The following is a 64,833-nucleotide window of genomic DNA, read 5'->3' as shown; positions in this document are numbered from 1 at the left end:
AATAAACTACCAGCAACAAAAATGGCAGCTGTCCAGAGAATTGTGCAAATCAATCCAAGAGGCCATCTCCACTAAATCCATACTCAACCTTTTATTCCTCATTTACACACATGCCTTACACCATACATTCTACCAGTTCCTGTTGCTTGTTAAAGACTTTAAAAGAGAAAACATAATTTGCTGGTGAGTGTGTAATGTCCACAAATGTGTCATTTATGTTTTTACATATTGCATATATTTTTTGTGATTTTTGTCTTTTCATTAGAATACAATGGATTGTTGCTATTTGGGGTAAATATGTCGTTAATCGTTTTGCATTTTGTTGTAACTGCAGAGAACGCGGAAACATTGACACGCTGTTGACTGCGTCATCATTTCTCTCCTATATTTCAAGAAAGTCGTGTAAAACACATTTAAAACAGGATAAAGACATAAGATATTAGTTAACTATAGCTGCTTTAGTAAAATAATTAAGTGACACATGAATTTTGTTAGAAGGGCTAATTAACTCGGCACACGCGTTCTCCTACTTGCGCATGTACCTGTACTGTGTTATATGACCTATTGTGCGTGTTTACTGGTTAGCTCAGTTCCCACATTTTCTCCCACCAGCTATAAACATTGTAAAATTATTTCTGCTTTATGAGTTTGTTTGAAAATGGTCAATGAGATATTTGAAGTTGCATGCCTGAAGAATTATTAGTTCTGAGCAACAAGTATATTGCTGAATTGATGTTGATCAATTTGCAGTGTGTGAGTTTTACTCGTAAAATCAGAGTCGGTGTTAGATATCGATGACAAAAGATCATAAATGTATTCGGAACAGTTAGCTGGTAAAATATACCGTGATTTTCGCACTTCATATATATACAGGCCCTTCTCAAAAAATTAGCATATTGTGATAAAGTTCATTATTTTCTGTAATGGACTGATAAACATTAGACTTTCATATATGTTAGATTCATTAGTAGTTCAAGCCTTTTATTGTTTTAATATTGATGATTTTGGCATACAGCTCATGAAAACCCAAAATTCCTATCTCAAAAAATTAGCATATCATGAAAAGGTTCTCTAAACGAGCTATTAACCTAATCATCTGAATCAACTAATTAACTCTAAACACCTGCAAAAGATTCCTGAGGCTTTTAAAAACTCCCAGCCTGGTTCATTACTCAAAACCGCAATCATGGGTAAGACTGCCGACCTGACTGCTGTCCAGAAGGCCATCATTGACACCGTCAAGCAAGAGGGTAAGACACACAAAGAAATTTCTGAACGAATAGGCTGTTCCCAGAGTGCTGTATCAAGGCACCTCAGTGGGAAGTCTGTGGGAAGGGAAAAGTGTGGCAGAAAACGCTGCACAACGAGAAGAGGTGACCGGACCCTGAGGAAGATTGTGGAGAAGGACCGATTCCAGACCTTGGGGGACCTGCGGAAGCAGTGGACTGAGTCTGGAGTAGAAACATCCAGAGCCACCGTGTACAGGCGTGTGCAGGAAATGGGCTACAGGTGCCGCATTCCCCAGGTCAAGCCACTTTTGAACCAGAAACAGCGGCAGAAGCGCCTGACCTGGGCTACAGAGAAGCAGCACTGGACTGTTGCTCAGTGGTCCAAAGTACTTTTTTCGGATGAAAGCAAATTTTGCATGTCATTCGGAAATCAAGGTGCCAGAGTCTGGAGGAAGACTGGGGAGAGGGAAATGGCAAAATGCCTGAAGTCCAGTGTCAAGTACCCACAGTCAGTGATGGTCTGGGGTGCCATGTCAGCTGCTGGTGTTGGTCCACTGTGTTTTATCAAGGGCAGGGTCAATGCAGCTAGCTATCAGAAGATTTTGGAGCACTTCATGCTTCCATCTGCTGAAAAGCTTTATGGAGATGAAGATTTCATTTTTCAGCATGACCTGGCACCTGCTCACAGTGCCAAAACCACTGGTAAATGGTTTACTGACCATGGTATTACTGTGCTCAATTGGCCTGCCAACTCTCCTGACCTGAACCCCATAGAGAATCTGTGGGATATTGTGAAGAGAAAGTTGAGAGACGCAAGACCCAACACTCTGGATGAGCTGAAGGCCGCTATCGAAGCATCCTGGGCCTCCGTAACACCTCAGCAGTGCCAGAGGCTGATTGCCTCTATGCCACGCCGCTTTGAAGCAGTCATTTCTGCAAAAGGATTCCCGACCAAGTATTGAGTGCATAACTGAACATAATTATTTGAAGGTTGACTTTTTTTGTATTAAAAACACTTTCCTTTTATTGGTCGGATGAAATATGCTAATTTTTTGAGATAGGAATTTTGGGTTTTCATGAGCTGTATGCCAAAATCATCAATATTAAAACAATAAAAGGCTTGAACTACTTCAGTTGTGTGTAATGAATCTAACATATATGAAAGTCTAATGTTTATCAGACCATTACAGAAAATAATGAACTTTATCACAATATGCTAATTTTTTTAGAAGGACCTGTACAGAAGCTGTACAATAGACCATAGGAAGTGTGAACTACGTGTTGTATATTGTGTTAACCTGGAAACGGGATATCATTCTTGTTAAAAAAAAAAAACAAAGAAAGAAACGAATATACATTGAATGTACACTCACCTAAAGGATTATTAGGAACACCATACTAATACGGTGTTTGACCCCCTTTCGCCTTCAGAACTGCCTTAATTCTACGTGGCATTGATTCAACAAGGTGCTGAAAGCATTCTTTAGAAACGTTGGCCCATATTGATAGGATAGCATCTTGCAGTTGATGGAAATTTGTGGGATGCACATCCAGGGCACGAAGCTCCCGTTCCACCACATCCCAAAGATGCTCTATTGGGTTGAGATCTGGTGACTGTGGGGGCCATTGTAGTACAGTGAACTCATTGTCATGTTCAAACCAATTTGAAATGATTCGAGCTTTGTGACATGGTGCATTATCCTGCTGGAAGTAGCCATCAGAGGATGGGTACATGGTGGTCATAAAGGGATGGACATGGTCAGAAACAATGCTCAGGTAGGCCATGGCATTTAAACGATGCCCAATTGGCCCTAAGGGGCCTAAGGTGTGCCAAGAAAACATCCCCCACACCATTACACCACCACCACCAGCCTACACAGTGGTAACAAGGCATGATGGATCCATGTTCTCATTCTGTTTACGCCAAATTCTGACTCTACCATTTGAATGTCTCCACAGAAATCGAGACTCATCAGACCAGGCAACATTTTTCCAGTCTTCAACTGTCCAATTTTGGTGAGCTCGTGCAAATTGTAGCCTCTTTTTCCTATTTGTAGTGGAGATGAGTGGTACCCGGTGGGGTCTTCTGCTGTTGTAGCCCATCCGCCTCAAGGTTGTGCGTGTTGTGGCTTTACAAATGCTTTGCTGCATACCTCGGTTGTAACGAGTGGTTATTTCAGTCAAAGTTGCTCTTCTATCAGCTTGAATCAGTCGGCCCATTCTCCTCTGACCTCTAGCATCAACAAGGCATTTTCACCCACAGGACTGCCGCATACTGGATGTTTTTCCCTTTGCACACCATTCTTTGTAAACCCTAGAAATGGTTGTGCGTGAAAATCCCAGTAACTGAGCAGATTGTGAAATACTCAGACCGGCCCGTCTGGCACCAACAACCATGCCACGCTCAAAATTGCTTAAATCACCTTTCTTTCCCATTCTGACATTCAGTTTGGAGTTCAGGAGATTGTCTTGACCAGGACCACACCCCTAAATGCATTGAAGCAACTGCCATGTGATTGGTTGATTAGATAATTGCATTAATGAGAAATTGAACAGGTGTTCCTAATAATCCTTTAGGTGAGTGTATATCTGACTCATAAGAAAGAGATGACATGCACTTGCTAAAAAGAATGTTGAATAAATAACTACAGAGAACTCAGAAGCATTGGCATGCTGTTGCCCTGCCTCATTATTTCTGTTGTTAATTTCAAGAACTTACCTGTCATCTTGGTGCCGCTGCGTGGTGCTAGTAACATGTGGCAGAGGAAAAGTGGAAAGCTGCCCCCCCCCCTTTGATGGTTCAAGTGCCCTTTTTAGATAACCAACAATCATGAATTCCGCATACTTATGCAGGGGGATCCCCCCCCCACGGCAGGGAAAAGGCATCGGTTGGCCGCGCATCCCTGTCTGAGCACCTGCCCCTGGAGAAGTTTGTGCATGCCACTGATCGTAACTACAGGGGCATATTTTACCAGTTTTATATCCATTCTCAGTTTTTCAGTAATCGCACATGATCAAGCTCTGTAGAAGTGAATGGTTTTGAGAAGCCTGCCAACTGATTTTGAAAATGTAAGTCCTTATTCCAGTCTCATCTGTTTCATGAAGCATAAATTCATAATTCAAATGAACATTTCTCAAAGCAAGAAATAGTAGGCCTACTGACTTAAAAATTGATTTGTGTCTCATCGGAGTTCGCAGTATTTTTTCTCATTATGTTGTTTTTGCATTTGGTTAAGTACTTTGAACATTGATGATGAACCCCAGGAATGTGGGTGGTGGGGGGAGCGGGGGGAGCCTGAGCACCTCCCTGTTTTGCCTATTTAATGGGAATGTGTGCATGAGCTTTAAAGAGTGACGGGGAAGAGACCCGACCATATCCACCCCCACTCCTTTGTCCCACAACATAATACAGTAGCGTTTCTTCTTTACATCTTGAATAAAGCTTCAATTTAATGGCATTTTACTGTTCATTATGCCATTAAGAAGACAACTGGATCACAACAGGATTGTTGAATTGATTCTGATTGTTTCAGGAATGCTGTCCATCCATTTTCCCCACCTGCTTGTCCTATTCAAAAAGTTACAGGCATAAGGCAGGGAATGACCCGAGATGGGGTGCCAACCCATCACAGGACCCACAGATTCATTCACTCACATATGCACACCCATGAGCAATTGGCCCTGAAGGTCAAAACACTCCACTCCAAGGGCACTGTCCAATCACAAACAAGAAGTGTGGTCCTACCCTTTCCGGTTTCTGAAATGCCGCTGTGTTTTTGAAATGTCGTGTTTTCTGTAATGTCGTTGTGTTTTTGAAATGTCGTGTTTTTTGAAATGTCGTGTGTTCTGAAGGACTCAGGAGCAGGCATGTTAATAAAACAAAAAGGGGGTTTTATTGAACTGAGGACTAATGCGAGAAACAAACGGGATCACAACAGATCCAAAAACAGGAGGACAGGAACAAGGGAAGGCCCCAGCAACACACTGGTCTGATGGCAATGAGAGGACTGGGGATCCCAGCACTGGGAAGGACTTATATACAAGACTGAGGAGGGAGCTGAGCAAGAGACAGCTGGAGTGAGTAACAGGAGGGCAGGAATGGGAGGCAAGACAAACGAGTAACAGGTGTGGCTCATTAGGGCCACACTAGGGAGGAGTCAGGAGGGTCACATGGGCAGGGTGTGACACGTCTCATCCTCTTTTCATTGCAGACACATTTCATTAGTTTCCACATTTTTGTAGAAGCTGTCATCTGAAATGTGGATCCTCAGAGACACTGGTTCTACAGTGATTTACATAATAACTAGAATTCACTAGGTGAAATCTATAGTGAATCTGAATTGAGGGAGGTAGAGTTAGACATGAACTATTGGGAATGAATAGTCGTCATACCTGCTCAGCTAGTTAAAATGACAGCTTTGCAAGGCTGTGAGGAGCTACTCACCTCTTGTAAAAATTTGTCATAAAAAGTGTTAACGTCATAAATTAACAAAAAAAGGATCAGCTAAATAGAACTAGTGAGGAGGCTAAACATGTTGATCTATAAGCATAATTCATGTGTAATACAAACATGTTTATAGCTTAAGTTAAAGGGTAGACCTATCCCTGTGTTTTCTTTTTCGGACTTTTGCGCGTCGGTGGCGGGTTCGATGAGCCGCCATGCGTGGGGGCTGCAGTTAGTCTGCGGGAGACTCCCAGAACTTCGCGGAGAGGTGGGATGCGTGCAGATACACGCTTAGAGCACCAGCATAGTGATGGTGCAGTTTCATCCATTTGTTTTGCATTAATTTGATTATGTAAGGTCACAGGGGTCACCAACATGGTGCCCGCGGGCACCAGGATGCCCCCAAGGACCACATGAGTCGCCCGCAGACCAGTTTTAAAAATAGCAGGTTGGTGACCCCTGTGTAAGGAAGTATAAACCCGACGAGTTGTCAGATATCTGAAAGAGGTCCATAAAGAAGTCTCCCACCTTTCCGTATTAGACAGAACTTCCTTTTCAGGCGCTTGTGTCAGGGCTGCCAAATTTGGTCAGCTGGCTGGAGTGAGATTTTCCAATTCGAGAAAAGTCTGCACACGCATTTACATGTATGTAGCCTAACAGTTTTATTACATTGTAAATGGTCTGTATGGTTTGCAAAATGCCCCAACGCATTTGATGTAGCTAATTTCAGGTTTTAATGGGATAAAATGAACTTGCCGTTTGATTCCTTGCGTGAGCGCCACGCCAGATGCGTGTGAGTTAGTAGTCCAGACGGCTTTAAAAAGGCTTAGGAGTTTGCGTTATTTGTCTGACTATCGTAGTCCTGCAAGCCCCTAGGACCTTACACTAGTGCACAGTTTACGTCATAGTAGGGACTTCCATATAACATTATGATTGCGATTCAGCAGTACTTGTCACTGAGGTTCATTTTACTGTATGTATATGCAGAGACGATTCTAGGGGCACTGGGGGCCCTAGGTGAAACCTGCATGGGGCTCTCCTACTCACCCTCTCCCGGCATGGTAAATGTATTACATTTATTTTACTGTGAAGTGTAAATCTATAATATCAACAAAGAGAATTAAAGAAACACAAGACTTTTATTTTCACTTTTTGTGAAAAACGGAATACACAAATAAAACAGATTTGTTGCAGTGGACTATGTGGTCGGCCCAACTTGGGGCCTCGTCCCAGCTCAGGGCCCCAAGCCGTCGCCTGCCCTGTCCCTGCGCCACTAACAATAGGGGTCTGGGGTCTGCCTCAGTGTGGGTCTGGCTCAACTCCCTTTTGTATTTTATACAATAAGCCTTTCATTGCAGTTGGCTTTAGAACCCAAAGACGTGTTTACCCTCCGGTCAGGTGCTGTCTGGGTGTGTTTGGCTGTAAGGGCGTTTCTTCCTTGAAACAAGAATGTCTCGCTGCTCTGACTGAACAGGTTTTTTACACCCACTGGAGCAGTTGGTGGATTCGGCAGGATTTTCATCTTAAGGTATAGATTTAATAAAATGTAATTTTTATTCAAATTTCTTTTACGCGGTTTTGTTAGGCTGACTAAAGCGAGTAAAGTGACTATATAAAATTAGCATATTTTTAAAAATTGCAATATAAATTTGTTTCTATTAGTTAATGCTGACTATATTATTTCATCAGATGCTACTGATGTCTTAGGATTACTGAATTGTGGTGTTTAACCTGTTCTGTATACGCAATTAAGTTGCCAAAAGTTTTCACAACGATACAGTTTTTGGAATTTGGACTGAGTTTAACTCAAGAATTAATTTGTATTTGCTTTAGGTCGATCATTTTTGACTGTAATTACGACTCGGAGCTCACTTCCTGTGTAGATACATGTAAATCACTTTTGTACTACAGAACATGCCACTGTATTACATTGTATGACTATTTGTTGTTTTCTTATGACTGAAGTATTGATATACGGTAATTCATTTGAGGTTGCATTTAAATTTTTAAAGTTATCTGACAATGATAGAGTATTTTAGAAGTATCATGCACTTATAATGTAAACGTGACTAAAAGGTAGACTAGTTTCTACAGGAGTGTTACATAAATGCGCATGTCTTACATATACAGAATGAATAATAAGGCTTTCGCAGTTACTAAAGTGTCATGTTATCCTTTTCCAAGCAACCCTCCAAATAAATTTGAAGATGACATTTTTACTCAAAAAAATGGTTGGTGGTCTTATCGACTACGCCGTAAGGTGAGTATTTCAAACATCCTCTGACACGATTTAGTCTAACATGAATATATGCACACACTTTAAAAACTTAGTAAAAAATGAACACATAGCAAACTGAGGTATATAGAGACTAAGAAAACTATGGAAACCCTTAGTTTAATTCTATCAACTGTACAGTTGACAATAGTTTAATTGCAGTGAATTGTATGACACGTCACCTCTTTCTTTGACAGTAACATCGATCACAGCCAGTTTGTACCTTCAGAACCTGTAAGTTGAGACACTATTTTTGATGTTTCTTTATTACTTGTATATTGTGCATAGTATGCCTGGGTCAAGGGAAGTAAATTATATTGATATTTATGTCTTATAGTAACTATACACCATTGGTGCACTAATATTGCTATTTCTTCATAAAGTGATGTGTAGATTTTGAGAAATGATTCAAAAGGATTGTAAGGCAGTTCAGCAATAGTGTTTAACCTAAGGGGGGGGGAAGCACATTTTTATATTTATTTTGTATCAGAAGTGTGATTGTTTAATGTGTTATGAGTGACTTGCCTGTGTTAGAGGATTACCTACAATGCAATCTTCTATATCATGGATGTTTTATTCTTTGTATTACGGTAATGTAGATATGTAGGGCTGTGGGTAATAGATGTGTCTCTGTGCATTAGCCTCCACCCCAAATGCATCAGACACATGCTGCGCTGAATGAGAGCGCTGAAGAGAAGCAGTTCCGCAGGGTCTTCGAGCAGCTGGCTGGGGAGGTGTGTACCACCTGTAAATGTAATGTCTTGTTCCTCCAAACGAAAATATTCAGTTATATTTGGTCACATCTAAGCTCATGGATTCTTCTTTATGATCCTGACATTTTGAGGCTGACATCATTGGGAATGTGTAAACCATCTGTGTTTGTGATGTTAGACTGTACTAGCTGAGAAATATCAAGTTATATCAGTGCTTCTGGATTTGTAAAACATGAACATATTTCCTTAAATGAAATAAAGATGTATTGTTCTGGGGTGTGACTATGTAACAATCCAGTGCTACAAATGGGTGTGTTTAGCATGCATGCAATTATCTTGTATTTTGGTTTTGTATGGGTTCCTTTGTTTAGATCCCCTTTTTAGAAAATCAAAAGGGTCAGTTTTAAAGAAAAAAAACAAGCCCACTAAAATTCAGTTTATGTATTCAGCGTGTCATTAAAATGTGTCTGGCGTCTTTAGCTTTTCAAAACTTGCCCATTCTCTGATAGAAAGCAAGACAGATTCCTGTCTGTTTCCTCATTCCTGGCATAACAGAATGCACCCAAAATATTTATGTGCCTGTGAATAATTTGTGGTGTAGAGCTTTATTCTTCACTTTGTATTGATACGCTTTATGTTGTATGATTTTTCTTCACTGTTTACCTATAACAAATCATCAGATAATTTGGTACATTTTTTAAAATTATATTCTTGTAAGTAATGCAGTGGCGTAGCAATTTAGTTGAAAGGATACAGAGGGTATTTTTAAGTGCCTCTTCTTTATAACTGATGAGCATGCAAAATCTAACCAGGGGCAGCATCCCTCCCCGGCCAGCCAGATGTACAGAGAACGACCCCCCCCCCCACCCCTGTTTGAGTGCCCACCTTTTGAAAAGTCTATGCATAGCACTGTCTGTTAGGGACAAAAACCTTCTACTCCTCTTTCCAGTTCACCGTCATATCAATGATGATCTGTTCATTAATATATTTTTCTTTGTCCCCAGGACATGGAGGTGAGCCCTAATGAACTGATGGGGATACTCAACAAAATCATCGGCAAGCGTAAGCTGTATTAGCAGATATACATGCCCATTGTATGTGTCTGTATTCTAATACATGTTGCATTAATGCATCTTTAATGCATCTTTTATTGACTTCCATTGCCAAGTTTGTAGGTGATAGAATTGGAAGTACAATGGTTGTTTAGTCACTTCTGTGTTCATTCTGCATTGTTCTATCGATTTTATTATGGATTTACATGTTTGTATTAACCAATCCATCCATCCATTTTCTATACCTGCTTCTGTATTTTATTAATTATGCTTCTTTTTTATGCTATTTGATTTTGCTTTTTCGTTTTGCTTTTTAACAGTATCTGCCCTCCTGTGGTCTCTCTTCCATTAGTTTTAGTAACCAGGATGGGGGGGGGTTTCTGCATTTCAGATTCCGATCTGAAAACTGACGGGTTCAGCCTTGAATCTTGCCGGGGCATGGTGGCGGTCATGGATGTATCCTTCCAGAAGATGAAAGTGATAAATGTTATTGGTTGTTGGTTATCAGCAGAGCATATTGGTTATTGGTTATCAGCAGAGCATATTGGTTATTGGTTATCAGCAGAGCATATTGATTGTTGGTTATCAGCAGAGCATATTGATTGTTGGTTATCAGCAGAGTATATTGGTTGTTGGTTATCAGCAGAGTATATTGGTTGTTGGTTATCAGCAGAGCATATTGGTTGTTGGTTATCAGCAGAGCATATTGGTTATTGGTTATCAGCAGAGCATATTGGTTGTTGGTTATCAGCAGAGCATATTGGTTATTGGTTATCAGCAGAGCATTTTGGTTATTGGTTATCAGCAGAGCATATTGGTTGTTGGTTATCAGCAGAGCATATTGGTTATTGGTTATCAGCAGAGCATATTGGTTGTTGGTTATCAGCAGAGCATTACCAAAGCTGTGATTAGGCTGCTAATGACAGATTTAAAAAATAAGCCACAGGTAAATTTCCTAAATATAAATTCAATTTCTTATTTATATTTATTATTTATATTTTGACCATTTACAACTGTGACGAATTGACAAATACGAAAGAAAGTAATTTATTTCCTGTTTTATTTTTTGACAAACTATTTTACTTGGCACACTATCAGTTGTCAAATTACTCCTTGCAGTTCCACACCTCTGCTTTTATTTCTGTTATCCTGTGAGAAGCAAGTTGTGTTTTTTTAAGAATGTAGTATCTTTATGAGCAGGATAAAACCCTACTCAAAGTTATATTAGTTAAGTTATTTATAAGGAGTGTAAATTTGTTACCGTGATAATGTGATAAGTGACAGTGGACAGAAACAACACTGTTGTCTTGTGTCTAGATGATTAATAACATATTAGTATATTAAAATATTCACTCTAATGTTATTGAATACATAGTTTAAAAAGCAGCATAGTTATGGATGACTTAAATATGTGCACGACAGTAAAAACACAAACACAAGTACTACAATATTATAATAATAGCAGTAGAGAAAACCTTTCAGTTGTGTTCAGATTTTTCATTCACTCCAACAACCAGGGTGACAGCACTGGCAAGTTGGGATTCCATGAGTTCAAGTATTTATGGAACAACATCAAGAGGTGGCAGGTATTGATGAGGGTTTTATTCTTTACTATAAACTTTATTTGTATACCAACATTATGTCATATTCAAACCAGCATGAGAAATTAAATTCCTAGACTTCTTTGAACTGTCCTGGTGCAACCATAAAAATAAACACAAGAATTTATATGATACACACACACACACACACACAGCTCTGGAACATATCAAGAAACCACAGATAATTTTTTTCACTCAATACTCAATTTATGGATGTGCTTCTGTTAATAATATATATTTGCAAACTGCAGCCTGCTTCTTCTCCTCATTAATGAAGGGCTTCTTCCTTGCTTTATGGGGCTTCAGTCCTGCTTCTAGAAGCCTGATACGAACTGTCCTAGCACTGGTCATTCCCAGTGTCTCCTGCTTCACCTTATTCTTGTGTTCTGCTGTCTTAGAAATGTTGAAGTGAAATATACAAAAATGTTGGTTTGAATTTCTCCTCAGGGTATATACAAGACGTATGATGCAGACCGTTCAGGTACCATTGATGCAAATGAGTTGCCCAAAGCTTTCAGAGCTGCAGGTGAGTACAGAAAACTACAGTGGTCACCTTGGGTAGCTGTGCGACTATTTGTGGTCAGGCAGGCTAAATGGTTAAAATTGTAACTAACTCGTTTGTAGAATTGTCACGAGGAAGCAGGTTTCAAATGCAACCTTAAAATTTTAAATATACTAGGATGTCCTTGAACTTTTTGGGACAGGTCCATATTACGAAACAAGTTATTTTTTCCTGATTGGTCTTCATGAAGTATTTGTGTAGCTATTCAGTATAATTATTTGTAAGTCGTGCCAAACCTTTTGGAATTATAAGGGTTTCTAGCCCACAAGCATATGGTTTTTGATGAGGATGCTTATTTTTTCATTGCTATCTCTTTAAATATTTAATTGCAGAATTCTTTATTGTCATTGTGTAGGTGTGGTTACACTAGTATGACATTGAGTAATAACTTCATTTGATGTACACATAGAACATGCAAAGGTGTAAGGAAATTTAAGAAAGTACATAATTTCAGTAGTTATGCAATGTAAATTAAATGTGGATTTAAAAAAAATATATATATATATATATATATATATATATATATATATATATATATATATATATATACACTGTATATATATAATTTGTGTTTTGGCAGTTGTTGCATCTGTTGTGATGGTTCCTTTTCAAGATTATTTAATATCAGCAGTTTACCTCTGTTGGTTTTGCATGAGCTCTGCATGTGCTCTCAGAGCCAATCATAATCATTTACCTCCGTTGGTTTTGCATGAACTTTGCATGCACTCTCTAAGCCAATCATAATCATTTTCATCTTTGCTGTGGACTCATAGTCAGTGTTGTGCATTTGTGAGAAATTTTAACAAACATGAGTGAGGGGGACGAAAGCAAACAAGATCTGGTCACCAAAAGACATTTACCCTCCCCTGTATGAAAATATTTTGGATTCCATAGAGATGATATTGAGCAAAATCAAGTGATTTGTTGGTGCATCTTAGTGTCGTCACCACTTCCAGCAACACCACCAACTTATGTGACGGACTTGATTGGTAGATGCGTTCTGTTTGGCTATAGTTTTACTTCCTTTTATTGTACTACTATAATTAGTGTTGATTTATGCCAAATGTAAAGTTAGTTATTATAATAAGTTGTTATTGTATGTCCAGAGCCTACAGGCGTGCCAACCCATCGCAGGGCACACTCACACATGCACGATTTGGTAACTCCAAGTAACCTCAGCATGTTATTTGACTCTGCGGAGGAAACTGGAGGAAACCCCATAATGACAGAAACTCCACTCCAAAAGTCACGGCAGATACTCGAATCCTGATCCTGGCTGCGTGAGGCAACAGTGCTAACCACTGCACCATGCTGCACCTTCATTGCAAACCCAAACCTTTAAATCAGTTGTAATCAGAAAACAGAGACCACCTCCAAAACCACTAGTTCGATTCAGGGTTCCAGGGGTCCGGAGCCTATTCCGGAGGCTAGAGAAGCCACCTATATCCAGCAATAGCAATTTTATGAAGGTCATTTAAACAGCGAGACCGTTATATTAGTTTCCACCCATATTGTCAAAAAGATCAATAGTACTTTTCTGCTTCTGAAGTAGACTATTAAGTCCAGTCTCCTTTACCGAATTCCCTCAATCTTCTAAACAGTTATCCTGGGCAGGGTTGTTGGGGGGGGGGGGGCTGTTCATGTAAATGATATGTAAATGTGCATGAGTATTAATCGTACTATAAATTTTTCTAACCCTCGCAAACAGGCTTCCCTCTTACCGATCAGCTGTTCCAGATGATCGCTCGCCGGTATTCTGATGAAAATGGGAACATGGACTTTGATAATTACATTGGCTGCCTGGTCAGGCTGGACGCCATGTGCCGTAAGTACGGATTTATCCTCTGAAGAACTTCAACTATTTCCTTCAAACTGGCAACATTTATTCAGTTTTTTTTCTATAAACTTTCAGGTGCATTCAAGACCCTTGACAAGGATAACAATGGAACTGTCAATGTCAACATTCAGGAGGTAAAAAATGTTGTATTCATAATAAGAAAGTAAAGTCTAACTGAGGATAGCAAATATAACAATTATTTAATTTTGCTTTTATGGAGAAATTGAGGAAACTGGAAATGTGCATATATACACGGTACTGTGCAAAAGTCTTGGGTCATTAGAGAAAATGGAAAAACTGTTTAAAGCTGTTTGTCTGGGTAATAAGTGTATATTTGAGCAGAAAAACACACAATTTAACATTAGAGCATATACAGATTAACAGTAACAGAATAACAACTTTTTTTCTCCCTTTTCAGTGGTTGCAGTTAACCATGTACTCCTGAAACACTGGACTGCCCCTTCATCCTTATCCCTGTTTCCACACTTGAATGCTTTGCTCCCGTCCTTTGTACTATGCTTGTCTCCTCTGAATGAGCATCTTCTAGTTTATAGTGCTGGGTAAACAATTTGTTGAAAGGAACTAAAACATTTTTATCGATATTTACATGGCAGTTATGTTATATTATTCACATGCACAAACTAAATAAAATTCCGGATTTTGATGCCTTGAAACTTCGTTTCTGTTCTATGTAAAAACACTGTTAGGTGCCTTACTCTGTGCACAGGCTGTTTTCAGTATACAACACGACCACTAGATGGCATACTAGTAATAATTCCAAATAAGACCTGGACAAAGATGTTTACTTTTTTGGCAACCTAAAAAAAGGAATTTGAATAAAAGAATGATTATCTGTCACTTATCAGTTATGTGTTTTTGTCAATAAATTTTCCATCAACATAATATACTTTATATAACACACTTAGATAAACAGCACGGATTTTTACATTGTTAAAATAAATAAAAAATCTGAACTACTATACTACATAGATTATTTAAAACATTGAATATAATATACATTTAGAAATATTTATATTAGAACAACAAATACATTTTACTTTGTATATCTGGCTGTTATAAAAATACAAGTACATTTGCTAACCATACAAGTACATTTGCTAACCATACCCATTCTTTAAAAGTGCATGATATGAAAATATAGACTAGGTTTAACTTGTATAATGAAACAATGTTTGTTTATGTAAAATATCTAATGTTGAATGTATGAACAGCCTGGATGTTTTAATTACCTCTGCCAGTGGCGGCTTGTGAGCCTGAACGCAATAAACTTTATTTACACGGACAGAGACGCACAGCCGATCATGACGTGCGCAGGTACCGGTTACCAAAGCAACTGGATCTCTGCGCTCCGCGGACTGGGATCGCACCGCGGACTGCCATTGGGCTGGGCAGTACAGCAAAAACCGGTTTGCCAGAATCAACAGCTGTCTGAGCGTGTCATCTTGTCTGCCAGGAGGCAGAACTTTCGGAAATAGCGCTCGGAAGATGAAACTGAAGGCTGAAAAATAAACCGGTATATTCATTATCGCAGATAATCGGGACCCAAGTTATCCTGCACAGAATTGGCTACACGCATCAGGTAAGTAGCAAAAAGGAGATTCTTAGAAGTTTGGTTGTGGGTATATAGTATGGTTATATTTTTAAAAGATTATTGGTTAGTTAATCTCACGTAGGCCTAAGTGAGAAATGAAATATCATATGAATACTCAAAGTTTTCCATAAGATCCACATTGCTGCCGCTTGTATGTTTGTAACTATTACTTACATTAAGAAAATGAAACCGTAGACTCCTGTAGTATTAAGTGTGCAAAAATGATTCTTATTTGCTTTCTTTCGATCTTTTCATATTATTTTTTTTCTGAACCTTAATTGAAATAAGCGCCTGCTGGGTTTTTTATGCAGTAAAAGTCCTTTTTTTCCACGGTAACATTACCCTGCGTTTTAAAAACCAAAAAAAGACCAGGGTCTAAGTCAGGTTCACATGGGACTTGACTTTTTTTGTTTTCTAAGGATGGGTGGCATCGGGACTGAAATACTCGGGGCTCGGCTTAAAATACTTCGGGCTTTAGCCCCGAATGATCTGACCTAACGACGCCCATCACAACACAAATAAACTGATAGCCAGGTACAGTTTGGGGGCGGGGGGCGGGGATTGGTGCCCATGACGTACTGAACGCTGGAAAAGCGGGGTAGTACAGTACCTGATATTTCTGCTGCGTGCTTCCTATCAACACTCCGGTCCATACTGTACCACTGCAAATGGGTACATTTTAACACTGCATTATTTATTTCTAAAATTAAATACTCGTAGTGATGAATAAATACATAAACAAAACAAACAACAGTTTATTACTAGATTAAGGTTCATAGCCCCTAATAACTCAAGCAATGTATTTATTATTGTATTTTACGATTTCTGAATTGGTTCTGAAATAAAGCCAATAGAAAGTATTTCCTTGTACCGCACTTTCCGCAGTTATAAAGACCTTTAAAGAAATCTTGCAAGAAACAGCATAGTGAGAAGCATCTTATCTAATATAGGCCTACTATGTGCATAGTATATAGTGTATTGTGAAGTGTGGAAATATATATTATTTATAAATGATAAAGCCAGAGGCTTTGCGGACTTGTGCCATCACATAGTATGGAAAAGCCTAACCTTGCCTTTCACACTGGATTCTATCTTAGTGGATTTCACTTAGGAATCTCTGAAGTGTCTTTAAATTGACATGGGCTAACAATTATAGGCTAGTTGCCGTTACTGCTCCTACTCTACCCTACTCAGCAAATAATGAATAACGACATGCAGAATGTACCACTAAGTCTAGCACATATTTTGTGATTCTTATTCTGGCCAATTCAGGAACAGACTCAAAGGAATCATAGACAATATACATCAGAACATCAGAGAATGGTTTGTAATCTTCCCCCAAAAATGTCAAGGCTTAGTTGTTGATGATTCTTCAGTTTTCAAAAGATGTGTAACAGTTTTCTGTCCAGCCTGGATTATTCTCATTAGGTAAAACATAGAGTGTTTCCTGCTGAAAGAAAACACACCTTCACATGAACAGCAACACCACAGTAAGTGGCCGGTGGGAGGATTTCAGACAAACAGGGACGGTCACCTGACTCATCCTCTACAGCAACCCTGGGGCCCCCAGGGATCACAAAACACAGGGGGGAGGATAACGAAAAGGAAGAGAACACTAACTTAACCAAATGATGAAAATATGGCTCTGGGAAATGCATCTTATGAAAATGAACCTGGGAAATGAATTTTATTTATAACTACAGCAACAGCAATAGTAATTTTATAATTATAGTCATCATTCAGTGCTTATAAAAATTTTATAGGTTTTCTTAAATAATAACTACATAGAAAATAAAATAAAATAGAACTGGCCAATAATAATAAAAATATGTAGATTTAGTTGATGGGAGTATATATTGAAAGTATGGTGAGAAGCTCAGTTGCTCCCCCCCCCCAAACCATATCACTGTTAACAGATTCTGCTAATACGCCATGTTAGGCCCCACTCTTACAACCCCCCATAAAAACAGTTATTATAACCCTTTGACCTCTGGAAGTTTAACAGATAAAGCACTATACGCAAGTAAAGATAATACAATTAAGAGTTTGGAAGAAACTGTCAACGTTGTGAAAGTATTGTCAGAAGTAGTACAGTCAAGAGCAGCGAACCGTTCCAGGAGTAATGATATATCACATATGACATGGAATGTGAGAAGTGCAGGCCTAACTTCCCTGGACCGCTGTTATATGGTGATCGACAGTGACTTTAAGGCACTGTTACATTAATTTACCCTGGTATCTATAGCATTACTTTATTCCATACAGGCAGAAAGGAGAAGAGGTGATTTCATGATGTCCATACATGACAGGTTCTCTTTTTCACTACTGGTAGCTTTTGTAGCACAAAAACACACCCATGGTCTCAAGTGCACCGTCATTGGGACCCCGTCAAACCTCAAAGCAAAGCAGTTAGCAGCTGTGAGCTCAGAAAAAGAGCAGTAACTAGTTGTTGAACAGACAAAAGCACAGAGATGCACGGACTTGACCTATAACCAGAGGTGGAGATTTCAGGCCCAGAGAGAACAAATCCAGACCAACCAACCAGCTGAGTATAAGAGTCACAGTCACATAATACTCATCTGGTTGGTTGAAACAAAATCTTGATCTGGATTTTTACTTTCTGGAACGGACTAGGAAAAAACGACGTCAAGGAATCAATCTGGGGTTCAAAGATAGCCTTCTAATAGATAATTATACATCTATGACTCCACTTAATCAGCCATTTTCAAAGCTTCAAAGCAAGAACTCCCTAAGGTGCCAATTTCCACAGCTGCTAAGCTGTGACTCACTCTGCTCTTATTTGAGTCCCGCTCTGTTTTCCTGCACATGAAATGGTCCGAATGCTACATGCACGTTCTTACAGGGCTTTTGAAAGGAAGTCATCTCCTGTTTTTTTTTCTTTTACCAAGACAGCTGCTCGAGTGACATTTATGATGCTTTACTTGACAGACTAAGCATGAATGAACTGGAGGGAAGCACATGAGAATGAGATGTTACAACGTCTAAGTTACTGGAATCCATTGCTGTGATCAACACTGCAGGTTGTTTAGTCGTTAACTTAGTTAATTCATAAGTAAACTGTATTTGTCATTGGGATTTCCTTATAACAATTATCAAAGACATTGGTGAGTTAAAAAGTTGCAGGTGCAATATATATTTATTTATGTGTACTTATTTTCTTATGTATATAAGTAATTGCACTTATCCAAAGATGTTGAGGCTCTAGTAATTCATTGTTGTGTTAGGTGGAACTATATTTGTCTGAAGTTCAAAGAAGGGAAGAAAAATGCAAAAAAGGGAAATAAATATATTTTTTTCTGATAAGATCTTTTACGGATATTCCCGTCTGTCGTCCCCAAAGTGCTGAGTACAAGTATGGGGCAGCAAGTCTCTTGAATACTAAACAAAATCAACCACCATTTTCCACTTAGTAATATAGCCAAAATCATCACATCACATTTTTATATATAATCTATAAACTATTGATGTTTTTCTTTTTTGTTTTTCTGTATTGACTTGGAAAAAAACATTGCTTACTTTGTGATTATAGCCCTGTTACAGTTACCTGTTACCAGAAGAGGAAAGCTCAGGTCCTGAGAGTTGAGTACTCTGTGAATGTGACTCTTTATACTCAACTGGTTGATTGAAACAAAATCCTGGTCTGGATTTGTACTTTCTGAACCTGAACTTTCCACCTCTGCCTGTTACCAAATATAGATCCTTCTCAACATCTAAGTCCATAGTAATTCAAGACAGAACTTTCTGGGTGGCAAGAAAGAATAGGAAAAGTTCAGGGAAATGTGACTGGTGATTCAGAAGTTATATTTTGGTCTAAATAAGTGCCAGTTTGTTACTCCCCATAACCTGTGGGGGCTCGGCCAGTAAGGGCTCCTATAGATCAGACCACAGGTACAATCAGAGCTTCCGCAGTGAAGGGAAAGACCCCTGCAGGGTACAGACATACACAGTCATGCAGTGTTGGGCAATTTAAAGACTCTGTATTACCTAGTAACATGTTTCTGGACGGCCAAAAGAAACCAGTAACCCCATAGGATATCAAATGGGTGGGGTGGGAAATTGTATCTGTGATTCTGCAGGAATGAATGTATGAAGCTATAGTGTCTGTCCCCATTCTGCTCTTCGATTATTGCACTACCAAATATCCACCCAGTAACTTATATGTGTTACATGTTATATGTGCTCTAAATCAGTTATTCTCTCCCACCGTTCGTGACAGTAGAGCTTATGTGACATGGCTGCTGACACGGCCATAAAGACAGAGATGGAAGAGCTGCAAAGACGGGCCAATCAGGCTACAGACGAGGTAATCAAAATTGTCATCTTGGGTTGCTATTAATTCATTATTACATTGTTGCACACACACTAATCATTAAAGCTACTTCAGTCTGCTTATTTAAACATTTAAATTTTAGTCACTTGTTATCAAATCTACTATTGTTTTTCATATCTCTTACTTTAAACTGTGAACTAGGCATTTATTTTGAGAGGTATATGGTACTTCTCCATTGCCCAGTTCTGGTTTGATAGCAGTGTGCTGTGCCAGAGATGACATCATCCCTGCCCTGTTCCCTGCTGTTTTCCCTGCTGTTATGAGTAACTGCAGGTCGCGCTTCCCGACAGCCACATCTCAGTTGGGAGCATGCTCAGTATCTTTTCCCACTGGCACAACAAACAGCTTGATAATTAAACTAAATGCTTATACTTCTAAATCATAATTCCAGAGCACATGCTTGGGGAAATGTATTGTTGCACCACATTGTATTTATAACTGAGCAAAGTATGAATCAAATATTATGTCATAAAAAGTAACATTTGCATGATGTTTATCTAACACCCTTTTCCAGGTTTAAAAAATATGCTGTATACAAACAATATATTTAACTCAGGATTTACTAAACTGAAGATAACTTAAGTGTGAAAGTCATAAATAAATGCTTAAGTATTTATACATAAATACCCAAGTAACATTACCAAGCCTTTTATATATGCTTAGCCATTCGTAACTGTGCTCACTCTTTTCATTTCTTTGCAGTCCCTGGAGAGTACGCGCCGGATGATTCAACTTGTTGAAGAGGTAAGGGTGCCTCTGCTATTTCCTTTTTATATTCCATCCATCCATCCTCCACCACTTATTAATATCCCATCGTATAAACGTTTTTAAAAAAATCACACAATACGTACAAGATAGAATGTTTTATTTTTATATTAGGAATCAACAAACAAATTTAACTCCAACTTTCACCTGGACAAGTGATCAGCAGATATGAAAGGAAAGGGTTAAAAATGAGTGTGAAAGGGGTATAGTATATAAACAATTTACAAGCCCACTAATTGCTCACATCTGGTCTAGAGCTATAATTCAGTGGATTAGAATTTTGAATATGAAACAATATGCATTTATTAGTCCGTAATTTATGGTCGATGGAAAATTTTGTTTACAGTAGTTAGAGTCTATGAAACAGAAATGAGCAACAGGAAGAAGATAATGTTCACAAACGGCGTATCTTTTATGGATTTTCATGTCATATGCATTTAGTTGGAATACATAGTACAATATCCTAAATAAAGGAACAGTGGATTTGTAATAATGTAACATCTGTGTTGTGAAGGGCGTCTGTCATTCATTAGAAAGACGTGCTGTCATACTACGAGTCTTTTTGCCCCTGGACACATGCATTGCCCAGCATTTCTAAAAAATGTGTTTTTCATCATCCCGTACAACTTAGTCAAATGACTTCAGATCAAGTTAACTGTACCATGAACACAACACTGTAAGGCATGTCAATCAGACATGCCTTACAGAATTCTTACAGGGAAGGGTCATATTGGCTCATAACAATTTTTAATCTTATAGCAGTTACAAAGTGGAATTGCTATTTTTAATAATTTATTGACTAAACAAAAAAATGACTGTGTACATCTTAACGGTGTAATTTTTGGTCTGTCTTTAACAGAGTAAAGATGCAGGGGTTCGAGCTTTGGTCATGCTGGATGAGCAAGGAGGTACTGAAATCAGAATGTATCTGTCGCCTGTATTTGTCTCCACTAAATTTTGATGTTTACAGAATAAAGTAGTAATGATGTCACGTGATCTTGTTTCACAGTAGCTTCCACAAGATTGTATTCAATTAATTATACAGTAAGCAAGGAAAATGTATCTAATTCAGAATGAATGGTAGTTTGTTATGTCAGATGAAATGGACTGAAGACATCGGGGTAACGTGGAAAAATACGGTATAACAAGGTTAATCATTTTGAAAAATGAAAAAAAAAAGATTTTCTTTCTCTCTGCAGTGCTGTGTGTTTTCAGTATATGATGGCTTTTCTTGAGTTTGTAGTGCTTGAAAAGGATTAGGGTAGAAATTCAGATTATGATAGATGAAGATATTTATCTGTGGAAGAGTATCCAAGTTCAAGTGTGGAGCCACATGAATTAATCCTACTGAGATCATTATAATGCTGCGCAGTAACCTATAATTATATAATACTATGGTCATTGAAATATTCGACTAGGGCAGAACCAGATGAAAAATATTATTTCATGAATACTTTATTTTCACATAATTTTCAGAGGTTGCTGTTATTACCCAAATTAGATTTCTGGCTCATAGTCTTTAATGAAAAAGTTAAAAAAAGCAAGTTGTGGAAAAGTGTTTAATATATGATTAATATATGATAAATAAATATATCATAAATATATCACATATCTAAATAAATAAGACTAAATATTAAATAATACATGTGTATGTCTATATAGTATAAAATATATTTCAATATACAAATATTAGCCTAAGACTTTTTGTTTGTATGGGAAATTATAAAATTGTCCTTTGTAAATACTCTGAGATATACAAGGCAATGTCTTGTAACCTTATATAAGCACATTATGACATCATCTAAGCTGTCATTATGACATCATCTAAGCTGTCATTATGACATCATCTAAGCCATCACACCAAGTGACCATGTAGCTTACTTTTGAGGTCATTTCCTCAGCCTGTAACCGACTCCTGTGTGTATCTAATATGTGGTTTGTGTGTGAATGTGCATGTGTGTTTGTAAATGCCTGCGTTTTGCATGTGAATGCATGTGGTCCCTCCTACATTGCTTCCTCCTGGCCTCGTGCCCACTTGCTGCATGCGGATAGGACAACTGGATCGCATCGAAGAGGGCATGGATCAGATCAACCAGGACATGAAGGAGGCTGAGAAAAACCTTACTGATATGGCCATGTGCTGTGGTCTGTGCATCTGTCCATGTGCCAAGTAGGTCTAAACCCCAAAGCATTCACAGGCATCGGGCACGATGAGCTTCCCACGAGTTGATCGGCTTGATGGTCATTCAACCGTTCATAACCATCCTCATAACCATGCTTTATGACTTTGTGATCGTGGCTTAGTGTGACAGTTGTGTGATTAGAAGTTATCTGGTTAAAGACATCATACATCTCCAGGGTATGTCGTCATGGAGACATGGGGATTTGCAGCTATCAGTAGCTATATCCAGATTTATGTTCATCCAACTTGCGTGTACAAGCTACTCATGCAGTGTAGGTAGACTGAGCGTGTAGTATTGCTTTATAGGGAATTCAAGAATTACATGACCATGAGCGAAAATAGGTGACCGTCATTGTGACGTGTCCTGGTTCATTTTGGCATTATGGTAAAACTTGTTTTTGCATGTACATAGAATATGGTGAAGATACAGAACATATACAGTACAACACATATACTTCATAATAGTAAAGAGGAGCTGGGGAAGATTTCCATGAATAATATCAAGATGGGAGTATGTTAATCTCTTCTACTCACACACAATGTTGCCTCTTATGTGGTTCATCTGTTGTTTTCTTTTGTTGTGTTGTTAATTTTTATTTGATTATACAGTGCTCACAGAAAGTCTTGGAACGCTTGCTTAATTCTGTAAAAATGTTGCACATTTATTGGTTTCGAACAAGCAATGTTTGACATATCCGCACGTATCTTCCACACAGACACTTTCTCATTCAGTTTTAATTGTAATTGTAGTCACTGGCTCCCAACAGGAGGCTAAACACAAATGTTTAGTGGTTTATATTATTGCAAAGGTGTTACTAACTAAAAAGCACCCAATGATGCTTGCCAATTAACTTTTTAACTGAGAACAGCCCTTTTAGAACTATAATGTGGGTTTCAATTTATTACTGGTTGAAAATAATGTTTTACTTAAAATTTCTGGTTGTTTCTAATGTCAGGTATATATTTTGGAAAAATAATAAAGTAATGATTTTTGTCAGAAAACCAATAATTTTGCTATATTTTTACTGTAATCAGGACGCATCCTGAGACTTCCTGGGAGCTCCTGTACGGCTATTTGCTTGTATCTTTTTGGAGCTTTACTGACAGGACTGTTGTTTTACTGACTCCAGCCTCCCCCACCTACCAGCCCCCGCACACTCAGTCTCTACCTACTTCATTTCCATCGACATTCCCTCCTTTGTCCCCACCCCCGTTGTCTAGAGCAACTGGAGCGAATTGAAGAATGCTTGGACCAGATAAATCAGGATATGGAGGATGCCAAAAATAACCTCACAGGCATGACCAAATGCTGTGATCTATTTTCCTGCAATAAGTAGGTGTGGGGGGTTAGGGATGATGACTTCCCTTTTCCGCACGTCTGTGTGCCAATCACAGTGCCTACATTTCATGCTGACTGGTGATCTGTATGCTTGTTTGCTTTCTGTAAGATGATCCAGAGTTCATCCAAGTTTAAACATAACATTATATGTTTTACTTAAAGCAGGTGCTTTACATTTATTATAGACAAATGCAGAAAGAGAAGGGCTCGGTGCTCATCACCAGGCCATACAAGTTAGAATACATGCCATGCTATGTAACAGTGTTTCCCAACCCGGTCCTCTGGGATCCACAGACGGTTCACATTTTTGCTCCCTCCCAGCTCCCTGCCAGGCAGTGCATATTTTTGCTCCCTCCCAGCTCTGTCTGGTGGGGTCCCTGAGTAGGGAGCTGGCAGGGAGCAAAAACATGAATACACTGCTATGTAAGACCAAAATATGTGACATAGTTACCCAAGCATGGTGGGTTAAATGAGAACCGAACACCTGGCATATTTCTTTAATTGATAGTTGATTGTTGGTCTATCCTAGCCTAATCTAATTTTCTTCTGCAAGCAGGATATACTACTATCTCAACAGAAACTAACAGTAATGAAAATATATCCGCTGGTTCAAATTTCTCAGCTCACAAATTTCCATAGTAATAAGCAATGCTATGATTGAAAAATATCGTCATGCAGGGTCCTGTCTGTATAAATTCAGATGAATCAAACAAGATTTAATCTATGAAGTGCAAAATAGCAGCAAGTTGTTTCCTGCTGTATTGCAGAACATTTGCACATTTAGAGACTTTGTAGGGATTCATGTTTCCTTATTAAATTATGAAAACATTGCAGAATTCACTTTACTAGCATAAAAACGTATAAAGTGCATAGCTGCACTAATACACTGCCGATGGCGGAAAGGTAGTGAAGAAGTTTATTCTGAGAAGTAATGTGTATGTTCCTTTCCTGTGATGATGGCAGACTGAAGGACTTTGAGATGAGTGGGGCCTACAGAAAGGTATGGGGGAGCAACCAGGATGGGGTTGTGTCCAGCCAGCCTTCCTCACGTGTGGTGGATGAGCGAGAGAAGATGACAATGAGCGGTTGCTATATTAACAGGTAACCTGCCTTCTGAAAGTCTGAAAAACCTTGAAACTGCTAAATGCAGCCAAAATCAAAATTGAGTGAAGACCCCATATGCACATGCAGTTACTTAAGGTTACTGGTTGTTTCCAATGTGATTTTTATTTTTTTGGAAGCAAATTAATAAAACAATGATTTTTGTCAGAACACCAATAAATTTATAGTATTCTTCTGTTCTGTGAGCACTGTACAAATATATTAAAGGTCAATTTATCCTTCAGACTGTAAGCAACTGTTATTTACAAAACAGAGATATCAAGGATAAGGAATGCATGATGAAAAATCCAACGTGCCTAAGATGACCACGTTAAATTTACACAAAAATTCTTTAATGCTCCGATAAGGTTTGGTACCACATTTTAATCAATGTATTGGCCTTCCCAATGAAGAGCTTAGCTCGTTTAAAATATGATGTCAGACAATTATGTGATATCACATTGTCTTAATTTAAAAGATCATATAGGTAGAAACATTCAAATCTGCAATGTCAGAATCAGGCTTTGTGGTTTTAGTGAACGGCAATTTTTTGTATATGTGTTTTTATGTGGGAATCACGTTTAATTAGCATTTAATCATATTATAGTTTTTGAAAGTCCATGGTATTTGAGGTACATTTCTGCTCTTGAGTGAAATCGGAAAAGTGTTGCTTGTCTGAATTTCACTATTCAATGTGTCCCAGGGTGACAAACGATGCGCGAGAGGATGAGATGGAGGAGAATCTGACGCAAGTGGGCAGCATCCTGGGCAATCTGCGGAGCATGGCCTTGGATATGGGAAACGAAATCGATACCCAAAACGTTCAGATTGACCGCATCCAAGGAAAGGTCAGGGCTACACTTCCACCCGGCAAGAATAACGAACACATTCAAAACATTCCTTCTCTATCAGGCAAAATCTGCATTAATATAAACATCACGATATAAGATATTTTCTCTTTAAACCATTATAGACATCAATGCACTAGACAGAATTGATGCAGACATTCAGAAATATACATACTGGGTATTAAACACTGAGGTCAGAGGCATTTTCAGTATATAGCAAAAACTTTATCTGTGAGGTAAATGAATCGCTTAACAGTGGTATTTTTACAGTGTCGTTTAAATGGCTTTTCATATTTTACACGTTATATTATATGGTCTCAGGAATAAATTAATATATTACGTTGTCACAAACATATAACTTGAAAAAATATGATAACTGCATATCTTTAAAGGTCACATGATATTTAGTCATAATACGTCATTACTGATTTTCTGCTGCACCACTAAAACCTTTAATGCCTAAATACTTTTTTGTTCTTTTTTGCAGGCTATTGTCAACCAATCCCGCATCAGTGAAGCCAACCAGAGGGCTCACAAGCTCATAGCTAGATAAATTGGGGAAAGAGAGTATTCATCTAATCGAAAACATACCGGTGTTCTGTCATAAAATCCTACCTATTGAGACATGCTATCGAGCTATTCAACCGTCTTGGGATTAGGGTTAGGTTTTAGGGATTAGGGTTAGGGTTAAGGTAAGGGTTTTAGGGGTTTTGGGGGGTTAGTGTTAGGGTTAGAGTTAGGGTTAGGGTTAGGGCTATCGATTAGCACTATGGTAGCATTTTTCGACAAGGCAGCATATATTGACAGAACACGAGCTCATACACTTTTCCTGTCATGCACACAAATATATAAATGACTGTACATTAACATTCAATATATCCATATTCATTTTCTTCCTGCTCGTTTCCTCACTCACACACATATGAGCTTGCTAGGGTTACACACAGGATAATAACACAGTCAAGAGACAATAAGTGGGAGTATGACGACAGAAAATAAAAATATAATTTTCTTTGGACTATGACAGTTTGCGAACAGCAACGGTTAAAGCTCCCTCTGGTGGTCAGATTTTATATCGTCTAACCCTTAATTCCCTATTCCTGGGGACTCTGTAATGTATGTATACTATTGCAAAGATGGTTCTGATCTTAGGTGATTCTAAGCCCTATTCAGGGCGTCCTCAGCCAACCCTTTTGGTCTCAACCTCCCTGAAAAATTCTTTTTCTATATCGATTTAGCGACTTTATTTATTTTCGTGCACATCTATGGGGAAGTCCCCCTTAAAGGTCACATTCTATCGCCCCTGGTTCCGATCATAATTTATGACATTAGAGACGGGATTTGCTTGCGCTGGTATTAGACATTATTATAGCCAATTAAGTTTAATAATTCATTAAGTTTCATGCTGATTTGTAACGATTTTATTGTTTTTCTTGAGTATAAATGCGCCACTTATTTTTTTTTAGTTAATTTGCATATATCGTTAAAAGTCGGTTTTAGATCAGTGTTTTCTAATAACCCGATAAAGACAGCCGATAAACCCGATAAAGTGGTTCAAGCAAAAGCTGCACAGAATCACTGATTTATCCAGATCTCTCTCTTGTATATAAGATCTATTACATTATCATAAAGGGGCAGCATTGATCAGCCGATACAAGCTTAACAATATTTTTTGGCTGTGTAATTAACCTATCTTTTATGTAGATTATAAAGCCATATTATATTTTATGAGAATTGCTGTTGAACCCAAAATGTTACATTTTAAAACACGCAAAGCTACGTTACAGCAGAATAAGCGTATTTGTAGGTGGTTAAAATGATAGCATTTGTGGCCAGAATGTGTGCTTTTCATGTGTAAATGGTCAATTTTAATGACTTTTAGATAGAGATGTTCTAAATATACCACACTTGTGCAGAATTTTAAATCATATTGGATATAATTATTATTATTATCTGTAACTAAAAGTAGAATGAACACAAAGTTTTTCTTGTTTTGGCAGAACGGGGGCCCATTAGCCCCATATTAGGCAAAATGGCTCCTCCTATTGAATGACCTGCGTCCTGTTCATTGCTCTGTAGTAACATCTCATGCTAGCCGGGACTCTATACAGTTGTAGGTGTATATATAATCTGAAAAGATTTACACGTCACACAAAGAAGCCCTGAAATTGATGAGAAATAATACTGTCTGTGAAATATATGCTGGTGAAATGTGTTTTCATCACGGCTTCTGCTTTGTGAATTTCCCTTTAAATGTAGAAAGTGTAGGATTTACCACTTTTATTGTATTGTTGTTCTCATTGTAACCATTGATTGACAACCTGTCAGATGGTTGGCTGTTCTGTTCTTGTGGTATAAGATTTAGCTAATAAAATGTTTTCTATTAAAGAAATGTCTGGTTATGATAACATGCATGCTAAATTACTGTCAAATTACGCTGTAATTAATGCACATTTTTACATTTACTAATATTGTAAATGGATGTAATGGATGCACTTTTTTACGTTCAGTAACAGTTGTTGTATGTTATGATCTTCGTCTATGTTTTCTAGCAGACTAGGCACGTGAAGGGGAGGGGGGGGGGGGGGTGACTGCATGAGCACCAGTCCCGTTTGCCCAAACGAGTAAACGTGACCAATTCGGAAAAACGACGATCCACATTACCGAGACGGACCCCGCCCCCTCCATCTCCAAAATGTACCCTAAGCCACGCCCCCACCCCCACCCCCCCCCCGTTCGAGCACCTGCGCCTCAAAAACTCCGTAGCAGACACATAAATATCTTACTATCAAATAATGAGTAATGTGACTTAAACAGAAAATATAATCCACTGCAACACTGCTTCAGCCCTATCGCTGTATGGAGGCAGCTTCCTGGTCACAGTACACCATGATGGGAGGGGGACAGTCACTGGTCTGGCGCTGTACCATCTACTCCGCTTGCTTATTTATTTGTTTGCTTATTAATTATTTAATTCAGTCTTTATTCAACCACGTACTGGCTACTGACCGTAGGTAGACATTTTAGTGTTAAAAGTATGTATAAAATGTCATGTGTACATACGAGTATATTGTCTTGAATTGTGTTGGATTTTTTATGTTAAAACAGCACATCCACCAAGACAAATTCCTCTTATGTTTAACATATTTGGCAAACAAAGAACATTCTGATTCTCGTTGTTTTCTTGCTTTGTTGTATTTGTCTGGCCTATTGAGTACTTGTAGTAAAGTCGGAAATTTTAATGGTTACTTGTGAGGGTAAAGTTTAAACACACCATTGGTGAGTGAGCTAGCAGATTATTAGAATTGTGCTGATTATATTCTTCTTTCAGTGCCATTGGCTTGGCGAATGTTACAATAGTAACAATTCCAATTTAATATAGCTTAAAACAGTGGCATAGCTAGTTAATACACTTAATTTTAACATGAACTAGTTCATAGAAGTGTTAGATATAATCTGCCCCGCAGCATGTTCCGCAGCGATAAAACCACCCAGTGGTTCAAAGAAGAATTACAGTTAAGTTACTGTATACGTTTGATGAGGTTTTAGCTAATTATCGGAATGCCTATAATAACATAACAATAAAAATATGACAGATAGAAATATTTAACATGTCATCTTACATTTTGTGTACCGTATTTAATTAAGAATTATGCAGATATTATTTATTCAAATATACTTTTTCTCACTTTAAACTATTTTTTTTAAACACAAAAGTACTGTACTGGGCTTAAAAAGTCGTTATTCTGTCCGGCTAAGCAAATAACGTAAGCAGGAAACCGGGCATTAAGCCAAAGGAGAGCTCTGATACGACTTCGTAGACAGGCGCCGTTGTTCTTGCGGACAGGGCTTATTATCTGAGTCTGCGCAACGCAGGGGTCCGCGACTGTACGAAGTTTCTGCGTTTGCTTCTGCAGTTCAAGAAAGAATAGCTCGACCTCTAACTGGTAATTTCAGATCATCTTAATACTAAAACTGTCACGGCGTGCATGTCGGAGCGGCTCTATGCTAGATGCGCGTGCATGGGAGGGGATTCGCCACATAGCTTAACGTGAAAATCAGTCGTAGCTAGCTGGCTCGCGAAGAATCGTCACCGAAATACGTCGTTGTCAAAATGGCAGCTGAACCCGAGCGCTGGATACAGTAGATATAGGATATTACCCACATTATTTTTCGTTTTTCGTTTAAGACATTGGCAGTTACCTTCATCAGATCGCAACCTGTGATGATGTGTAGCTGAAAGACCGTGTAACCTCATGACATTTATTTTTAACGTTAATAGGCGACGTAGCCTGACAGGCGCTAGCTAGCTTCCTAGCTAGCGCCTGTCAACAAAGAACAAGGAAGAAAAAGCGTATTGAAGGGGCATGTAAAGAAGCAGCGTACGTGGATTTTTAAAATGACCACAAATGCAACTGAGAATTTTATCAGAAATTCTGTGCGATGATTTTAAGGCAATTCTGCCCGAAACACTTGCGTCTATGGTTCCTAAAGAATGATACAGCAGCCAAAAGGATAAAGGTTATTCCTGCGGGGAAGCACTTAGCTACTGCAAACACCAGTGATTTGATAGCAAAATTAAACTTTGACCTGTCACCCGTTAATCGCCGTCTACGCACTAAACCCGAGCAAAATATTGTATAATAACAGGATTTTTAAATTGAAAAACAATGGATACTTCATAACCTTCGGGTCTAATGAGTTCCCATGTGTGAATTTTTAGTTATCTCTAATTTGTTTTATTTTTTTAAAATTTTATTTTGTTTTCATGTTTGTCTTTTTCATGTCTTAAAAGTATTGTTTTAAATCCTTGCCTGGTTATGAAAATCTTCACAAAAATTACATTTTTTTTTCTTGCTTGTTTTTGATTAGTAAAATTTATTTTTGCGTTGTTTTAATTAATTAGATGTAGAGCTGTAAGTAGTTCCACAAATTGGCAGAAAAAGAAAATGAGCATCACAATGAATAAAGCCATTAAACAATAAAAAATGGAATACTTTAAGATCAAAATCACAAGGGAATGTTATCTTCAATTGATGGTACATGCATATATTATAATTTGAGCTTATATTTGGTGTAAATATAAACATAAATCTGCAAACACAATGCTGCAGTTTTCTAAGGGTCTTTCAGAGGATGGATTAAAATGCAAATAAATGGGTGAATATGTTCATTGTCAGGTGTTCAGTGAAGAGGGCTGATTCTTCAAGAACTGGACAAGGCAGGACGCAGGTGGAGAGAGAGGAAACGGGGTGTCCAGCACCGGACAGATGTCCGGCTTCTATTATAACCCCGCCGGCCGCGGGGGCAACGCCATGCGCTTCAGGAAGAGGAAGTCGCGCTTCACTTTTGCTGAGGTGCAGCTCCTGTTGAACGAAGTGAAGAACAACCGCCACATTGTTATAGGCAAGAAACCTTCCACTCCTCTCTCTGGCCAAGTCTGCTAGTGTGAAACAGGAGTCATCTTTGGGCTGGGAGGTCTGGGGAACATACTAGATTTAGTAATGGTGGGGACGTATTACCATGGCGATGACATTAAGGCTTACATTAGGTGCCAGCCAATGAAAGTGTCTGTCCAATGAATTATTGCTTGTGTCCAATGATATTTTAGACAGTTTGTTAATACATTTTTAAGAGTGTGATACAAAATATTTCAGCTCTAACATCCATGTTCCAAGGATTTTCAGCCAGCATTCTGTTAATGATTTATAATGATTTGTATAGAAGATAATACCACTAAAATTCTGGATGTGAGAAACCTTACAATTATTTGTGGCTGAAGACTTTAAATTACATTTGTATTCAAATTGTAACATGGTTTATACACTGTTTATGCACTGTGCTGGGATACAGCATAAAACCTACAAAGCCTACTGCTCACATAAGAAGATCTTAAACAAACTTAAGTACAAGATCAAAGCATGGAGAATAATAGACACATTTACATTACAAATTATAAATTAATTGTTTTTACTAGGCAAATAGATTTAGCAGAATGATTAAGATTCTTATGAAGAGAATTTAATTTATTGCAAGGAGACTGGTAAGGACATTTTTTGCTGAGCCAGATGGACTGCTCATTGTGATGAAAAGGTTAGGGTTACTGAAAAATGTAATTATTTATTTAATGCATATTGCCCAAGGTTCTTATGAATTATGGTCATATATAGGTTATAGGTCAGTCTTCGTAAACTTTTATATTCAGCCTTTTCAAATATTTAAATACGTATATATTATTTGTGTGTTTGTGATTTATAGTCGTGTAACATTTTATTTGTGTAACCTGTAGGCAAGTTCAACAGGGGCGTCTCATCAGATGTGAAGAAGCGAACCTGGGCGGCGATCACAGCACGCATCAATGAGATCAGCGAGTGTCCACGTGAGGTCATCGAGATAATCAAGAAGTGGTCAGACCTCAAATGTGACACCAAACGCAAGGTCGCAGCCATGCGTGCTGGCGGGGACGGCTCACTGCGGACTGGCAACTCACGCATCGCACGGGACCTCTCACCAGTAGAAAACATGGTGTACCAGATCCTTCAGATGCCTCCCCCAGACAAGAGGGTCTTTCCTGGTGGCCGGGCCAATCTAGGGGGCATGAAGGGGGTTATGGGTAGTGGAGGCGGTGAGGATGACGAGGAGGAAGATGACATCGTGCTGGGAATGCACCAACCATCCGCTTCTACCAGTGATTCACCAAATAGCAGGCTGGCTGGTCCTTCAGTAATCCCCAATTCTCTGGGTTTAACTGTGTCCATGGCCTTACCCGCCTCCATGCCAATGTCAATGCCCATGTCCCAAAAAAGGGAGGCCAGTATGTCCGCGCCAATATACGTCACATCTCGTGAGTTAGCATTCTTCATTTTTTTCTGCCATAAATGATCTAGAGATCCCAGCGTTACAGCCTGCTGAATATTGTTCATTTATTGTTCATTTAGACGTGTCTTTCAGTCCTTTACGTGTGCTTATAAGAGACAAGAAGCTGAAAATTTCTGCACAGGGGAACCCAGGTCTAGAAGAGTGTAGCCAAATGTAACTGCATTTGACAATATTAATTCCTTATTTGTATTCATAGGTTTTTGACCATTTTTGATCCCAAATCACATTGTACTGTCACCATAATTGACATTTCTCTGACACCGTATTTACTAATTCTTTTCTCTTAATCTGTATTTCTATAGGAGACCCTCCACAGACAGCCTACGATTTTCAATATGAAATACCAGCAGCTGAAGGTAACACCCTCCTGCAGGTTTTATTTTTGTTCGTTTACTTGAAACTATGTATCATTAGTGTTTATGTAGTAAGATTAAGAGAATGATTGAATATACAGTTGACCCTTCCACATTGTGGGAGTTAAAGGAGCTGGACCCCCTGCAATTTGGAAAAACCACATAAAACGTTTTGGTCCCCTTGGCGAGCGAAGCAAAGCAAAATGGTACAAGAAACGCGAGATACAACGAAGATCACTGTGAGATATCATAACACGCTATACGTTTCAGTTACTAAACGTTTTGTGTCATCTGTGCCTTTCGCAAAATAAAACAAATTCTTTTTCTTATGCTGAAACAACAATGGGGAAAGTCGCGGCTCGGCATAAATGCAGGCAACCATGCATGCATGTGTGTAATCGTGTAAATGTGAGCAGTATGAACTTACATATTCCTATCTCTCATCCTTGCCCAAGACCAGGTTGTGGAGCTGGATAACTCTGATGAAGAGCATCAAGAGCGAGTGCGACCTGCTGTATTCAGAGCAACTCCTATTCCTGTTGAGGACGAACACCTCCTGAGCAGCTTGCGCCACGCCACCACCGTTGCATCTACCTCTTCATCGCTATCTGCCACAGCTGCCCCCTGCTCAGGACCAGGGCCTGTACTAGCACCTGTACCACCACCTCCAGCTGAGTCTTTCCCAGTGTCTTCTCCGGCTCCCATGAATGCTCGGGACAGACTGGCCCAGCACGCCTCCCTCAGTGTTCAGGAGCAGCGCAACACAAACATTTTGATGGAGACGGTGTCTCGCTCCTTGGAGATGCTCTCCGAGTCGGTGCAGCAGTTGGTGGAGACGCAGCAGGAGTTCGTCCGCGACTCCTTGCGGCTACAGCGTGAGACAGTGTATATCCTTAGGGATTTCTCCACCAGCATCTTGGCAGTCATGCGTGACAAGCTGAATGGTAGGCCAGCACCTTGATGAGCAACACCCTGCAATGAGTTTTTCAGAAGTTCATCTGCTCCACAAAGTTCAGGCAGTTTCTTATACACTAAAACTATTTGATCATTGAGGTGATCCGTCAAGGTGTAAAAGTGAGAACCAGTGATGACCAGTTCTGTTGAGAGCATGTTAAGTTGTTTGAGGAATTGGCTATAGGGTCACGAGTCAGGGTTTTATATATGAAAGATTACTTGAGTTGCTTCTCTTAGGCAGATTTGTTCTCTAATTAGTCAGTGTTACTGGATAACACAAGAGTAAATTTGATTTTTTTTTTTTTTACTTGCTGTCTGGCATTTGCACTAGACAAAATATCCAAAGCTTTGGAGAAACAACAGCCAATGGAACTTTAGTATGTTTTATTGTTGTAATAGTAGTAAACAATACTAGTAGTAAAATCACCACTTGCATTATATGTATGCACATATAGGTTAAATTATTTTGTAATTTCATTTACAGCCCTCAGAGAAGTAAAAATAATTGTAAGCCACATAACTTAATTGTCCAATTTTATTTAAAATATAATTGTATGTTATTTTGCAATATTGTACAGGTTCGACGTTTGGTGGCACTTTGGCTTTCCTATATGGTTGTAAAAAGATTACTGGTACGAGTGCAAAATAATGTTTTTTTTTCTGCAGAAATAAATGAAAATATTTTGCACAGAGAATGAAATGGGAAAACGCAGTTATTTTCCATTTAGTTTTAATCAGTATCGACATACTTCTGTTACTACCTCAAAGATCTTAATATGATACATAGACAAGCCAGCTGGTTCTTCTAGTCTGATATGGCTTGAATTGTTAATTGCATTACTTAAGGATTCACATGCATTAAAACCCAGACGTGGATGTGTTCATTCAAATACATGCAAGACTCAGTACAGATAACAAGCCTCTTTTTAACTTCCCATATTTAATGGTCCTTTGGTCTCACATCATCCTCTACAAAGAGGCCACGCCTTCTAATCCCCCATTGGCCAAACTTCCTTTAAAGTACAGGTAATGCAGGACATTGTAAGATAATCTTAGTCTTCAATAAATAATAGGCAAGGCATATTGACTTGCTGGTTTGCTTTGACAGAAGCAGGAGCACACAGGCCCTAAAAAGCAAAGGACAAGGAGAACTATTTCTTGGGACACAATCCCACCTATTTTCTTGTTTGCGGCTGTCTCATCTTCCTGAATATGAATCCTGAGTAGTAAGTATTCAACATCTGGCAATGCGACTGTCTTCGATTTTTGAAACAATAAAGTCAAGGTCTGTTTTATTTGACTATGGCTGTACAGAACAATAGTGCCTATTACTGTGGTAAACTCGTTTCTCTATTAGTGCTATAAACATTTTTGAATTTAGATAGATAAAATTATAGTATAAATTAAGTAACGACCAGTTTGATTTTGATAAAAATTTCAAGCATAACTGAATTTTATTTGTATGAAGTTATTTGAAATTTGCTTGATTTGTAAGGAAGTGGCACATTAAAATGAAGTTTTTGGACTAGATTGTACTTGAAATGGCAGGACTGAAATGACATCATATTGTCCCCAGTGACTACCTGTTCAAGTTGCTGTTGATCGGTGACTCTGGTGTGGGCAAATCTTGTCTGCTCTTGCGCTTTGCGGTAGGCTAGCCACTTATTCTTATCATTCAAACTATGGAATAAACCAAAAAAGTTTTCTAATGTCTGATTTTTCCTAATGTCTGGGCAGTAAATTGTGTCTGTCAATTATTTTAAAAATAATAGGTTTAAGAATGTATTCTGAAGAATTGTATTTCAATCACAATCATTACACATGGTAAAATCGATAAATAAAAATGTTTCGGATATCACTTGTTCTGGGGCATGGTCAAGGTTTTTTCCTCTTTTTTATGAGATATATATATATACACACACTTTAACTCTTAAATTTTTACAAAGCTGAAAGAATATAAAAGAAAAAAAATACTGTCTTTTTTAGAACCTTTAGTTTTAGCCCTATTATAGGTTATGCTAAGCAAAATGAGACACGTATGCCCAAAGACAGTGCTTCTCAACCCGGGCCACAAGGATCCCCTCCAGACAGAGCTGGGAGGGAGCAAAAATGTGGACTGTCTGATGGGAAGCTGGGAGGGAGCAAAAATGTGGACTGTCTGGGGGTCCCCAAAGACCGGGTTCAGAAACACTGCTCAAAGAAATATATCCTTTGTATGTTTTGTTTCAGGATGACACCTACACAGAAAGCTACATCAGCACTATTGGGGTGGACTTCAAAATCAGGACAATTGAACTGGAAGGAAAGACTGTCAAGTTACAGATAGTAAGGGCACAAGCGCATTGGAGTTATTCAGATGAGTTGATATTAACACTAATGTGCAGGAATGAGTATTAGGAATGAGAAATGTGTGTTAAAGCAAATATTTAATATCCTTTTGAATGTGATTTTCCGAATGTCTGCAAAGTCCATGAAACAACACAGGAGAAATTTTCTGTCTTTCTGTAGTGGGACACAGCTGGGCAAGAGAGATTTCGAACTATCACATCAAGCTATTACAGAGGTGCTCACGGGATCATCATCGTTTATGATGTCACAGACCAGGTTATATGCTTGCCTTGCTATACAGATGGAGACAATCAATGCATTGATGCACAGGAACATGTCAGGCTTTTCATAAGTACAATACAGTAGATTTGTTTTGCGAACTGTTATGTATATCCAAAAATGTTACTAATGAATACTTTTTTTGTAGGAGTCATTCAACAATATAAAGCAATGGTTGCAGGAAATTGATCGTTATGCCTGTGAAAATGTCTCCAAGTTGCTGGTGGGGAACAAATGTGACTTAGCTTCTAAAAAAGTGGTGGACTTCACCACTGGAAAGGTACTAAGACGATGTGTTATTGAATCTATGTCATTCTGTGGATTATGAGGTCACCTATTCCTTTTGCTCTCTCTCTCTCATGTTCATTTCAGGAGTTTGCCATGTCCCTTCAGATCCCATTCCTGGAAACCAGTGCAAAAACTGCAAACAATGTGGAAAAGGCCTTCCTTACCATGGCTGCTGAAATTCAGAAGCGCGTTGCCAGTGATACTGTCCAAAATGAAGCAAGCAAAGTTGGCACAAAAATAAACAGTGCCCCCTTGTGGAATGCAGGGGGAAAGACAAAAACCGAAGAATCCAGCTCTTGTTGCTAACGATAAAGTTAGAAAGCACTGTAATTCATCAGTCGGTCTTCTAAACTCTTATCCTGGCCAGTTTTGTGGGAAACAATATAATGATATTAGTAAAATTAATTCTATCCATGCAAGTATATAACAGTTACACTTTCTGTCCGTCTTCTACATTCAATGCCGCTTAAAAATAAATGTCTTATCAATGCCAATATTGTGCCCCATTCTGACTTTTCCTCTAGAATTTTATTTTTTAAACAGCTTATTAATGTAAGAACTCTATCATTTTTGTGTAAAGTGCATTTTGTGCATGCATTAAAATGTAATATATTGTATTCTTCTCTGGAAATAAAGCTTTCCTCTAATCAAATCGTAACTATTTTATTGATCTGTCATCACTTATCTGTTCCAGTTCCAATATTCCAGAAACATAACACATTATGGAAAAGACAAAATGGCCATAGAATACTGAAGGAAGTGTCTCATGTTCATTATTCTTTTCTTCTATTGCATCAACTGAATTTTTGCATTGGTGGATCAGCAGATAGTGGTGTAGATGCTCTATTAACCTCCATGCTGAAATTCTCTCTTTGCCTACCCCATCTTGCTCTCCATGAGACACAGGGACACAAATACAGGTGTGAGCAAGCTTTTTGGGGGTTACAGCACAGGTTCAGTCAGCATGCAGGGTCCCTGGAGAGCAGAGGTGGACATTTCAGGTCCAGAAAGTAAAAATCCAAACCAGGATTTTGTTTCAACCAACCAGTTGAGCATAAAGAGTCACAGTCACAGAGTACTCAGCTGGTTGGTTGAAACGAAATCCGGGTTTGGATTTGTACTTGCTGCACCTGAAATGTGCGCCTCTGCTGGAGAGTAGGGGGTTAAGGGCCTTAGTTAAGGGCCCACAGACACGTAACTATTTTGCTGAGGCTGGGGCTCGAACCGGTGACCGCTTACCCACACATCACCCCCGAGTATATAACTTAGTGGCCTGTTGATCTTGGGGGTACATATTAGCATATTAGTATAGTCTTGGAATTATTATTTTTTTCCTTATAGCTATATGACAAGTTCATCAAGGCCTTGTATTATCTGGGTTTGAAGGTTGCTGGGGGGCTGGAGCTGGAGGGGGGGGGGGGGGGAGAGAGAGAGTGGGAGCCGCTTTGTGCCCATACTTCCCAAGATAGTGATCCTGCACAGTACAAGAAGTACAGACAATAGGTGGATGGGTGGATGTTTAATATTGGCGCTCCCTGAGACCTCCCATTTCTTCATGATGGAAAACTACCTTTGGGTATGACTGTTCTGGAGAGAGATAAAGAGACAGAGAAACAGACGGACAGACAGAAATAGTGATGGAGAGAGACAGAGAGTGACAGAGAGACATTGTTTTGGAATGATTTAAACAGTGCTGTGCACATATGTGTTCCTGTGAGTTTTGCTTGAAAATTCAGTTTCCTTCTATGATGATGGTGAATTCAAGTCTCTAACAGAAATTTACATTAACCTGTTTCTTGTGTCAGCTGATTGAAAGCCATGAATACGTTTCTTACCTAGAAATCATCATATCTTGTATGCATGGTCAGCGTCTTCAGCAGCTACACGACATGCTAAATGTAAAGATGTACATTTAAGTCTGCAAATATAAATCCTTCGTCAACATATTGGGTTGAAACTGAAGATAATTCCTTCATGTTCAGGCTAATAGTTTTATAGTTGCTGAATTTATAAAATTAAGGAATGACAGGCAGCCCACATTGTGTCCTCTGAGTCCTACCTTGGTGTGTGTGGAGTTTAGATCTTCTCCCTCTTCTTCAATGACTCTGAATTCCTCCCGCAGTACGAAAAAATCTATATTTTGCTCAATTGAGGGGCGGATTAGAAACATAAAGCAGCCACTGACTTGGGGGGGGGTTATTCCCCATTGGTATATAATAAAGCATTACCCATCAATCCTCTCCTGCAGCTGACCTGCAAACACGCCAAGATAGACAGACAGAGAGGGCATTCCTGGTATATTGGCTTTATAATGCTGGGGCTGGGGAAGAAAGACTGGCCCTCATAAGACTGGCCCACCGGGAAAATTTCCAAACCTCCAGATGGCCAATCCTTGCCTGGGTTGATTGGTGTCTGCCATTGAATTCCATCCCGGATGTCCGGCCTTGTGCGTCCTGGGACCTGCTCCAGGCTCTCCGTCACGCTTTACTGAAATGGAGGCTATGGAAAATTGAATCTATAAAATTACTCGGGCAAATACTCACCATGAGTTTGGTTCTGTTTATTTGCCCGTGGTTTTTGACACTTAGCTTTTAATATAAACTGCTTTTCCATTTTACAAAAAGCTTATCAATAGAAAATATTTTATTGTAAAATGTTACTTTAATATGAATGTTTCACTTTCACCAAATTACAAAGGAATTAACACTTTTAGAATAGAATAGAATTAGAATTCAACTTTTGGTTATGTTTTATAATTTTCCTGTATATAACTATAAAGTACAAGGCCAGCAAAATCTGGCATGCTCTTGTCTTCCATATATAAGTTCTTGCAAACATATTTGTCACCGATTTAGGAAATAAAATTAAATATAAAAAAATGTAAAAAATAATGTAGGCCTACTGAGGAGGCCTGCATCAAGAGCACCTTAATCACCCTAGCAAAATGAGTTTCAATGTGGAAAAAGTTTTTATTAGTGAAAGCTCTTTAAATTGTAACGAATTAGGATTAAATTAGATTGTAGACTGTAACAGGATCCTAGTATCTAGCCGCAGCACATTTCAAATTATAAACAATGTAGTCTACCTGTAGGTTTCTATCTTATTATTTTAAATAGCTGTTGTATCTTTAAATATTTTAGACAATTGACCTTACATGCTATGGCAACTTCAGCATGCTTTCGAAGGTCGACGGTATCTTAGACGTTATTGGAGAGAAAAATGTAAATCCCGCCCCAAATGGCGTAATTGCTTCACCATAGGACGCTCATTCCTCACTTTAATAGTCTGTCAAAACGGCACTATCCAATCAGCGCCCTTTGTCCTTTTCACTCTCATTGCTGGTTCCGGCTCTAGTAGATTCAAGATGTCGGCGGTGTCAGTGTTTCCCATGTGTGTCCGAGCGACTCGCGGCCTCCTCAGGCTGAGGACCGAAATTAGAGCTGGTCGTAGTACCGCGGTGTCAGTCCTGACAAGAGCCTTATCCTCGGCCCCTTCGACTGGAGAACAGAACAATGCTGCTGAAGGACTGACGCAAGCCATATTACAGGATAGGCTTCTGCAACAGCAGAAAAGTCTGGTAAATGGCTAGCTAACAGCTATCGAACCTTCTGTTTCATATGCAGTCGTTTTGTCTGTTTCTATTATCTAGGGGAAACTTTTGTAGCAGTAAGTGGTCATTTTGTTACAAATAGTAACAATGTATCATATCAGGATGCCGCGTGCTGTTGGCAGTAACTACCCACTGACATAACATGACTGACATAACTGATAAATTCGCCGGTACGGCTGTTATGTCCATTGATTTGCGCGTTATCTATCGGCTGGCCTAGGAGCTGCCGTGTCGAATATCAAAATATACTTTATTTATGACAACAATGTTTTATGGAATTACCTGCGTGTAAATGTTTATTCACGCAATATTCTCGTTATAACTCAAAATCAGGGAGAATAATGATTCCTTAAAGCAGTAATACATGCTGAATGTATTTCTTGTAGTTTTTCTATAACAGTTGCGTAATATAGCAAAGTAGGACTGTTTGACATTATTGCTTATTTGAATAACGTGGGTTGAAATTGTTACTTAAGTTTAATTTGCAATAATTTCTTGCTCAGTCCTATGGCATACTGTACATATTAATAAATAAATACACATGTTAAATGTTTTCAGATATTCTTGACATGTTTTTGTCATGATACCTGATTAAGAATATCTAAAAATTAATATACATGCATCTAGAGTCTGTGTTTATTTCATGACACTAGACAAACACTGCTGCATTAATAGGTGAATGTAGCTCAATGGCAGGGAGCATAGGAAAAAGTGATTTACAGTCGGACTGGGCAATCAAGCAGATTTTAATTTCAAAGAAGATTATCGAATTATCAAACGATTATCAAAACAGAATAATCAAGACAAAACAATTGTTATGCCGCATTTCATTTCATAATGATGCTTCTGTTTTGTATGGTGTTATAAATCCAGAACACCCCTTTCCAGCACCGTTTTGTTTGTTTCTAAGTTGAATTCTCAGTTGTTTCTCAGTTTATACCCTGTTTAAAAGAGAAGTTTGTTTGTTTTTTAAAAATAAATAAAAGTTCATTAAGTCTAGTATGATATTTCCAAAGTCAGCGAGTAATTGTGTTAATTATGATCAGTGTTGACCAAAATAATCGTGATTATGATTTTTTCCCCATAATTGATCAGCCCTTATTTAGAGTACATCCAACAGTCTTCTTGTGTTGGTGGGAGGGGGCATGGAGTCTATAGGGCACAAGGCAGAGGTACAACTTGGCAGGATGTCAGGTCCCTCACAGGGCACAATGGGTAGAACAGGGATGTCAGGTAGCCTAACTGCATGTCTTAGGACTGCAGGCAGAAACCGGAGCACCCAGAGTACATCCCTGTGAAGTGGGAGAGCGTGCAAACTCCAATTTATGTACAGGGCTCAAATAAGAACATACGGTTTTCTGGATAATATTATAATATTAACATGAACTTGTTATTGCATCTGAAGTAATACAGATGTAAAAGTTTTACCGCAACAGTTTTGTGTTTGAATGGATTGCAGGGCCAGCCTTTGAAGGAGGCAGATGGAAACAGGGACTATAACCAGGACCAAGGCAACGAAAAGAAGCAAAAGGAACAGGCAGCCTATACCAAAAAGATTTTGCTGAGACTGGCTGGTATTATGGGACTGGGTGGCACGATGACTGTAGTGTACATATTCGGTACGTATCTCAATTCTCTTTCAGACTTTTTTTTTCTTCTCAAAGATACCATATTGTATATCTACACTATATATTCAATTGTGACTTCAGTTCTTGATTTCTTGATGCCGTAGAATATAGATTCTGCATGTTTAATCCTAGTGTAAAGAGAAGTAAATTCAAAGCCATATTTCATCTGTGTAATTTCTGGAGAAGTCTTGTGGGAGATTTAAAGGCTCTTACACAGCCTAGCCTCCATCTAAAAGTATTTGGGTTGGACATGATGGTTAATTCAGGTTGGGTTGGAGGCAATGAATATTATACTGAGCATTTAAAAGAACACAAAAAATAAGCTGTGTAATAGTTACGAGGATAAGGAACACTCAACATGCACTGTCTGGCTAAAATGAAGTCACCATTTCAATTTAAATCAGCAAGTACTTAAGAGCAAATGATTGGATCATTATTACAGCTCAGCAACGTTATGCAGTGATAAAGTGAATCTACTGAACGGCCAGGTTACACCTCCATCCATCAGCAATGGATTTTTTTCTTTCCTGATGGCATATTCCAGAACGAGAATGCCAAGATTAATCCGGCTTGAATTGTCAAAGAGTTTATTGAAAGTCTGAAGGAGACTTTACGGAGTGGTTCAACTCGCCTATCATCAGTACAAGATTTCAATAAGAAATTAATGCAAATCTGGATGGAAAAAATGTTGAGATGTCGCATAAGCTACGTGAAAGCAATGCATTGAAGAATGTGCGCCTTAATCAAAGCTAAAAGCGGTCCCGGCAGTGTAGATGGCTGCAAACGCATGTACAGCGAGCATTATAACTGAAGGGAAATACCTCCACTACCAGTCAAAGGTTTTTGCACACACTGACATTTTCTTCATTTGCATGTTACTTAACATTTACTAAAAATAGACTCAATAGTCTTTGCTAACAAATTTATAGTATGTTCACCGTTTGAGTACCTTTATTAGCAAGAAAATGTCATGTTTTTGATTAATCAAAGCAGTTACGTGGTGTGCAAAAACTTTTGACTGGTAGTGTATGTAGCTAATTTAAAGTTATGGAGTTTCATCTCTAGAATGTTTGCCACTAACTTTTTTTCCATCTTATTTTTTTTTTTTTTATAGGCAGCAATTCAGTCGACGAACAAGGAAACAAGGTACCTTTATCAGGAAATGTTTCTTTCAGATATACTAGGATCCTTTGTATTTGGCAGTTCAATTCACATATCATTAATGTGAAACTAAGAGTAAAATATACATAGTCCTCCATATGACATGGGTACAACCTAATCATCATTTTCCTGTTTGCCCCCCCCTAGTTTTACGGCCGGCACACTTCTGGGGCTCTCGGTCTGATCTTCACCACACTTCACACATTCATACCGGGTCTTTTGTAACCTAGGTGCGGAACACTCCACACTTCACGTTCCCTTGCTGAATACTTCCACGCTGCCACATCGCTCACTTTATTACCCGAGTCACTTTGTAGTGTGGATGGGCTGAGACATCAAAGGGCGCAGCCTGCGGGCCCTTGCGAGAGTGTGACCCGGTCGGGGGTGTGCAGGCGCACGGCTCATCCTTCGGATTGAGGATGCAGCCTAATTGGATGTCAGTAGGTGTCATTGTGAGAACAGACCCGGAGCGCTGCTCTCGTTTTTGTTCTGTGCTGCGTTTTGCTCTGAATTGTCGAGAGCAGAAAGTTCAACGGGAACAGAAAGGGACAAGCTGTACGTGAAAAGTTTATCGATACAGTGACTTTGTAAAAGTTTTTACCACCCTTGGTGTCGCAAGGAAGGATTAAAATATGTAAATTGAATTTGTGTAGCTAGTTTCTAAATGAAAGTATTTACGATTTTAGAATTTTATTAGAAATGAAAGCTAACTGTTCAGCCCCTTGTGAATACTTGCTCTCACCTGTATATGCGACTGGGTGTCTCATGGGGAGCAAGATTGCGTAGGCGAAAAGACGATTTTCCCGTGGGGGTCAATAAAGTATCATTATTCTGTATTGTGTAAGACTAAATTTTGGCTGGGCCTGTTCCATTTTTTGAGAGATCAAGAAATTGAACAAGGTCGATCTGTTTTGATTTCAAATTCACCTGTTTTAAGTAGCAGTGGAGAAATAAATAATATTGGCTTTGAAGTCTCACTGATCCAGGACATGATGTCAGTCACATTGTCAGGGCTAATGAGCTGCCTGTGGAACTTAGGCAGAATTTGTAGAGCATTATAAAAGGACTGGTGAAGACCCCTGAAGCACAACTAAGTTTCTACAAAATAAGGAAAAATGATACGAGTATGATACTGGCATGCTCCCGAATGAAGCAACTGGGTGAGATGGAAAGATGCTACTGGAATGGGAAGTACTGTCTAGAGGTCAGCAACTATACTGGTCTAGCCACGTGAAAAGTGGCGGGATAGAACCAGTTTTGAGAAAAGCCAGCATTTTAAAGGAGATCTTGGGATTGCCAAAAGCCACGTGAAACCTTGAAGAACCTCTTGTCCAGAAGTGTAGCGCTAAATCCAGCACAGAGGAAGCATAGCTTCACCCTCCTTCTCCTGAAAGCTTGTCATGCTAGATTGGTGTTTGTCAACAGGAAAGACTGAGAAGCTTCTTGCTGTCAAGAGCTGGATGTACATGAAGTTCATTTGAACATGCAGGACAATTTTTGGAAGAGAACCTGTCTTGTCAGCAGGAGTTTTGCATTAAGAACAGTGCTTCAGCAGGACATTGGTTTAAATGGCAACCACCAAAAAGGGATGACTTAAAACACGAGGTTGGTTTGATATCCCAGCCAAAGCTCGTGCATAAATTCTGTTATTTTTATTATACCTAAAAAATTGCTATATTCTGTGGTCTTCACTCTAGGTTTGCAGGGGATTTTTTATCGTAATTTTGTTGATTGTGTTGGTGATTCATTCCATGCATTCAGATGGTGAAATGTAATGGTTTAAGGTAGGTTCTCAAGGTACTATCGTATATTTAACTTGATCTGAGATAAGGAACCTTGTATTAGTCCATCAATTAGGTGCTGACAATTTCTGAGTTGTACTTCAAATACTACAGTCGGTATGTGACAGTGGTGGCCTAATGGTTAGGCAACTGCACTTGTAATTGAAAGATTGGTGGTTTGAATCGCCGACCGTCTCTAAGGTTCCCTGAGCAAGGTACCGCCCCCAAGCACTGCTCCCCGGGTGCTGAATTAGCTGCCCCCTGTTATGTCACGATGTCACATATGGGTTAAATACAGAGGACACATTTCGTTGTTGTGTACTGTGGTGTGTCAACAATGACCACTGATTGCCAAATTCTAATTCTAATCATCATCAGATACCTGATGCTTGGGTACCTTAGACCCAGCAGATTTGTTGGGGCATCACACAGGAACCAGAAACACCCACTCTATCCTCCTCTTAGCATTCATTTCTGGGTACATTGTTTTTTCATTGAGCGCTGACATGGCAAATGATGAAGGAAAAAAATTTGAAATTTTGCATTTCTTATGAATAGGATTTATTGGGTTAATTTATGTTGTATGATTATAGCTATATATATATTTTATATATTTCACTGTGTAGTGAATTTATATGTAAGTGGCACCCAAACCTTCCTATGGATGCTGACATAAATTCATTAACTATGATGTTATATTTGCTGCTCTATTTGATTTATAGTAATAATCTGTTTTTCCCCCTTAAATTTATGGGGCAGATGTAGTTACAAATCCTCCCCAGTAGATGGCATGAAAAACAAAAAAAAAAAGGTAATCTAACTTTTCTGAAAGAGTGGCTTTAGAATCATCATGATTCATGTGATTACAACATAACCATTACAAAATCTCATATTCTGATCCAAGTTTAGCATTTTGTAGGTGGCAGGAAGCCCCAAGCCAACAAGCATGATTGCAGGCAGGGTTTCCGTTCTCATCACTTGTTTGATGTACTTTTGAAGTTTGTCTCAGTGTTCCATAAGTTCATGTTGCATACACTGACCTGTTCCCCATCAGATCTTTATATTCTCTCAACTAGTCTTCAGCTTTGAACTTCACTACAATACTCTTCCTTCCTATTGCATTTAAAAAAAAAAAAAAAAAGCTAATACAAACATTGTATATCTAATTTTAATTAAAAAAAAATATAAGTGGCAATCTGGCGGTGTAGGTCCAGGTATAATACCTCTGCTGGGCTTATTTCACTGACATTAACAGGTATGAAGAATCTGCTCCTAGTTTGGCCGGATCTTGTAGTTTTGCTCTTTTGTGTGACGTGAAGAATCCTGCTGCCATTTAGTTCAGGATACAGTTTCTGCTTCCTGCCTGTTTTGAATTGGGGCAAAACTGTAAATTGCCTGCAAATGGCATGAATTTTAAATGGGGATTCTGCTTTGTGTGCTTATGACGCTCCACCTGAAAATACCTGTGACTGCTGCTGTTTACTTAGTCCTGTTGGCTTTAAACAGTGAAGTCAGTCATGTTCGGTTTACAGTAATGAGCTCTTTTTGCAGTGCACTGTGAAACGATCTCCTACACTCCTGTTAGCAAGCTAATATTCTGCTGACACATCTCGAGGTTCTCTGAATCGGAATTGCATAACTCCTACAGTTTGAACTAGAAACAGACTAATTCTCACTGTACTGTTGCGACATTAGTAAGTATGTGACTATGCCCTCCGCTGTTCTGTTATTTGCATGTTTACCTTGAATAATTACTTTTTAACTATCATAGTTTTCAATACATCTAATACAATTGCAATGAACTATAGCTGCACTTCTCATACATACAGAAGTAACATTGTTTTTCTTTTTAGTTATACTAGCCTATGCAAAATTGAGTATGATTGAATTGAATGACATTCAGATAGAAGTCACCTGAAAAAAAAGCCCTACATGAATTCAGTTCAGTAAGTGATCAGTTTATTTTTAAATGTGGTAGTACTAATGTTCTTCAGAAACTGATCGTTTCCCATAAATTCTCTGGTTGCTTAATGAGTGTTAAGGGAAGGAGAAGTAGACAGCAGGTCGTGTTTATGTTAGATTAGATGATCAATGTTGATCTCAGGGGAAATTCTTAAATACGGAATGCTTCACAAATTTGTATGTCATCTCTGAAGGGGTAATACTTATCTTCTCTTTACCATTCCAATTGAGCCAAAGTTGTTCCACATCTGCTTTGTTTCCAGTAATTTCATCTGCATTCCATATGTTTTTATTTTTTCTCTTCCAAATTGTTTCCAAACTCTCCAGTTTCATATTTGGAGACCAGGGCTAGCCTCCGATCTGCCAGCAGATGGCAGTGGGCTGTTTCACCCTTTATCACGTACCTTACATGAAGGCACATACCTGTAGACACGTGGCTTTGCAAAATATAATTGTGATAAAACTTGACTGGGTGCATTTACTTAAGAAAGGCTGAGAAATATCTTAAGTCTGACTTAATTCTTGATTTGTTATTACAGATGGAATTTCCTGCATGGGAATGCAAATTTAAGGACCAATTTTTGATTCCTTTATTTAGAAATCCCAAGCTCCATGCATTCCATTTTCAAAATTTTGTTTACTGAAACCCATTACTAAGTAGGAGTAATGTTTAACTCAGAAAAAAGTGATTATCACACACTTGGCACAAGCGCTCTTTTCTGTAGATTTTTTTTTTTTTTGGATTGTGCAAGAAGTTCTGTGTAAAATGTGTGTTTGGTCTAATGACTCAAGATCAGAAGTTGTATATACATGCACACACACACACACACACACAGACACTGTGTAAAACTATATACTGATAGTGTACACATGTAGTGTCTTAAGTGTATAAACTATGTTTGATCTGTATCATTCATTTCCAGTGTTGGTATTAACGTGTTACTGAAATTCCACTACTTTTGGCAGTAACGAGTAATGTAACTATCTTTTCAAATTAAATAACGTAATTAAAAGTACTGAAATTTTAAATGGGCTCGTTACTTATGTTTTGCGTGAAAATGTTAATGGACAAATGCAGCCTATTTTCCTGTTTATGATCTAACGTCATCCGACTATATGGGGGCACGCATTGAATGGCTGATATTAGGTACAGTGATGGATAAAACTTGACAGTTTTTTTTTATTATTATTATTGTCTCGCACTGCTACAGCAGCAACACTGAAATAATATAACTACCCAGATAGCACACATCGCTACCAGATATTGATGCAACATTCCCCAAATGCTGTTGTATTTCAACAGCAACACAATGTTAATGACATCACTATGTTTAGCCCACTGTTATTTTCCCATTAGGGTATATAGCCCACAATAGGGGTATACTGTATTTATTTATGTACTATACCCTGCATGTAGACAAATTGTTTTAAAACCATATAGCTTACCACACAAACAATATAGCTGATTAAAAGTTATAGGTTTATTTTAAATATTGGCAACGTGACAGAAATGTTTACAATAGGCCAAACATTTATGCTGAACTGATTGTTTTCAATCATTTTATTGTACCGTTCTGGTAAATTAAAACTTCACATTAACTTATTTTATAATTTAAATATGATTAATAGACCTAAATGTAAAGCGATCGAAGTTCTGATTTTAAACCAGTGTCCCTTCAATGTATGTGTGCTGTCTGGGAATTAATAAGAGAATTTAAGTAAATCAAATGTTACTTGTTAATTGCAACTAATTAGTTATATATGTAGTAATTGCCAAAGTAAGTAAAGTACTTTTGAATGAAATAAGTAATAGTTTTAAATTTTTGTTTAATTTCCCATTTCATTATTGTGTTTGGTCCTCTTAATTACATAATAGTGGAAAAATAGAATAAGTTTCTCAGTTTTAAGTACATTTTAAACCAAATATTATAGAACGAATCGTCCCCTTGTGTGTGTGAGCATGATTTAGAATGAGAACTCTTGTACTACAACAGAAGAGTGGCAGTTTTTTTTGTCTTTAAAAATAAGCGACTCCAGCCAGCATTACAGCATCTGTCTGACTCATCTGAAAGTCAAATCATGTTTTCAAGACATTTAAACTCATTCAGTATCTTAAATATGCTTTCCTGTTTAGGAATAAAAATTGCTGACTTTGCATATTCATTTGTAGATAGAAATAAAATTTTTATAATTTAAGTGTGTGTGTGTGTGTGTGTGTTTTGGGGTGGGTCCTGATCATGCTTCTCCCAAAAAAATGTCCCCCCTCCAGCATGTGGCATTCAGTGGGGGGGGGAGTACTGACCCCCCCCCCCCCCCCATCTTTCCAGCAGATCCCCAGGTGGGCCTGAGACCTGCTGGCAGATGTAGCTGAATATTCATCAGCTGAGAGATTAATTTGACTGGTAATTGGTGGGAGATCGCTGTGGATGGTGGAGACGTGTGAATGCGCAGACTGGAGGCGGAGCTGCAGAGGTCTGCACGCGAATGCATGAGAACATAAAGGGGCACCGTATGGCCTGTCCTCTCCCCCAACAATACAGGCAGTCCGCTCTGCCCTATAACCATCATGCACTCCAGCAATGTACTGCGTGCCAGAATCTCTGGTAGAAAATATCTTGACTGCTTAACTTTATTAGAAAAAGATTCTTACAGAGTTTCTGCTGGTGTGAATTGGGTTATGTATCCCAGTTTGCTTCCTTTTCTAGTCGAAATTCACACACACTAACAGCAGCATTTGTAAATAGATCTTTGTCTGGCATCTACAAATGAATTGTTTGAATTATGATGCCATTTTTCTGTCAACAGTTTGCATTAAGGTTTTGACATAAATGGATTTGGGTATTTTCCTTCAGTGGCCAGTTAAAACTATGTTTTAGCTAAATCTAATTTATAGTGCCAAAGTACAGTTTGCAAAGTTGGGAACATTAAAGCATAGGTTCAATTCTCACATTCTTTCTTTTTTTTTTTTTTTTTTTTGCAGATTCCAGATGAATTTGACAATGGTGAGTACAGTTTTTATAAATGCGATTTAAATGGTTTATACATAAAACTTTTGCATGATTTACCTGTTGTGAGTCCGTGTTAAATATCCAGGCTGCACAGATGAAATGATCTATGAAGTAGATGTCATGTTGATGTTTGGGAGCATGACTCTGCTCGTTTGTCACGGCCTGACAGTGCGGGTATTCAGAACATTAAAAAAAAAACAAAACATAAAGCAACTTCTGCCTCGTACTCAGCGCCTGTATGTTAATATTTTCTGGCAGTGTTCGACCAGTCCACCCGCCCCATTACCATGTCTATAGTACCCCGATATGCGCCCCCTTGACCGCAGATGAGCCACCTTCTGTCCTGCCTGTGTCCTTGTGGCCTTGTCAGTGGTGCTGAAGATACATTGAGCTGTTGAGTTGCCACCCTGTACCCTGTCCTCTGCCCGTACCAACAAGATGCCAACTACGGCATCAATGGCCAAAGCTCACCCTGTCCTCAAGTGTACCCTATCTGAACTCCACTGTCACCTGTCTTTTTTTTTGGGGGGGGCGGAATAGATAAGGTGGATGGAGGTAGATGAGATAATGTTATTTTTGGACAACACTGGTGTTTTGTCTACAGGTGAAAGACGATTATGATAGAATCTTGAGTGACTAAAGATACGGATGAAAGAAGTTTAACTATAGAAGTTAAAGAATATACTATATTCCAGATTGTTTGTTTACTTATGTAAGCTTTAAGTAGGTTTTGTGGATATCTATGTGTGGAAGTATTACATAAACAGCATACATAATATATGTTACTTACACATATTTTTTTGCATACTTGCACTCATGTTTTAACCAATCAGCCTTCCCTGAGTCTGCTTCCAGGTCGTGGGTCAGGACATTCTAGATACTTTTACTGAGTTTGGGTAATGTGCAGTCATTCTGTCTTTCCATACCTACAGCACATTGCTGTCGGGTGACGAACGCCAGCCCAGACGCCTTCCTGCTTCAGATGGTGTTATCAGTGCAGCATATAATCTGCTCAGCCAGACAAGCCTGTATTTCTGTACGTTAATGATAGGATGCATTCGCTTGAGCCGTAGGTGTCATTGACAACCGAGGATGAGCGACCAGTCTGTATAAGTGCCTTCTCTGTATAATAGGTGGAATTGCACTCCAAGACAAGTAGGAACCTCCTCTTGAAGGCCTCTTACAGTCATTATTTTATTCCCTTTGTGTGTGTGTGGGGGGGCATGTTTCCCTTTTGAAGATGGCCACCATGCCTTTTATTAAATATGAGCCAGATTGTGGAATGTTCTTAAGCACTTATAACTGCATTTTGTGAGTGGAGCTGATGAGAGTAGGAAGAGTGATGAAATGGGAGGGCAGTGGGAATAATGGTCGTGGGGGTGGGATACCAGTGTTAATCCCCTTCCCCTTTTGAAAGACAGCTGTATCAATTAATTACAGTTTATTTAAAATGAGAAGCAGTCTTCTAAATACTGAGCAGTCTGGCTGTTGTATGATAATCATAATTAATTCCACCCTTCCCTGATGCTCTAAGTAGATTTATTACCTTAGGGGCCAGAGTAATGCTGTCCAGCACTAATGGACTAACAATGTTTAATATTGTAATAAAGGATATGAATGACCTTAGGAACCGGGTTGAAATTTGCAGCCCTCATGGGAAAGGGGAGACGGGTTTAGGGCCTGGGCTGCCCCTCCTGTCTTTTACATTCGCTAGCAGACGGCTGGTGAGGCTGCCGTCCGAGCGTGATTGGGGTTTGTGGATCTCCTTAGGGAGCCCCATTAATGAGTGCAGTATGCAAACAGGAGATTGTCGTGTTCCCACACCAAGTAATGGCATTTAAAGTGATTTAGGGCGCCCGCACTGGCTCGAGCGTAGATGGCAGATGCTCCACCACGTCCCTTCTGTCGTTTGACCCCGAGAGTACGTTCCGCTACCTCTGCAGTTGTTTCAGAGCTGTGCGTCCCGCGGGTCAGACTTTTTGGTTCTGGTATAATCAATGGGATTGTGAGTGTGGATCATTTAGTTACCGATACCCATCTGGGATCTCCGACAGATCCAACACTTGTATACTTAAAGAACTAAAAAGTTTATTTCGCGCACAGGTTGTGAATAATTTGCCACTTCTTCATTGACTTATTCTGTGAAGATGGGAATCGGATCTGAGACACCTCAGAACAAACGAGCACTGTAAATCGCTTATTGTCCCTAAACGGTACTATAACGGAAGGATGAGGGTCCACCTACAAATCCACCGATTAAGGAGGTGATTGCTCGTTTTACTAAGAAGAGACAGGCTCACAACATGCAAAAAGACAAGAATCTAAAAGAACGGAGAATGAAAGGCAAGCAAGTAATAATGGCCTTTGGCAAACAACGCAAGCATATGTCTCCCCAGCAGAGGATGAAAGGGGCGCCTTTGTTTTGTCCAGAGGTCCTGCCTATCGATCTGCTTGCCCCCCTCCCATGTCCAAATATGCACACTCGAAATTTTAATGCACTGGATGGACATTACAAAGTATAGCATAGATTAAACAACGGAGACCAGCTTTTTCCGTACACTGACCTAAACAAGATTATGATGATATGCCAAAGAAAATGGAAGCAGATTTCTCTGCCCCTGATTCTCCATTCCTTCTTCATGTTTACTCTGATAGAATACTGCATAATGACTTCCTGTACTGCACTTTTAAAAACTATTTCATCTATTTTTCTAAAACCAAGCACTTAACCTTATGTTTACTTTACACTGACTTAGTCAGAGGCTGAGAGTTTACAGTGCAAGTTCCGGTTTCTAATGAGCTAGTTCCTATATCAGAAACCCTTATCCTAAATTATCTGGGAACATACAATCTGTTTATTATGGACAAAGCATGAAATCAAATGTTCCTGAAAAAATGTATTGAAAACGTAACTTTCAGGTACAAAACGCTTTGTTGTTCTTGCGTCCCATTTGATGTTTTGTCTCCGTGGGTATCATCCTGCACTAACGCTGTTAGCCTGCTCTTGGAACCCCCCCCCAGAAGGATCCCTACATACAGGGGGCTGCTTGTCGACGTGACCCGCAGCTGTGCTCGTGCTGCTAGCCTCCCCTCCTCGTGCTCTCGGCTCTCGTCTATTACCATAACAAACAAGAGGACAGCCTGCCACAAACTGTCCCAGCTTGACCTTTCCCCGAGTCTCCCGACGTCGTCCTTTCAGCTGAAGGCATCAATAGCTGCAGCCGGCCTGGACGCCGCGCTTCCTAATCTCGTGGGAGGCCGTATTTACCTCCCTGGTCACAGTCACACGCTCCCCAGCACGCTTAGCCGTGAAAGAAATAGATTACGAATAATCAAACTCTGGGACGGGGGTGTCTCTGGGGAGTTTAACCAGTGCACATTGTTCTGCAGCCTGCAGAGCCGGCTGGCAGGTTAAAACAACAGGAACTGAGGCAGGCTTAAGTGTAGCTACCCATCGATGGGAGTTGCCTGGATTTTATTATTTGATTTTTCCACAGTAAAATTAACCATTTTAAATTAAGTCGATTAGCTGTTGTCGGCTTTATTAAATAGTTGAGGATTGCGTGCTTTATGAAATCATCATTGCTTGGTGCTGTGTGGATGAAAATGCTATTATAATAGTTGTCTGTGTTAAACATTTTGTTTCATGATACTTTTTTGCTTTTCTGTAGATGTTGTAGTAATTCAGCAACTGAAAAGGACCTTCAAGTATTTCAAAGATTACAGACAGGTTAGTAATCTTAAATGTAGGGGTATGATCAGCTTGCACACATGCTACGAGAGATGCTATATAAAAACTCTGGGGAAAAAAAAATTGAGATCACTACATATTTTTTTTTTTTTAAATCTGCATTTTTGAATCCTGGTTTAATGCTGGTTCTGCTGGCAGAAGGCGACACTGAGCAGCAGGTTGTTTCCGTGGTAAAACTTTCTAAGATGGAAATACACAAGAACAAGGTGAGGCAGGAGACACCGGGAACAACCAGACACTAGCCAGGGAAAGGGCGGAAGCGACTTTCTAATGCCAGGGGTGACTGTCAACTTATCCAACAATGCCCCTTGAATCGGAGGATGACATCGTGACCTTCAATGGAAAAATGTAGTGGTGTGGACAGTTTGTAACAGCATCCTAGAAGCAGCACTGAAGTCCCATGAAGCATGGAAGAAGCCTTCATCAATGAGAAACCGAGAAGAATCAGGCTGCAGTTTGCAAAAAATGTGTATTTTACACAGAAACACACCCATAAATTGAAATAAGTGAAACTGAAAATGTTGCTTTGGTCTGTTAATTTTTTCCAGAGGTGTAGACATCTGTTTAGCGTGTGTGTTTTTTTTTCCATTTGTTTCTCATTACTGAATATTCCTGTAATAAATTTTGGTTGACATTCTGAAGCAGACTTGTCCAGACAGACAAGGTTTTGGGCAGGTGTGAGACGTGCATCACAGCCTCTTCAGATTAGACCAGCTGCCATTTAGCTGAAGTGCCCCACCCTGTTCAAACTCCCCACTACCCTCTCATTCAGCTTAAACAATTTCAAACTAATTTCAAAAATTAGCCTCTTGAGACTAGCGGTCTATTTTAACACTACAGTGATGTACCGCATAATGATATTTCGGTCAATGATGGGCCATATATACGACGGTGGTCCCTCGTGATGTCACGGCGCAACACATTATACGTGTTTGTGGTGATTCTTGTGTAAATAAACCTACTGTACTTACAAAAGTATAGCACATACAATTATTTACAGTACACCCACTGTCTAGGTTATATTGGGGTTACAATCTGATAAACTTATCGTAAGACGGAAATATCTTGAGGCGAAGATGCACTTTAATACAGTACACCTAACCTAACGAACATTATAGCCTAGCCGCCTTTAAACATGCTCAGGACACTTACCTTAGCCTTCAGTTGGGCAAAATCATTAACACAAAGCCTGTTTTATAATAACGTGTTGAATATCTCATGTAATTTACTGAATAATGTATTGAAAGTGAAAAACATTAACCCATCGTAAAGTCAAAATATCGTAACATGGACCGTCGTAACCCGGGCAGCGTCTGTACATAGTACTTGATGATATACAATCGTTACTGGTTTATGCGTTTACTATACTGTACTTTTTTTTTTTTAGTGTACTCTTTATGTGTAAAAAAAAGTTTGCTGTAGCCTAGCCGTGTAGCAAGCTATACCATCTAGGTTTGTGTAAGTATACCCTGTGATGTTCGCACAATAACGTTATTGTCTAAAGCCGCATTTCTCCAAACGTTCCTGTCATTAAGCAACACACGACTGTATTTTAGAAAACAGTCAGTCGTGTTTTATTTGACTTGTCCTATTTCACCTTTGCGCTGATTCTTCAGATGATCATTGAACCCACGAGCCCCAAACTCCTGCCTGACCCGCTGAAGGAGCCCTACTACCAGGCGCCGTACACCCTGGTTCTGGAACTGACAGATGTCCTGCTGCACCCAGAGTGGTCGGTATGTGCCGCCCGTCCTCTCTGAAGACGCATCCTAACACTGGCCAATTGACGAAGACCAGGGACCAGTGTGTTTTTTTTTGCAGAATACCCTATTTAAGCAGCTTGTACTGCATCCTACTTGACAATATACATATAATTGAATACAACTGGTAAGATAAAAAATGGTAACTGTGGTGTGTTTTTCTAATTAGGTTTGCATTGGTTTTAGGTTTTTAATTTGCTGTATTTATTTACCTGCATTGTGATTAGTATTTGATTACACTGAAATCAGATGCTCTCATTTTCAATAGGCCACGTACACACATGCATTTTTCATATGTAGTGACTACTGCTGACTTTTTAGTCCTGACTACTTACAATACTGGTGGCACTAAAGTATTCCGGGAGGATTTCATTCAGAAGGTCACTAAACCTATTCTCCTATAACTCCCTCCTCCTCCCCGCATCCCGTTTCCCACATGGATCCAGTAGCCATCTGGCGGACACAACTGCTGGCGAGCACAACCACCTGTACCCCTCCTGCCCCCACCCCCCTCCCTGGCCTGCTTGGCCCCGCCCCTTTCTGCACCTGGCCAGCTGTGCAGGCAGCCGTAGGTAACAGGTGGGCTCTGGCTGTAACTGGACACCTGCTGTCAGGAAGAACTGCGGCTCCTCAGCGTGGGCCAGAGCTTTGATTTCTCAAGTGCAGGGAGTTTCCTGGGTCTGGGTCCCCTGCACTCACTTCAAAAAGAGAAAACCACTATTCGCTACTTTTGACAGCTTATTTAACTTTCATTGTGGAAAGGCCTCTGAACTGGGAAATTAATGTAAATGTTTAATTACACTTGCATGAGATGAGTGCCAGTTATTTGCCGAAATAGAAAGTCCCTCACTTTTTTCTCTTTTTGTAACACATGGAGCAAACTGGGTATTTTACTGGAGCATTTTTGATTACGTACCCAGCTCAAGATGAAAGATCTTTGTTCCTATCAATCGTCTTCTAGGACTTGAACCAGTCTTCCATTATACTGCTTGAAACCTCCAAAGGATTAATAACAGCTTAACAAATTTAATTCCCTCTTTCTTTTACCTCCCAATTTCTTTTTCTGAGCCATGTACATTTTAACGGTTATCTGTCATACAGACTCTTTTTCTTCATTTGTGTAGCTGGAAACAGGTTGGCGTTTCAAGAAGAGGCCAGGCATCGACTACCTGCTTCAGCAGCTGTCACCTTTGTATGAGATCGTTATCTTCACCGCTGAGACCGGCATGGTGAGCGGCACACGAGCCGCCGTACATTACCGCCATAACACATTGCTCCTGCACTTCTGTATTAATTGCCGATTTCTTAATTCTCTTGCACCCAGATACTCAATTTTGAAATGTAACGGAATGGTATGAAACTTCCTGTTGCATTTCTAACTGAATTTCTGTAATGTATAGTAATTCGGAAGGTTTAGCGTTATTGAAATCTTTCACTCTTAAATGTTTATTTATGTCCCTATATAGCGTAAAGCTATATCAAATAATGATAATACAGATATTATATCAGCTATTTAGGCATATTTTATTTATTTAATATATCTCAAGAAACTATAGTAAAATGTGAAGCTTTATCATTTTATTTCAGCTCATATCCTGTCTCTACAAGTTTTAAAAGGCCAAAAAAAACCTAAATAGCCAAGTGGATATAATGAAGTAGTTTGACCAGTACTTTTCTAGGCATAATTTTCTTAAATGCTTTATAGATAAACAGGCATCTGTTTAAGCTTAAGCTTTATTGTCTTTTATTTATTGGGCCTGCATCTGTTTATAACATTGTGTGTAATGGGTAAAGTAAAATACTCTGTTATACATTCACATGCATATTACCTGGTCTATCAGTGTTGAAGGGCATATTTCCTTTGCATTTCTAATGCATGTTATTGTAGTGGAGCTATTTTAAGATCGCATTCCTTATTTAGATGGGTATGCCTAAGCGTGAAATTCGTTGGAAGTCGTCTGATACATATGCATAGCTGCTGAATGACCTGCCTGAATTTCACAAAAAGGAAAATTTAATTCCAGGAAGAACATCGTGAAATGTTTTAATAGCAAGCTAACGGTATGATAATGAGGCCGAAGGATTTATGCCGTCCATATGTTTTGTGCTCTCTTATGTATTTGAAGTCCACAGAGGTTGTCTGTCCTGTGTTTGCAGACTGCCTACCCCCTGATCGACAGCATAGACCCCCAGGGATTTGTTATGTATCGCCTCTTCAGAGATGCCACGCGTTACATGGACGGTCACCATGTTAAGGTACCAAAGAGATTCTCATACTGGTATGCGGAAAGCCAGCCACTATAGGGAGAACTCTTTTTACGAAGGCAATAAGGATTTTCTTTCCTCTAACTTTTTTATGGCCAGTTTTGTTCAAGTTGGATTAATTCAGCAAAGGTCAGAGTGTTTATAGACCAGCTAAGTTTATGATAAATTCGTAGTTATGAGATTTTTATTTATTTATTAATATTTGTAAGGAAGACCGTAAAATATCCTGTAACAGGTTGTCCGGATAAACTTACAAGTGAAAAGTGATTTATATCACCTGTGTGGGGCATACAAAAAATAAAAAGAAGAGATTTAGTTGTTTCCTGCTGAGAAACGGTCTTTCGCAGAGAGTAGAACTGAAATCTGACTTGGCAGCGTTTGTACATTTATCATTTTCCATAATATTGTCTTCTGTCTTATATGTATATACCTTTCTAAAAGAAAATACTTGATCTTACAACCTGTTGGTTGGCAAAATGTTTAATTTATTTTTATGCACAACCAGTTTATGTTTAAAAATAAAACACACACTTAAAAATCTAAAAAATCAGATATGTGGATTATGGGACTTAGAAAATGGATTTATTTGATGATGATAACTGAATAGAATATGTCAAAATATATGATGTGCACAAAGGGTTTGGGCCATTCCGGAATGCATTCATCAATCCCAGTCCAAATCAGGAAATGGAACTAGAGTTGGACTTTAAATCTCCCTGAAATTCAAATTCAATTCCAATTCAGTTCCGCATAGTTTTTTTTTCCAATCCCAACTCCAGTTCCATTTCCTGATTTTGAATTAGAATTGATGAATGCATTCTGGAATGGCCCCAACCCTGCTGCCACACATTTGATTCATCTGATTTGATTCAAATTACAGTTCTAGATTGAAAGAAACTGAAAGTGGAGATATTTAACACCACTACACTGATATTGGGAATTTTTTAGGTGGTTTGGGTTTGCAAGACCTTGGACCAAGTAGTTGTTCAGGTAGAGAGATATATTAACAAAAATGTCTTTTTAATAGTGGTGTTAATGTGACAGAACTCGAGTCTCCAGCTATTGCACATATCAAAGCAGATTTTTTAGCTTTTTTGATGAGTAAGAGATTCTGAGAATATGACGGTCAGGTGAAAAGATTTACTGGGGTGTAGGTTTGGTACTAAGACGCTGTGCTGCCTGAGAGACCGTTCATGCTAATGCCAGTATTTTGAATTTGGTATGACGCTTCATAAGTAATATGTGGAGGAAAAACAGGAAGGTGGGGGCTTGGCCAATGAAAGCAAGGCATATACATTAGGTACCTCCTGGAATGTGTTGTCACTGGATGTTGTAGGAATAATCTTCAGGATTACATCATAGATGCTTTGTTTTGGTTGGTATCTGTGTCAGATGAAAAATTCTGCTGACTGATGAGCGATTAAGAATGTTGAAAAAATTTACATTATCATCAATTTGGGGAGTGTTCTGAAAGGAAGCTTTCGTAGAGATTGAGCCATATAGTAACTCTCGACTTCCTGGATTTGAATTGTTTTCTTTTTGTCTTGCGCAACTTGATTGAGTCACACTGGATCCATGCATTGAGGCAAACCTAGGAAATGGTTGTGCTGGTTTAGTGTTGAAAAGAATATGATAGCATATATAGATAAAGCCCAATTGCTCTCCACATGTTACATGGGCTAGTGCTGCAGTTTGCTCCTGTGGCCCAGAGACATATGGGCAGTCCCCCAGTTACAAACAAGATCCGCTCCCTATGTCTGTCTTTTAGTTAAATCTGCGGTTTCCATATCTACAGTTTCAGTTACCTGTGGTTTACCACAGTTTGGGAAAAAAGAATTGTAAACATGTAACTGTGTTTCATTGTTCTTTCGTCCTTTTAGGGGTATGAAAAGCATGATTTTCGTTGCGGACTCATCCCTTGATAGATTTTTTTTCACTGCTCTATCATTTCTTGAGAATTAGGCTGAAACATTTGAATCCCTTTCATTTGAGAGAGTACAATACATAACAGTAGTGTGTAATAATGGACTTTATTATTAGTGTATTTAATGTTGGTAATATTTTACTGTGCATAATAGGTTGGAGGGTCTGCAGGTGGTTCACTATTCCGCGCAGTAGGTCTTGGAACGTATCACCCGTAGATATGGGGGGGGGCTACTGTAGCAGACTTTGCAGCAGTCCGTTTGTAAGTACGAGTTGTCCTCTAAGTCAGATGTTCTTAACCTGGCGACTGCCTGTACTGTTCAGCTAATTAGTTTCTTCCAATTGCATGTGTAAGTGTGTGTGCATGTTCTCTGTGATGAACTAGCATCCTGTCCAGGACATACCCTAGCCTAGTGCCCTCTGTCCTAACTCGACTCGACTCAACTCGTCTCTGGCCTCCGGTTGAATGATGGATGAACTTGGACTATAGGGAAGAAGTAGGAAACATTTTTAAAATGTAACAATAAATTGATTAATCAAATTAAAATTAAAAAGTAATCTCCATTGCAGAAAAAAAAATTACCAGATAACTTCCCTTCTATGACATTATTATATTGTGTACATAGAAGAATAATTTGTTCTTATTATTGAATTCTTAATTTCATAGTTGATATAAAACCACTCAAATTGTATGTGCTGTTTTTTTTGGCTATTCAATATATTCTTCATCATTTAAAATAATCAGTTTCTCACTGCTATCCAGTTATATCAATGTTCATAGCATACATAATGGCATTCAGTGACTTGCTAGTCATCCAGATGAAATAATTGATAAAATGAGGTTCATCAACAGTTAAATGAACATCTGTTGAGCATGGTCCTTTCTAAAACTGTAAAGCGATTGAAGGGTATAAAAATCTTTCATGCAGTCTGCATTTCTTGTTTGCCTTCCTGTTGTCCGATGATGGTTTCGCTAATAAAATCCTTCTGCAGTTATAATCCATTGTAAGAGTTTTTGAAGAAGTAGATGGACGTCACTCAGAGCCTCCACACGGCCCCTGCCGCCCTTCTGCTGTGTGCGTGCTCTGTCCCGTCCCAATTACAAGAGAGCGAGTGTGTCTAGGTCCCCACTCTTCCCGCTGACCTTCTGCTCAGCTCTTTCTTTCCTCCTCCTTGCATGAAAACCCTCCCTCACCCCCGCCCCCCACATTCACCTCCCATCTGGCCTTCTGAAGCAACAGGGGAGCGTGAGGGGGGAGAATGGGAGGGGTGCAAGAGAAAAGAGTCTGAAACGGTGATCCCTTAAGGGACTGCCTTTCTAGGCTGAATTTCGATGGTGTCAGATTAAGACAAATATACGTTTTCAGACCAAAAAAAAATAATGAATTTACTTTTGTTTATTGATCAGTGATGTCATGACTAAATATTTCCTTAAAGGTACTTTCCTCAATGTTTGATTTTTCTCCCAGATTTCAGTGTAAGCTATTAATGTCCTCTAGAGAATGAACAAATAAGTGTTCTCATATATATATATATATATATATATACATACACACACCACAAAGAGTCGTTCCTTTTGCCAGCGTTTTTTATTTTGCCGTAGTCATTTTTCTTTGTCTACCGAAATGTCCCTCACGTATTTTAACAACCATCAGTGTCATTAACTTTAAAATATTCACTGAAATTACCTTACAGTTGAACTTGGCCAAACATTTAACAGTAGAAACAGGAGCTGTTTTGCAGAAATATTTCATGAAGTAATGCTGAAGTGTAGATCAGAATCTAGTGTCAGAACCCTGTCACTCAGTGGTGTTCATAGTTATAATTGTTCCACGTTGTTCTTGTCATTAAAGAGAAATAGCTCACTGCCTACCTTAATACTTCAAAACCTACAAAGTCCTTACTTTTTCAACCAGCTGTGCTGGGCCTGGAGTCTAACCTGGAATTAGTCATCTAGTGGCTATAAAAATAGAGCACGCCTGTGATCCATCGGCATGTGCGCACTTGCGCACATACACACACATGCTGCCCCTATTTCAATAATCCCTCCAGAGACTGCCAGTAGCTGTGTCTGAAAGGTAAACGCAGATCCCATCCTGCGGGGATTGAAATAGATTACGCTGGTGAGGCAGATGCCGGTGAGTTAACGTGAGGGAGTGTGGCAGTGCGTCCCCCAAGGTTTCCCACACACAGACCCGTACCACGCTTGTGTCAACACCTCATGGGGATACAGATGACCCCGATGATTGAGCTGAAGAAAACACAGCGTCTCTGTCCATCTGTTCATGCCGAACATTGAGACAGCACAGAGGACAGCTGGTCTCTGAGAAAGTGCGTGTTTGTCTTTTGTAATATGAAAATTATGCTGTTTTTTTGTTCTCTGAACTGATCATTATTAGAGTCTAAATTGTTTTTTTTCTGTTCTTTTTTTTCTTTCTAACTTGACGCAGCTCTTTGAGGAGCTTGTATGTAGAGATACCCAAACGATATATGAAGATAAAAAACCAATGATATATAGGAAATGGAATTGATAACTATGAGTCTTGCCTCTCCACAGCATGTAACATCTTAGTTTGTGATTAATCCAGTTTAATGACTTTAATGCAAAACTGCTTAGAGTATTACTATTTCAGTGTTAACTTTTTCATAATACTTTAATAGAAATCTGATTTTAATATCTACTTTTCTCTGTAAGTGTCATTATTTTTGCTTTGAAGGTGTCTAACTGGAAATTTTCAAAGATTACTTTTACACATTTTGTATGTGCTAGGCTGTCATTTTAAATACGGAATTTTTTAAATTGCCTGTATCAGCATGTTTTTCCTCAAGTAAAAATAACACAAACCTCATAGTTAGCATTATTTTTCAACAAGAGTAAATTGTTTACGCATAAATGCAAAATACGTGCATGTTTTGAACACAGCGCTCGTGGAAACTGAGATCCCTCTGTACCCAGTTTATACCTGGATAAATTAAGAAAGTCCCCTTGTTTTTTGTCGGTGTTTATCTTAAATGTTATTTTATCTGTTTTCTGTGTGATTGTTTCCCCAAACAGGATGTGTCCTGTCTCAACAGAGATGCCACCAAAGTGATTGTGGTGGACTGTAAGCGAGAGGCCTTTGGGTTACAACCTTTCAATGGGATGGCATTGCGTAAGTGGGATGGAAACTCGGATGACCGGACCCTCTATGACCTGACTGCCTTCCTCAAAAGTAAGTACAGATACAGTAAAGTAGATACAGTTGTGTTTTCCTTGAACTCTAAATTAGAGAAAAGAACTTCAGTGCTTTATTGTTCTTCTGTATTTCCGGCAGCCATTGCCATTAATGGGGTGGAAGATGTCCGCACTGTGCTGGAGAACTATGCCCATGAAGAAGACCCCATTGAGGCTTTCAAGCGCAGACAGGCACAGCTAGCACAGGTACATACGGCTAGATCGATTTTTTTTTTTCCCCCAAGGAACTTTACTTTCAAGGAACTAATGCATGGCTGGCCACCCAAGCCTCAAAGATGTCTCACGTGCAAATGGTTTCTATCTTTTTGCAGGAAGAGGAGCAACGACTGTCTGAGCTCTCAAAGCATAAGAAACAAAGTGTGTCTTTGGGATCTTTAGCAGTGAGATTGTGGGCCCGTTCCAAGCAACAATGAGAAGCGTTTTCATTCAGACATCTCAGGCCGTTTGGTTGGGGCAGCGAGCCAGTGGAAACGGCTGAAATCACACCAGGAAGAGTTGCGAAGAAGGGAGGGTGTTAGGATTTGGGAATGGTAACTGAGGATAGTAACTGTCTAAATCCTCTTCCAGATGTCTAGGAGTGTGGCAGTATACTTTCGTGGAGGAGGGGAGATGCATGTAGCATACATGTAACATTCGGATCCTCCATGGCGTTAGTTACATTCCTGTATTGATTAAGGCTCTTATATTCATCGTTTGTTACTGAAGTTCTCATCAAGCTTGGGGTACAAGGGACAGTAATGTGGTCAAAACAAATTTGACCAAACTTAATGAAGATGCAGAAGAAAAGTGAACAAAAGTGAAGAAAAAATTATGATAATTGGTCTGAACATCCGGTAGTTGCCACAGACCTGTTGCCCCCCGCAACACGACTGAGACCAGGAGGCCAGGAGTTATTTAAAACAATGAAACTCCATCTTTTGAAGTCGGAGTCAGGCTTTGCTCCCTCAACAAGGAGAACCCACAGTGAATAAGTTATGCCTGTGATGCGAATGCAGGTTCATGGTAATACGCCTTTGTGAAAGGCACCTAACGTTAAATAAAGGGAGACCGGGTAGGTGCTGCTGTGTTTAGTTACTTTCAATGGCTTGGTTTGTGTATTTGTTGAATTCCTGTGAATTGCAAATGTCATAAATAAATGAAAACTGACTTCACACTTCCTGTTTTATTATGACATCACGCCTCGGTCGCTTTCAAATGTGCAGCTGCTCTTAACTCTAAGTTATATAACAATTGCATTGTACGAGTAAGTCGGACGTGTTCTTGAGCACTTTGCGCATATTTGCAAGTCCATAGCTGCAGAGATCGCATGGGCAGGGGGCCCCTCCCTATGTTGAGCCACTTTTTGTCCTGCACTGCAAAAACATTGCTAGGCTAACTGGTGACTGAAGCGCTTATAAAGTATGAGTGTTTTCATGTGTGCCCGATGGACTGGCATCCCATCCAGGGATACACCCTCATCCCCCATCGAACCCAACCCAACCCTGACCTGAATAGGTGATTGGAAGATTGATGGATGGAAAGCTACATAGTATTCATCCATTTTCTTAGAGCCACCTTACCAGCATAGGGTTAGGGTGAGTTTGTAGCTCTTCCCAGTATGCAAAGCGGCAGAGGCGGAGCCGGAGATTGTCTTCTGCGGTAGTGATGCGCGGGTCGGGTATTTTTCCAACCCGCGGGTCCCGCTTTTATGAAATTATTTGGCCCGCCCCGCAAATAAACTGACAATTTCTTTACCCGCCCCAACCCGACCCGCGGGT

General features: G+C 39.2%; 5 protein-coding genes and 1 pseudogene across 11 annotated transcripts; 5 read left to right on the top strand and 1 right to left on the bottom strand.

The window, feature by feature from the left end:
- Positions 1-7,057: 7,057 nt before the first annotated feature.
- On the top strand, positions 7,058-14,571 carry LOC111844050 (calpain small subunit 1-like). The gene is made up of 11 exons (XM_072700976.1): positions 7,058-7,201; positions 7,858-7,933; positions 8,146-8,182; positions 8,590-8,682; positions 9,666-9,723; positions 10,105-10,169; positions 11,231-11,299; positions 11,762-11,840; positions 13,585-13,701; positions 13,789-13,847; positions 14,132-14,571. The coding sequence occupies exons 2-11, from the start codon at positions 7,881-7,883 to the stop codon at positions 14,156-14,158; spliced, it is 657 nt and encodes a 218-aa protein (XP_072557077.1). The 5' UTR covers positions 7,058-7,201; positions 7,858-7,880; the 3' UTR covers positions 14,159-14,571.
- Positions 14,572-15,043: 472 nt separating this feature from the next.
- LOC111844028 (synaptosomal-associated protein 25) lies at positions 15,044-28,290 on the top strand. Of its 3 annotated transcripts, none has more exons than XM_023812103.2 (8): positions 15,044-15,313; positions 19,566-19,649; positions 20,379-20,420; positions 21,301-21,349; positions 22,494-22,611; positions 24,926-25,063; positions 25,767-25,911; positions 26,399-28,290. In XM_023812103.2, the coding sequence occupies exons 2-8, from the start codon at positions 19,578-19,580 to the stop codon at positions 26,462-26,464; spliced, it is 630 nt and encodes a 209-aa protein (XP_023667871.1). In that variant the 5' UTR covers positions 15,044-15,313; positions 19,566-19,577; the 3' UTR covers positions 26,465-28,290. The 3 variants fall into 3 exon arrangements, with proteins under 3 accessions (XP_023667871.1, XP_023667870.1, XP_023667872.1); XM_023812102.2 differs by having other exon boundaries at positions 15,046-15,313; positions 19,563-19,649; XM_023812104.2 differs by lacking the exon at positions 22,494-22,611 and adding an exon at positions 23,845-23,956 and having other exon boundaries at positions 15,048-15,313; positions 19,563-19,649.
- Positions 28,291-28,727: 437 nt separating this feature from the next.
- On the top strand, positions 28,728-34,755 carry LOC111844068 (uncharacterized). 5 transcript variants are annotated; one of them, XM_023812189.2, is made up of 5 exons: positions 28,728-28,824; positions 31,092-31,317; positions 32,201-32,755; positions 33,093-33,146; positions 33,599-34,755. In XM_023812189.2, the coding sequence occupies exons 2-5, from the start codon at positions 31,182-31,184 to the stop codon at positions 34,102-34,104; spliced, it is 1,251 nt and encodes a 416-aa protein (XP_023667957.1). In that variant the 5' UTR covers positions 28,728-28,824; positions 31,092-31,181; the 3' UTR covers positions 34,105-34,755. The 5 variants fall into 5 exon arrangements, with proteins under 5 accessions (XP_023667957.1, XP_023667953.1, XP_023667954.1 ...); XM_023812185.2 differs by lacking the exon at positions 28,728-28,824 and adding an exon at positions 29,706-29,858 and having other exon boundaries at positions 33,599-34,754; XM_023812186.2 differs by lacking the exon at positions 28,728-28,824 and adding an exon at positions 29,893-30,293.
- Positions 34,756-34,959: 204 nt separating this feature from the next.
- LOC111844073 (ras-related protein ORAB-1) lies at positions 34,960-37,543 on the top strand. The gene is made up of 6 exons (XM_023812198.2): positions 34,960-35,323; positions 35,674-35,746; positions 36,327-36,422; positions 36,606-36,701; positions 36,853-36,984; positions 37,077-37,543. The coding sequence occupies exons 1-6, from the start codon at positions 35,310-35,312 to the stop codon at positions 37,296-37,298; spliced, it is 633 nt and encodes a 210-aa protein (XP_023667966.1). The 5' UTR covers positions 34,960-35,309; the 3' UTR covers positions 37,299-37,543.
- Positions 37,544-40,317: 2,774 nt separating this feature from the next.
- timm50 (translocase of inner mitochondrial membrane 50 homolog (S. cerevisiae)) lies at positions 40,318-64,227 on the top strand. The gene is made up of 11 exons (XM_023812190.2): positions 40,318-40,569; positions 42,062-42,221; positions 43,345-43,376; positions 50,115-50,136; positions 53,814-53,872; positions 55,510-55,629; positions 56,778-56,882; positions 57,811-57,909; positions 62,897-63,053; positions 63,156-63,262; positions 63,388-64,227. Exons 1-11 carry the CDS (start codon positions 40,357-40,359, stop codon positions 63,487-63,489), a joined length of 1,176 nt encoding a protein of 391 aa, XP_023667958.1. The 5' UTR covers positions 40,318-40,356; the 3' UTR covers positions 63,490-64,227.
- Positions 47,286-47,382, bottom strand: LOC111844113 (U6 spliceosomal RNA; annotated as a pseudogene).
- Positions 64,228-64,833: the final 606 nt, after the last annotated feature.

This window comes from Paramormyrops kingsleyae, chromosome 17 (genome assembly GCF_048594095.1).
Source record: "Paramormyrops kingsleyae isolate MSU_618 chromosome 17, PKINGS_0.4, whole genome shotgun sequence".
NCBI lineage: Eukaryota > Metazoa > Chordata > Actinopteri > Osteoglossiformes > Mormyridae > Paramormyrops > Paramormyrops kingsleyae.
Note: the sequence above shows the minus strand (reverse complement) of the source record. Positions and strands in the feature narration are given on the sequence as shown.

What these genes read in the sequence shown, in the direction of transcription:
- timm50 (XM_023812190.2), top strand. Translation starts at nt 40,357, where the DNA reads ATGTCGGCGGTGTCAGTGTTTCCCATGTGTGTCCGAGCGACTCGCGGC. An exon ending in GACTGTAGTGTACATATTCG is followed by an intron (nt 42,222 to 43,344) that starts GTACGTATCTCA and finishes TTTTTTTTATAG; the next exon opens with GCAGCAATTCAGTCGACGAA. An exon ending in TCCAGATGAATTTGACAATG is followed by an intron (nt 50,137 to 53,813) that starts GTGAGTACAGTT and finishes GCTTTTCTGTAG; the next exon opens with ATGTTGTAGTAATTCAGCAA.
- LOC111844068 (XM_023812189.2), top strand. Translation starts at nt 31,182, where the DNA reads ATGTCCGGCTTCTATTATAACCCCGCCGGCCGCGGGGGCAACGCCATG. An exon ending in GCCAATATACGTCACATCTC is followed by an intron (nt 32,756 to 33,092) that starts GTGAGTTAGCAT and finishes GTATTTCTATAG; the next exon opens with GAGACCCTCCACAGACAGCC. An exon ending in TGAAATACCAGCAGCTGAAG is followed by an intron (nt 33,147 to 33,598) that starts GTAACACCCTCC and finishes TCCTTGCCCAAG; the next exon opens with ACCAGGTTGTGGAGCTGGAT.
- LOC111844050 (XM_072700976.1), top strand. Translation starts at nt 7,881, where the DNA reads ATGACATTTTTACTCAAAAAAATGGTTGGTGGTCTTATCGACTACGCC. An exon ending in CTTATCGACTACGCCGTAAG is followed by an intron (nt 7,934 to 8,145) that starts GTGAGTATTTCA and finishes TTTCTTTGACAG; the next exon opens with TAACATCGATCACAGCCAGT. An exon ending in CAACAAAATCATCGGCAAGC is followed by an intron (nt 9,724 to 10,104) that starts GTAAGCTGTATT and finishes TCTGCATTTCAG; the next exon opens with ATTCCGATCTGAAAACTGAC.
- LOC111844028 (XM_023812103.2), top strand. Translation starts at nt 19,578, where the DNA reads ATGGCTGCTGACACGGCCATAAAGACAGAGATGGAAGAGCTGCAAAGA. An exon ending in TGATTCAACTTGTTGAAGAG is followed by an intron (nt 20,421 to 21,300) that starts GTAAGGGTGCCT and finishes TGTCTTTAACAG; the next exon opens with AGTAAAGATGCAGGGGTTCG. An exon ending in TGCATCTGTCCATGTGCCAA is followed by an intron (nt 22,612 to 24,925) that starts GTAGGTCTAAAC and finishes TGATGATGGCAG; the next exon opens with ACTGAAGGACTTTGAGATGA.
- LOC111844073 (XM_023812198.2), top strand. An exon ending in AGACTGTCAAGTTACAGATA is followed by an intron (nt 36,423 to 36,605) that starts GTAAGGGCACAA and finishes GTCTTTCTGTAG; the next exon opens with TGGGACACAGCTGGGCAAGA. An exon ending in TGGACTTCACCACTGGAAAG is followed by an intron (nt 36,985 to 37,076) that starts GTACTAAGACGA and finishes TGTTCATTTCAG; the next exon opens with GAGTTTGCCATGTCCCTTCA.